We start from the raw sequence: 72,089 nt of genomic DNA on the forward strand, positions 1-72,089 counted from the left end.
TAAAAAGTTTAAAAAAATAAAATAAATAAAAATAGTTATCAAATAGTTTTTTTGTTATGTTTGTTTGTCTAATTTAATAATATACAGTTATATTGTATATATATATTTATATATAACTAACATTGCTTGATGATTTATCTCTATAGCAATATAGTATAATCGATTTGTCGACATTGATAAATAATAGTAATCCCTGTCCTACATTTAGTCTATCATTGTTACAGCTGCCAACACAATCGGCTAGACTAAACTGGCCAACTATTGCCATAATAATTGGTTGGCTGCTGCGCTCATTTATCACTATCTCCTGTTCCCAACCAGATCCATAAGTTGTTGTTGTTGTTGTGGTGGTGTTATTATCAGTAAAATAATAATTTTCATTCAGTTTGTTTAGGTCACCAAAGTTGTAGGCTTTGGGCGTACCTTTGGTCGACATAAAGATCACTACTGTCGACGATGACGATGACGACGACTTATAGGTCACACCTACCGGTACCCAAAACAATAGGGGCTCAAAGTTATCGGCAAACGTAATGATCGACGATTTAAGCGATTGTTTGATATTCATTGTGTCAACAGAAACAACCGCCCAATCAATAGTTTTCAAGTTTTTCTAAATTAGTTTTCATATATTTTATTAAAAAAAATCAATCAAATAATATGCTATTGGTTTGTATGTATAGTTAGATAACTACCAGTACCTGTAGTGCACCGACACGACACCAGTCATCATCATTATCATAGTGTGTATTGTTTGAATGTTTAGACAATTTTGTTGTACTATTATTATTAATATCTGTGACACACCAGACCATTGAGTACTTTTCATCGGACAACCAGTTAGACTGACCGATACTTACGGTATCAATGGTAACACTGCCGTCAATGTATGTCAGCTTCCAGTAGGTGTTGCCGATGAAGAAGTAGAAGAATAAAAAGTACTTTCGATAGTCATTTGTATTAGTATTTTGTTGACTTTTGACATAATGAAAGACAAAATCAATTTTATGATCATTTCGGACAACAATACTGGATCTAATGTAAAGAACACCAAAAATAATCTTAAAAACATATACATTTTTATAGCGAGACAACAATTTTAAACAGTAAAGAATACCACAAAAAAATAAAGTAAAAATAAGTTTATATCAAATAATATATTTATGATCTATTGTCACAAAAAATAAAAACAAATATAAAAACAGTTATGTCATCACCATTGAAGAAGTCCAATAAATATCTAATGAATGGTAAAACTAGAGACTCGTTTGACAGGTTTGGCGACGATATGACTGAATGGATACTTAAATATCTTTCACTCGAAAACTTGTTTTTCTATGAAAGTGTTTGCAAAGAGTTTCAATTGTCTGGACTCAAGAGTATTACTCATTTAAAACTTACCACTAATTTGATCTATAAGTTGGTTAGACACGACTAGACCAGATATCTCGGCGATAAATTTCGTTCAATTATTATGGAAAAGTGTCCAAACATTTGTATCGTTGGTTTCCTCAAATGTTTTGATTTATTTGTCAACTTAGACGGCGAACATGTGATAGCAATAATGACAACAATTGTCGACAATCATTGTCTTCTATGGCCACAACTCAATCGTATCGATAACTATTGGATCATTAGTTACGATCCGATTGTCAATACTATATTGCCATTGAAACACATGTTGTATAATATCAATGTCTACTATACTACTGATGGACAACAGCTATATCTCAAACAGTTTAATCGTTTGCGTCGTTTAACTATTAAATTAATTGACACTGTCTTTGACGTCAACAACAATAATGAACTAATGGTTAAACAATTAGAGTCAATAAATATCTGTAACAAAGTGTCTTTGGACGAGCAAACTGTCCACAAATTTAAGTTATTCATCGATGGAAACAATGGACTCAAGCGACTGGTCATCCATTTGAACCAATTTAGTATCACTGAAGTCATGTTAAACCAGTCGATGAAACAGATCTCGAGATTAAAATGTCTAAAACAATTGACTTTGAGTTCATACAAACTGTTAGATCAGCCAATGGCCGGTGTATTGGCACAGATTGCCAACAATTGTCATCAATTAAAAAGTTTTAAGTTATGTCTAACTTATGATAAAATCAATGTCTCGGCATTTGTCCAAATATTCAAAGACATCAAATGTATGAATCGATTGAAACGCTTAAAACTAGATGACGGCCACTATTTCGATGACAGCAATGACGACGACATTGTTAGTGAAAAACTTTTAGACGAAGACATGAAAAGCGATTTACAATTGACTGCTGACTGTTGGCCACAATTGACTCATTTGAAACTCGGAGGCAAAATGATAAAACTGATAATCAATGACCAATTCTTTGCCGATATTTACCGAAATCTACCGCGACTTCAATCGCTAAAACTAAGACCTTATTCATTGTGTCCGACACTTGTCGACGGCCGGACAGCTTTGATAGGTATATCACAGTTGTCAGCGTTGAATAATCTATACATCGATTATCTTGTATTAAATAATATTAGCGAAAAAAAGTTTTGTAAACTGATGGACAAAATGCCGAAATTTAAATACTTGTATATCCGTATCATTGATACCACTTTGACGGCCAAATTGAAGGCCATATATCGGTCAATAGTTAGCCGTCAATCGTACAGATTGTCTTCAAAAGTGATTAACTTACGATTTAAAGATTGATTTTGTTTTGTTTGTATAGAAATTATTTTATTTATTTTTAAAATTTGTTTTACCTTTAAATTTTGTATTTAATTTTCTATGAATTTTTGATAATACAATTTATGATATCTTAAAATTTATTTTATATAATTTGTTTCAGTTTATTAATTTACAATTTATAATCTATTTTTTTATTAATTAGCAATAAAAACGATAGTAATCATAATAAAAAAAATTAAATAAAAGTAATGCAAATTTATTTTTTATTATAATTATTATTAACTAATTTAATAATAAATCTAGAAAAAAGTAAATAGTATTATTTTGCCAAATATAAATATAATTAATTAATTAATTGAAAAATTATTTTATTTATTAAAGGTGTAAACATTTTTCTTATATTTAATTTTTATTATAATTCTATTTATTACAGTATATATCAAAAATATCTAAAATAATTAATCTATATTTTTAATAATTTACTTGTTTTAACATACATTATTTTAATATACCTCTACAGTATATATTAGACACAATTTTTTAATTTATAATTATTTAAGTCATAGCGAGACAACAATACTGGATCTAATGTAAAGAACACCAAACAAAATATATTCAAAATACTGTAACTTTATTTCAAATAATAAATTATATTATTATTATTATTTATTGTCACAAAAATAAAATAAAAAACAAATATAAAAACAGTTATGTCATCACCAGAGAAGAAGTCCAATCAATATCTAATGAATGGTAAAACTAGAGACTCGTTTGACAGGTTTGGAGACGATATGACTGAATGGATACTAAAATATCTTTCACTCGAAGACTTGTTTTTCTATGAAAGTGTTTCAAAAGAGTTTCAATTGTCTGGACTCAAGAGTATAACTCATTTGAAGCTTACCACTAATTTGATCGATAAGTTGGTTGGACACGACTCGGCCAGAAATCTCGGCGATAAATTTCGTTCAACTTTTATGAAAAAGTGTCCAAACATTTGTATCGTTGATTTCAGTGAATGTTTCGATCTATTTGTCGAATTAGACGTCGAACATCTAATACCAATAATGACAACAATTGTCGACAATCATCGACATCTATGGCCACAACTCAGTCGTATCGATAACTATTGGATGACTGGTGCTGATCCGATTGGCAATACTATGTTGCCATTGAAACACATGTTTTATAATATCGATGTCTACTGTATTACTGATGGACAACAGCTATATCTCAAACAGTTTAATTGTTTGCGTGATTTAACTATTAATTTAATCGATGAAGTCTTTGATGTCATCAACAATAATCAACTAATGGTTAAACAATTAGAGTCAATAAAAATCGATAACGAAGGGTCTTTGAACGAGCAAACTGTCAAAAAACTTAAGCTATTCATCGATGGAAACAATGGACTCAAGCGACTGGTCATCAATATAAACCACTTTAGTATCACTGAAGTCATGTTAAACCAGTGGATAAAACAGATCTCGCGATTAAAATGTCTAAAACAATTGACTTTGAATTTAGACAAACTATTAGATCAGCCAATGGCCGGTGTATTGGCACAGATTGCCAACAATTGTCATCAATTAAAAAGTTTTAAGTTATGTCTAACTTATGATAAAATCAATGTCTTGACATTTATTCATATATTCAAAGACATCAAACGTATGAATCGATTGAAACGATTAAAACTGGATGACGACCACTATTACGATGACAGCGATGATGACGACAACGACATTGTTAATGAAAAACTGTTAGACGAAAACATGAAAACCGTTTTACAATTGACTGCTGACTGTTGGCCACAATTGACTCATTTGACACTCAGAGGCAAAATGATAAAACTGATAGTCAATGACCAGTTCTTTGCCGATATTTACCGAAATCTACCGCGACTTCAATCGCTAAAAGTCAGACCTTATTCATGGTGTCCGACACTTGTCGACGGCCGGACAGCATTGCTAAGTATATCGCAGTTGTCAGCGTTGAACGATCTATACATCGATTATCTGATATTCAATAATATTAGCGAAAAGAAATTTTATAAACTGATGGACAAAATGCCGAAATTTAGATACTTGTATATCCGTATCATTGATACCACTTTGACGGCCAAATTGAAGGCCATATATCGGTCAATAGTTAGCCGTCAATCGTACAGATTGTCTCCTAAAGTGATTAACTTACGATTTATTGATTGATTTGATTTTGTTTTTTATAGAAATTGTTTTAGTTTTTTTTAATTTGTTTTACCTCTAAATTTTGTATTTAATTTTCTATGAATTTTTGATAATACAATTTATGATAACTTAAAATATTTTATTACCTTAATTTATAATTTATTTTTATGAATTATCAATAAAAACGATATTAATTATAATAATTTATTTTTTAAAAATAAAAGTAATGCAAATTTATTTTTTACTATAATTATTATTAACTAACTTAATAATAAACATATCAGTTAACATATATAAGATATTAATCTAAAATAATTAAAACATTAACATTGATTCAAATTTAACATACATTAATTTAATATACCTCTACACTGTAGAGTCTACAGTATATATTAGATACAATTTTTTAATTTATAATCATTTAAGTCATAGCGAGACAACAATACTGGATCTAATGTAAACATTGTAAAGAATACCAAACAAAATATATTTAAAATACTGTTAATTTATTTCAAATAATATATTATATTATTATTAGGCTTAAATCTATATTATTATCTATTGTCACCAAAAAAAATAAAAATAAAAACAGTTATGTCATCACCAGAGAAGAAGTCCAATGAATATTTAATGAATGGTAAAACTAGAGACTCGTTTGACAGGTTTGGCGACGATATGACTGAATGGATACTTAAATATCTTTCAATCGGAAACTTGTTTTTCTATGAAAGTGTTTGCAAAGAGTTTCAGTTGTCTGGACTCAAAAGTATCACTCGTTTGAAACTTACCACTAATTTGATCCATAAGTTGGTCGGACACCACTCGACCAGAAATCTTAGCAATAAATTGTCATCAATTAAAAAGTTTTAAGTTATGTCTAACTTATGATAAAATCAATGTCTTGGCATTTATCCAAATATTCAAAGACATCAAACGTATGAATCGATTGAAACGATTAAAACTGGATGACGACCACTATTACGATGACGACGACGACAGCAATATTGATAGTAAAAAATATTTTATATAATTTGTTTTAAGTTTATTAACTTAATAAATTGTCAATTTATAATTTATTTTTATTAATTAACAATAGAAATGATATTAATTATAATAATTTTTTTTTTAAATAAAAGTAATGCAAATTTTTTATTATAATTATTATTAACTAATTTAATAACAAAAATATCATTTAACATCAATTAAAAAATATATCAAAAATATATATCTAAAGTAATTAAAAAATTATTTTTCATAATTTAATTGATTAAACATAAATTAATTTAATATACCTTTACAGTATATATTAGACACAATTTATTTAACTCATAGCGAGACAACAATACTGGATCTAATGTAAAGATATCAAACAAAATATATTCAAAATACTGTAACTTTATTTCAAATAATATATTATATTATTATTATCTATTATCTATAAAAAAAATAAAATAAAAACAAATATAAACAGTTATGTCATCACCAGTGAAGAAGTCCAATGAATATCTAATGAATGGTAAAACTAGAGACTCGTTTGACAGGTTTGGTGAAGATATGACTGAATGGATACTTAAATATCTTTCACTCGAAGACTTGTTTTTCTATGAAAGTGTTTGCAAAGAATTTCAGTTTTGTGGACTCAATAGTATTACTCATTTGAAACTTACCACTAATTTGATCTATAAGTTGGTTAGACACGACTCGACCAGAAATCTTGGCGATAAATTTCGTTCAACTATTATGGAAAAGTGTCCAAACATTTGTATCGTTGATTTCCTCAAATGTTTTGATATATTTCTCTATTCAGGCAAACAACTGATAGCAATAATGTCAGCGATTATCGACAATCATCGACATCTATGGCCACAACTCAGTCGTATCGATAACTATCGGATCATTAGTAACGATCCGATTGTCAATACTATGTTGCCATTGAAAGATATGTTTTATAATATCAATGGCTACTATATTAATGGACTAGAGCTACAGCTATATATCAAACAGTTTAATCGTTTACGTCATTTAACTACTGATTTAATCGACACTGTCTTTGACGTCGACAACAATAATGAACTAATGGTTAAACAATTAGAGTCAATAAAAATCGATAACAAACTGTCTTTCGACGAGCAAATTGTCGACAAACTTAAGCTATTCATCGATGGAAACAATGGACTCAAACGACTTGTCATCGATATGAACAACATTAGTATCAATGAAGTCATGTTAAACCAGTCGATGAAACAAATCTCACGATTAAAATGTCTGCAACAATTGACTTTGAGTTCATACAAACTATTAGATCAGCCAATGAACGGTGTATTGACACAGATTGCCAATAATTGTCATCAATTAAAAAGTTTTAAGTTATATCTAACTTATAATAAAATCAATGTCTCGGCATTTGTCCAAATATTCAAAGACATCAAACGTTTGAATCGATTGAAACGATTAAAACTGGATGACGACCACTATTATGATTACAGCAATGACGACGACATTGTTAGTGAAAAACTTTTAGACGAAGACATGAAAACCGATTTACTATTGACTGCTGACTGTTGGCCACAATTGACTCATTTGACACTCAGAGGCAAATTGATTAAACTGATAGTCAATGACCAGTTCTTTGCCGATATTTACCGAAATCTACCGCGACTTCAATCGCTAATACTAAGACCTTGTATATCGTGTCCGACACTTGTCGACGGCCGGACAGCTTTGAAAGGTATATCACAATTGTCATCATTGAACGATCTATACATCGCTTATATGGTATTCAATAATATTAGCGAAAAGAAATTGTCTAAATTGATGGACAAAATTCCGAAATTTAAACACATATATATCCATATCATTGATACCACTTTGACGGCCAAATTGAAGGCCATATATCGGTCAATATTTAGCCGTCAATCGTACAGATTGTCTCCAAAAAAGATTAACTTTAAAGATTTATAGATTGATTTGATTTTGTATAGAAATTGTTTTTTTTTAATTTGTTTTGCCTCTAAATTTTGTATTTAATTTTCTATGAATTTTTGATAATACTATTTATAATATCTTAAAAAATATTTTATATAATTTGTTTCAGTTTATTAATTTATAATCTATTTTTATTAATTAGCAATAAAAAAGATATTATAATAATTTTTAAAAAAATAAAAGTAATGCAAATTTATTTTTATTATAATTATTATTAACTAATTTAATAATAAATCTAGAAAAGTAAATAGTATTATTTTATTTATTAAAGGTTAGTACACATTTTTCTTATATTTAATTTTTATAATAATTTTATTTATTAATAAAAAATTATTTTTTAAGAATACTGCATTTACTAAAGTAATTAAAATATATTTTTAGTAATTTACTTTGTTTAACATACATTAATTTAATATACCTCTACACTGTATATATTAGACACAGACTGTATTTAAGTCATAGCGAGACAACAATACTGGATCTAATTTAAAGAACACAAACAAAAAATCTTAAAAACATGTATATATTTATAGCGAGACAACAATTTTTTAAACATTAAAGAATACCAAAAAAAAAATTAATTAAAAACTAGTGCATTAGCCCGTCACATTTACAATTAAATATCATGGTTTATTTAATTTTACAATCTCTCTCTCTCTCTCTCTGTTTTTTTTCTCTCTCTCTCTCTCTCTCTCTCTCTCTCTCTCTCTCTCTCTMTCTATCTATCTATCTATCTGTCTGTCTGTCTCTCGCCGTTCATTATGTAATCTCTTTATTCACTAACCCATTGCTCATCCGCTAACTCCCAAACTCACTCAATCTCTATAATTATTATAATTTTACCACTGAAGTGATTTTAAATCAGTCGATAAAACAGATCTCGCGATTAAAATGTCTAAAACAATTGACTTTGAATTCATACAAATTATTTGATCAGCCAATGGCCGGTGTATTGACACAGATTGCCAACAATTGTCATCAATTAAAGAGTTTTAATTTATGTTTAACTTATGATAAAATTAATGTCTTGGCATTTATCCAAATATTCAAAGACATCAAACGTATGAATCAATTGAAACGATTAAAACTGGATGAATACCACTTTTACAATGACGACGACGACAACAACAACATTGTTAGTGAAAAAATGTTAGACGAAGTCATGAAAACCGATCTACAATTGACTGCTGACTGTTGGCCACAATTGACACATTTGACACTCAGAGGCAAAATGATAAAACTGATAGTCAATGACCAGTTCTTTGCCGATATTTACCGAAATCTACCGCGACTTCAATCGCTAAAACTAAGATCTTATTCATTGTGTCCGACACTTATTGACGGCCGGACAGCTTTGAAAGGTATATCACAATTGTCATCATTGAACGATCTATACATCGCTTATATGGTATTCAATAATATTAGCGAAAAGAAATTGTCTAAATTGATGGACAAAATTCCGAAATTTAAACACATATATATCCATATCATTGATACCACTTTGACGGCCAAATTGAAGGCCATATATCGCTCAATAGTTAGCCGTCAATCGTACAGATTGTCTTCAAAAGAGATTAAATTACGATTTATAGATTGATTTTTTTGTGTGTATAGAAATTGTTTTTTTTAATTTGTTTTGCCTCTAAATTTTGTATTTAATTTTTATGAATTTTGATGAATACCATTTGTGATATCTTATAATATTTTATATAATTTGTTTCAGTTTATTAATTTACAATTTACAATTTATAATTTATTTTTATTAATTAGTAATAAATACGATATTAATTTATTAAAGGTGTAAACATTTTTCTTGTATTTAATTTTTAATATAATTTTATTTATTAATAAAAAATTATTTTTTTAAGAATACTGCATATATTATATATATCAAAATTATTAATCTAAAATAATTAAAATATATTTTTAATAATTTACTTTGTTTACATACATTAATTTAATATACCTCTACACTGTATATATTAGACACATATTTTAAATATACAATTATTTAAGTCATAGCGAGACAACAATACTGGATCTAATGTAAAGAACACCAAAAATAATCTTAAAAACATATATATATTTATAGCGAGACAACAATTTTTTAAACAGTAAAGAATACCAAAAAAAAAATTAATTAAAAATAAGTTTAAATTTATATCAAATAATATATTTATGATCTATTGTCACAAAAATAAAAAGCAAATAAAAACAGTTATGTCATCACCAGAGAAGAAGTCCAATGAATATCTAATGAATGGTAAAACTAGAGACTCGTTTGACAGGTTTGGCGAAGATATGACTGAATGGATACTTCAATATCTTTCAATCGAAGACTTGTTTTTCTATGAAAGTGTTTGCAAAGAATTTCAGTTTTGTGGACTCAATAGTATTACTCATTTGAAACTTACCACTAATTTGATCTATAAGTTGGTTGGACACGACTCGACTAGAAATCTTGGCGAAAAATTTCGTTCAATTATTATGGAAAAGTGTCCAAACATTTGTATCGTTGATTTCAATGAATGTTACGATTTATTTTTCAACTTAGAGGGCGAACATGTGATAGCAATAATGTCAGCGATTGTCGACAATCATTGTCATCTATGGCCACAACTCAGTCGTATCGATAACTATTGGTCCACTCGTAAAGATCCGATTGTCAATACTATGTTACCATTGAAAGACATGTTTTATAATATGGATGTCTACTATACTACTGATGGACAACAGTTATATCTGAAACAGTTTAATCGTTTGCGTCGTTTAACTATAAAATTAATTGACACTGTCTTTGACGTCAACAACAATAATGAACTAATGGTTAAACAATTAGAGTCAATAAAAATCGATAACAAAGAGTCTTTGGACGAGCAAACTGTTGATAAACTTAAGCTATTCATCGATGGAAACAATGGACTAAAGCGACTGGTCATCCATATGAACCACTTTAGTATCACTGAAATCATGTTAAACCAGTCAATGAAACAGATCTCGCGATTAAAATGTCTTAAACAATTGACTTTGAATTCATACAAACTGTTAGATCAGCCAATGGCCGGTGTATTGACACAGATTGCCAACAATTGTCATCAATTAAAAAGTTTTAAGTTATGTCTAACTTATGATAAAATCAATGTCTCGGCATTTGTCCAAATATTCAAAGACATCAAACGTATGAATCAATTGAAACGTTTAAAACTGGAAGACGACTACTATTTTTATGACAGCGATGACGACGAGGACGACATTTTTAGTGAAAACCTGTTAGACGAAGACATGATAACAGATCTACAATTGACTGCTAACTGTTGGCCACAATTGACTCATTTGACACTCGGAGGCAAAATGATAAAACTGATAGTCAATGACCAGTTCTTTGCCGATATTTACCGAAATCTACCGCGACTTCAATGGCTAAAACTAAGACCTTATTCATGGTGTCCGACACTTATCGACGGCCGGACAGCTTTGATAGGTATATCACAGTTGTCAGCGTTGAACGATCTATACATCTATTCTCTGGTATTCAATAATATTAGCGAAAAAAAGTTATTTAAATTGATGTATAAAATGCCGAAATTTAAATGCATGTATATCCGTATCATTGATACCACTTCGACGGCTAAATTGAAGACCATATATATCGGTAAATAGTTAGCCGTCAATCGTACAGATTGTCTCCAAAAGAGATTAACTTACGATTTATAGATTGATTTTTGTTTGATTGTATACGTATTTTTAAAATTTTGGTTTGGTATCTAAATTTTGTATTTAATTTTCTATGAATTTTGATTAATACTATTTATGATATCTTTAAAAATATTTTATATAATTTGTTTCAAGTTTATTAATTTACAATTTGTAATCTATTTTTATTAATAAGCAATAAAAACTACAGTATATTAATTATAATAATTTTTTTTTTTTGAAAATAAAAATAATGCAAATTTATTTGTTATTATAATTCTTATTAACTAATTTAATAATAAATCTAGAAAAAAGTAAATAGTATTATATTAACAAATATATAATTATTATTTTTTATTTTAATTTACTTACCAGTATAAATTCCTTATTATTATTATTACTATTATTATTAACAGTTTACATTTACAGTAATATTTTTTATCAATTTATTTCTTTTTGTTGTTAAATACAATTTTTATTAATTAATAATTAACACACTAATAGATTAAAAATATATAACTGTAAATAAATAATATTTGCTAAATTTTTTACTACATATTTACATATTTTTATTTAATCTATTATTTCCCCCCCCCTCCCTTAAAACACAAACATAACATACATAAAATATTTACTGTGATTCACTGATATTGTATTATTATCATTAGCTTTATTAAAATAAATATTTACTATATATATATACCGATAAAAATATTTAGTTTATACAAAAAAAACAATAAATTAATTATGAAATTTGTATTTTAATTGTCCTGGACTATTAGTTGGTTGTATAGACATATCGGGAGTCCACGTATAGACCCGATGTTTGGCCATTAAATATGTAGTTTAGCCGATTAGATATCTCGTGAAAAACGTATAAATTTATGGTAAGTTTTTATTTTTGTTTTGGTTTTAATATATATATATGTTTTTAATTGATTTATTTTACATTCAAGTTTGAATTTACAATATAATGTACAAATTCAAAAAAATAATAATAAAATAAAAATTAATCAAAAAAACATGCTAAATAATTAAAATTATAAGTAAAAATTAATAATAATAATAGTCACTATATTAAAATTATACAGTAGTACAGTATATGTATTAAAATTACGGTAATGTAAAAAAAATTATTTCACATATCAAAAATACTGATTAAAAAAATACACTACAATTTAAATTCAATTGTCGTCTCTCTCTCTCTCTATTATAATGATAACTATAGTCTACAATAGTAGTGAATTGGTTTAACACAAACAATACCAGTATATCAATATATATATATATATATATATATATCAATATACCGTACTGTATATAATATATACAGTTTATTTTGTGTTAAATCAAATAACAATATTAAAAAATCAATCAATCATTCAAATGGTATCCATTTTTTGGTCATCAGTAACATCATCGGTGGTGGTGGCGGCGGCTTCGGCGGAGGAGACAACGGTCAATGCAGTAGTCGTATCGTTAGACTCTGATTCCTCTTCGGCTGTAAAAACAATTGACATTACAATCACATCATTATCATTACAAATGTCTTGTCTGATATGCCGTCATCATCATCAACAACAAGACATCAGTGATAGTGATGATGAAGATATCCTACCATTAAGTATTTGATTGAGTTGTTGTGCGGCGCCCAACAGCACCTGAAACTGTTTGCGCCGTTTTTCCAACTTATTCTGTATATCGGTCTTTGTTTTCTGTAGCCGACGGATCTCTTTTTCCAATTCTTGTAACTGTTTCATAGTGTCCGTCCTATCGGGGTGTCGGCCAATCAGTACAGCCATCGATTCGTATTCGCATTTGTTTTTCCTGACTCGTTTGGCCTCCGATAGTTCGGCCTTACATTTGACCAGTTTTTGTTGACAATCTTCGATGGATTTGTCAATCTTGCGGTACAAATCTTCGTAGTTTTCCATTTCCCTGGATATCATACGTAGGGTTTGTTCCGATTTGGTCATCGATAGCTCGCACTGACTCAGTGTCGACAGTATGCGCTCGTAGTTGAGGACTCTGTTAGCCGCCGCCGGGTGTGAACATCGGGTCAGTACATCATCAGGACATTCAACATATAATAACACTGTGTATTATAATACTACGGATATACCTGTCCTCCAGTGTTTCGTCGTCGGTTAGACACCATTTGATGAACTGTTTGAGGACAACATTCAGACGCCGATCGTCGCCAACGCCGTCGCCGTCCAGTAATAGCTTTCGGCGCATCACTTCATCTAATAGTGATATCACAACAACCAGACAATCAGTTAATATACAATCAATCAAATTTTGACAACAATTTGTCGGGTAGTTAGTGATGATGATCACTGTCGCCGCTGCCGACAAATTGGTGGTCAAAACTAAACATATCATACAAACCGTCGTTTAGTTGAATCAATTTGCTCTTATCGGCCGACATTGTCAATGATATCAGTCTTGAGGATCAGTCAGCTGATGATGAAAATGTCTTCAGATGGCAATTATTATAACTAATAATTAATAGTCTAATAATAAATAAAAACAATTTACAAAAAAATGTTTAGTTATTTGCAATGCTATTGAAAATCAAATAAAACAATTCAATAATTGAAAAAAAATATTTATTATATGTTTTGTTTGTATTTATTTGTATTGAATTCAATGCTTGCTATTGTGTGTGTGTGTGTGTACTGTATGTATGTGTGTGTGTGTGTGTGTGTGTATGTGTATGTATGTATGTGTGTGTACTGTATGTATGTATGTATGTATGTATGTGTGTGTGTGTGTGTGTGTGTGTGTGTGTGTGTGTGTGTGTGTGTGTGTGTGTGTGTGTGTGTGTGTGTGTGTGTGTGTGTGTGTGTGTGTGTGTGTGTGTGTGTTTGTGTACTGTATATGCCATCTATGATTAGTCAATGATTTATAATGTAATCGTAATTGTTATACAAATTTTTGTATTATATTATAGAGATTGTAATAAAAGTTTTTTTTTATTTTTCAATTACTAAATAATAAATTATAATTTGTTTGGTTTTGATATGCATTTACGTACAGTAGATATTAGGTGAACAAATACTGGTATAATAAATAAACATTTTAATTGTTTTTATTATTATTATTATTGATGTCTTATTTATAGATTTTATATCAATATTATACTGTATATACAAGTATATTAAGTTTTTTTTATTTAAATTAATTTTTTTTCTCTATTCTATTTTAATAATTACGGTAATAGTTTTTTTTATCAGAAATAAAAGTATAATAAAATAAACTATAATAAGTTCAATAACTTTTTAATTGACATTTACAATTAACAATGCCATCAATTATTTTAGAAATTATATTTAAGCTTATTTTTTCATATACGATATCATTTACTACATTATCAAATAAATATATACATAATTTTTTTATTAATAAAAGTTAATTAATTAGACAAAAATTGGTATTAAATTTATCAATACATGTAATAAAACTAATTTATTTTAAAGTTATTTTAAGATTTTATTTATGAAATAAAAAAATATTTTTATGATCTATGATATCCATTGATGTTAACAATAGTCAATCATATATTCAAAAAGTTAGTAATGTATTCAAACAAATTAAAATCATTGATAATAGCAATGATTGGTTTGGTGTCAGTGAACTGCCGATTGCCGTAACATTCGTGACATCGACCCGTGTGTATGTTTGAACAATCGGTTGGTGCCAAACAAAATCAGTATCAATTGTGTGGGCGACAGTATCGACGACTATAACATTGACACTATACTGGATCAGCTGAATCAACAGCTGCTGACAAATCCCGAACTAATATTGGATTCATTTCGGTTGACCAAAACATCTGTAACAGTCATCGATGACAACTATTTCGGTGTATTGCCGTTTGTCGACATCGAAATCACTGACAATCCGTATCTACGATTTGACAACTTTACCGATTCGTCGCTGTTGGCCGCGGCGTCGTCTACACTGAAGATGTTCTACGCGGCCAGCAATGACCTGATAGCCGACGGCGTCGACGGTAGCGAACTATTGAAAGTGTTCAACTCGTTTGCTAGTCTCGAGTCGCTGACACTCAAAGATATCGGTATCGATCGGATCGCACGCAATACGTTTGACAATCAGCTACAGGTGCGACTCCGGTTCATTGACCTATCAGACAATCGGATCAGTCATATCGATGAGTACGCCTTCTTCGAGCTACGGAATCTACGGTCACTGAAACTCGATAACAACAGTCTGGTAACACTTGCAGCCAACTCACTGGCTATACGATTGCCATCGCCGGTACCGATGTTGTTGTCGCTCAATGCAAATCGTTTATCAGCCGCACAGTTGTCGCCGATAGTGTTTGACAATCTTCAGCGACCATTGATTTTATTAATCAAATCCAATCAATTGGATTACTTTCCCGAATCGGTTTTCCGTCAATTCATCGAATCCGATGACAACTATTTTGTGGACGTCGGCGACAATCTGTTTGTATGCGATTGTCAACGACATCGTTGGCTATTTCTAATGAAACCTCATCTCAGGTCAAAGGTTATCAATATGTACTGTAATTCTGCGTACAGTATATGGCATTATGAAGATGTGGCCGAAACTAATTGCTTTTGAATTAATTGACGAAATATACCGATAATTATTATATTGAATTAAACAAAAACTTTTAATTACATTAATATATTTTTTTTAATAATTAGTTATAATAAATACTTTTGTGTATAAAAAAACATTTGTAAATGTATACAAAAAATATGAATGAAAAATATAATTCATCCAATAAAATTATATATAAAAATATATATATATATATAATATAATAGAAAGTAAAATAAAATTTTTTCATTAAAAATATAACAAACAAAAATAATATATGAAATATTTAAAAAATAATAATTAGTATTAAAATGTATTGTATTTTTGTAGTTAAATATTAGACATTTATATTTGTAGTAAATTAAAGTAAACCAATAACGGCCATCAATAACAATACGTTGAATACGTGTCGGGCACCGGCATTAACTACATTGGATTCGTGTTGTTGGACACCTGTACTACTAGTAGTACTAGTACTAGTAGTATTAGTAGTACTAGTAGTACTATAGCTATAGCAGGGAAGATATTTCTTACAGTCATCGGTGGTCACCTCTGGAGGATTCAATGCCTTACAGTTGGTCTCATCCGGTTTGAAGCCATGATTGTCTGAACAGTTTTTCATTTTTTTGTCAAATACATCACTATTGGGTTTAGAGTTTAGACAGTTGTCGGGCTAAAAAAAAACAACAACATATCATATATACCGGTATATCATATATATATATATATATACAGTATATGTGGTATAACTGTGTGTTTGACAGGTAATATAGACAACCAACCAGTATTTATGAGTTACACACACACTTACCAATTGATTTAACAGACAATAGCCTTCCAGTTGACCGCAACATTGGAATTCCGGTCCATCTTTACTCTTCCATCTGATTCCGACACAGTTTTTCAAAGCTTCCAAATCAACGGTACAGTCAGTCGATCGGCGAAACAGTTGACGCCGATAGGTCTGGTTTTGGTCGCCGTCACCACCACCACCACCACTGACATGAGTTACCACAGCCGTCACCGCCATCGCCGCCGCTGTTGATGACGACAACACAGACACAGATACCGTCGATTGTATCAAACAATTAGTGGACAACAACAGCATGAACAGCATCTGAACTGGTAATTGATTGCAAAACATTTAATTGCAAACAATTGTTGTTGTCTTTTAGCTAAACACAAAAAATATTTAAAACTAATGGTCAATGTCTTTGTCGGTGATGTGCAGTCAGTCGTAGACAAGCAATGGATTTATAAATAGCAGTTGAAATTGAATGTCAAGTTTGAAAAAAAAACAATTAAAACTTTTGAATTGAATCGATTTTTTTCTCGCTTTTTGTTTGTTTGAATTCAATGTTACAGTTATTTTATAAAAAGCAAGATCTCGTGCAATCATTTTCATTATTTAATCAAATAAATTATTTAATTATTGTTAACTAATATTTTATACTAATAATAATAATTGAAAAATTTATTAATAATTTAGTTTAAATTAATAATTGATTTTTTTAAAAATGTAAATTGATAATTACAAAAAAATAATTTTATAAATAATTTTTGTTGTTTTTTTTTATATTTTCATAATTAGTTTTTGAAAACTAATAGTAATTATTACTTTCTAATCAATAGTTTGTTTGTTACTATTACTATACAGTATATTGTTATCAGTATTTAAATAAAATATTAACAAAAAAATATTTATAAATTATTCTAAAATAATATTTATTTTCTATTATAATCTATAAATAATATATTAATTTATCATATTTTTTTAAATAAAAAAAATTAGATTTCATTAATTACAAGTTAATGAATTTTTTAAAAATTATTATTGTAATTAAAATAATTGTATTATTTTTAGATAATAAATATATCAATAAATATATTACTAAAATCATATATTATTAATTTTTACATTATTATTGTAATTATTGCAGATGTTTTCTAATACATTAGTTAATACATATAGAAAATATCAGACATTTTTAATATTAATATTTTTTGAATAGAAATTTTTTAAAAAAATAAATATTAATTTTTTATTTAATAGTTAAAATGTTAAGATTTTATTATATACTTTTCTATAAATTGATTACTTGATTTTTCCATAGATAAAATTACAAACAAACAATCAATCAATTAAACAAACGTAAAAAATAAAATAAATAAATTATCAACAAAATTTGTTTACAATTAATTAATTAATAAAAATATATTAAACTAATAATAATTATTATCAGTTTTGTATGAACTAAAAAACTAAAATATTTAGACTATATTTAGATATATTCAACTAAATAACTTATTTTTTAGATCCATTACCCGATTATGAACCACTAGTAGTAGTTTCATCGGCTCCTGCAGTAGTTTCCACAGCTCCAGTAGTAGTTGCTTCCTCGGCACCTGTAGTAGTAGTTTCTTGGGCTCCTGTAGTCGATTCATCGGCACCAGCAGCAGTAGTTTCCTGGGCTACTACTGCTGTAGTTGTTTCCTCAGCGCCTGTAGTTGACGTCTCACCGGCTCCTGTTGTTGTCGTTTCTTCGGCACCTGTAGTTGACTCAGCGGCTCCTGCAGTAGTTGTCGTTTCTTCGGCACCTGTAGTTGACTCAGCGGCTCCTGCAGTAGTTGTCGTTTCTTCGGCACCTGTAGTTGACTCAGCGGCTCCTGCAGTAGTTGTCGTTTCATCGGCTCCTGTAGTTGACTCAGCGGCTCCTGTAGTAGTTGTTTCATCGGCACCTGTAGTTGTTTCTTCTGAACTATAGTTTTATTAAAAAAAACACACAGTAATAAAAAAAATCAATATTCAAAAACAAAAAAAAAAATAAAAGTATAGTATTATTTAGATGGCGAGTAAATTAGTTATTGTTGTCGATGGTTATGGTGTGTTTGGTAGTAGTGATGGTAAATATTAATGATTATTATTATTATTATTATTACCTGGCAGTAGTAGTAGTAGTGGTGGTGGTGGTAGTGGTGGTTGGGATTTCCAATTTGACGGGCATATCAAAACAGGGGAGATAGGGTTTGCATACCTCCTTATTTTGTTCAATAGGTTTCAATTTTTTACAGTTTTCGGCGTTGACTACAAATTTGACAGTTTTTACACAACCGGACAACATTTTTTCCAACTCTGCCTGTTTAGCTATCGGTGTTTTTGGACACACTTTGGCCTAAATTTTTTTTGAAAATAATAATAAAATAATAGCAATTACTATTGCTTAATTTATACTACAACTTTAGTTTTAAACAATTAAAAAATAAATAAAATAAAATGTTTTCCGGGTAACTCTAACACTAATATCATCATAACCTACAAACAAAATAAAAAAATTTGAAAAATAAATTATTATTTGATGATGTATGCACCTGTGTGCACCATTACCCACCCATCCGCACATATATATACACACACACACACACAAACACACACCAGATGCTGTTAATGTTCAATTTTACCCAAGCAGTCCTATAGATACGGGAATAGGGGGGAGGTCGGGGGTGGGCTGCTTACCAATTTTGTGTAACTACAGTGGCTTTCCCATAGTAGACAACATTGTTTTTGGAAAAAATCGTTATCTTTTTTGAAGGCATTCAATATATTGTATGATTCCCATCGATTAGCCATACATACGCCCAGTTCAAAAAAATCACGACTGCAGTCATTTTTTGCCGATTTCGGTGTCGTCGTTGTCAATGATGTCAGTGTCGGTGTTTTTGTTGTCGCTTTTGTTGTTGGTTTTGTTGTCGCTTTGGTTGTTGCAGCCGATAATACCGTAGTGATAGCCACCGACGCCACCACCACTACCGATACGAGCAATAGTAATGACGATATCGACTGAGACATTGTTTTGTTCGTTTGATTTGTATTCAACAGTAATGGATGTCCAAACAGAAAGAGAGAGAGAGAGACAGAGATAGACAGATATACACACAGATTGGCAACTAATTTCACTTATATTTTATTTGCTATTTTTTATATATATATATAAAATGATAGCTTATGTATGTATGAATGATTTTATTTTATTTAATTTATTTTTTTTTAATTTACAAATAAAAATGTCTATTTTAGTAATTAACTAATTAATTTGAATAAGCAGAAAAAATTAATTAATTAATTAAAACTAAACTAAAACTAAACTTTTTTTCCAACATATGTTTTTTTAGTTTATTTAATTTTTATTTTTTTAAATTTTCTTTATTAAATATTGATAATAAGCATATATATATATATATATCAATAGTATAAGTAAAATAATACGTGTTTATATTTATTTTTAAATGGAAATTTTATTTTTAATTAATAATATAGTTTAGTTGTATTATTATTATTAGAGAAAAATTACAAACAAAAAAAATAAACAAATTTTTTTAAAAAAATTACAATTATTTAAATCAATACAATAATACTACTACTAATAGTAATTTGTATAATAAATTTAAAAACAAAATATTTAAAACTATATTTAAATTAAACAACTTATTGAATCCAGGGTAGAATCCATCAATCACCCCCTAACCCCTCCCCTTGATTATTAACTGTAGCAGTAATTGTTTTATTCGGCACCTGTAGTCGTTTCATCGGCACCTGTAGTCGTTTCATCGGCACTAAAGTTAACAAACATAAAAACATATATATATATTGTATAAACACTTGTTGTTGTTGTTGTTGGTGGTGGTGATAGTTGTAGTAGTGATGCTTACCTGGCAGGTGTGGTGATGACCACTTTGATAGCCGTACCAAAGCAGGGCACATACGGTTTGCAATTTTCATTTGTCTGGTCCAATGGTTTTAATTTTTTACAATTTTCAGTATTGACTGTAAATTTGAGTTTATTTCCGCAATCAGTCATCGCTTTTTCCAAATCAGTTTTTTTCTGTACCAAATCTTCGGGACATTTTTTGACCTAATTTTTTAGATATTATCGTTAATATTAATAATAATATATAAATATTTGCAATTTACTACTACTACTACTACTACTAAACACATTTTAATTGTATTTAATTAATAATCAGAGGCTAATCTAAACACATCTAAATCACTAACCCTCCACCTCCTCCTAATACTACTACACCCTAACTATACTATATATATATTAAACAGATAAAAACAGAAATTTTATCACTCCCCTACCCCCCACCCCACCTCATAAAAAATAAACTAAATACTAGTCCATTACTATTGATAGATAGAACCTGTACAATCCTAGACTTTTAGAAATTACTTGTAAATTGTCCCCCATCCCACCCCATTCAGGTGCTGGGCTGGGGTCACCCTATCTATCATGGGGTGGGGTGAGTGGATGGGACGGGCTGGGGAGGACTTACCAATTTTGAGTGGGCACAGTGGCTTTCCCATATAAAACAACACTGTCGCTTAAGATAATCGTTATCTTTTTTGAATAGCAATCCCAGATTCATTGTTTCCCATCGATGTGCTAAACATATGTTGACATCCCATATATCATCCTTACAGGCCCTGTGTTTTGTCGGCTTTGATGTTGTTGTTGTATGCGTTTTTGAATGTGCTTTTCCTTTTGCTGCCACTGACCAAACCATAGTGACGGCTACCGCAGCCACCACTACCCATAATAGCAGTCCAGTGAATACCGATTGCTGTGACATTGTTTTATTGGTTGGTTTTGGTTTGATATACCGGTAATCAACTGTATTGGATGTACTAAACAGACAGACAGACAGACAGATTGGTAACTATTTTCAAATCCGTTTTTGCTGTTTAAATGGATGTATAGCTTATGTAGTTTTTTTTAGTTAATTAATTTTTATTTTAAATATGACGATTTTAGCAGAATTAATTACTTATAAATAATATAAGTAATATTATAGTGCAAAATAGGAAATCAAATTACAATTATTTATTTTCCTATTTACATATGTTTTTTTTAGTTATTTAATTTTTTTTTTGATTCAAATAAATTTTTTTACAGTTAAGTACTGTATTATCAGTAGGGTTCGTACAAATTGCAAATTTAACCAAAAGTTACCTAGTTTTTCCTGCTCCCCGGGAATTCCCATGGAATATATTTCCTAATTTATATATTTATCAATCTACTCTATCATATATTGTATATAATATATAATATATTTTTATTTTAATACACATTTCCATATTAAATAAAAGAAAAAATATATTCAGTATAATTTTTAGATATATATTTTTAAAAAAAATAAGTGGATATCAAATATTTTTTAATAACTATAATAAAAATATAAAAATTGTTGAATAAAAATTAAAATGTCGTTGTTGTTAATGTTTGTCAAGTTAGTATTGCCGATAAAAATATTGAGGAAATTACAAAAAAAAATATTTAAATAAAGTATTTTGTTTATTAGTATTATAATTACATTATTATAATGTTTAATACATTAATATTTAATTGTTATTTTTATTACATATAATAATTTTGCTAGTAATATACAATAATACATTATACTAAAATTATTAATAATAATAAAATTGTTTTTAAAGTTACAATTAATTGTTTTCAATAAATATCAGTATTAAAAAATTAAACTTTTACATACAATAGTTAAAAATCTTTATTTTACATAAATTTATTTATTTATTGGGAAGCAAAATTTTATAATAATTATAATAAATTTTAATAAATAAAAAAATACAATTTTGATGAATGTTTAAAAAAAAAGTTTGTCGACTAGTATTACTGATAAAATACATTTATTTAGAGGAAATTACAATAATATTTTAAAACTTAAATTATAAATTATTGAAATTTTAAAAAAATAAATATATACAATATATATCCATATAATTTATTACATACATGTACTTTATTACAATACAATAAAATTTCATTACATTATTTTCATTACAAATTCATTATTTAATTTACTATTTCTATTATTTATTAATTTTTTTTTTAAAAATTTAATTTTACTTATCATAGATAACAAAATTATTATTATTATTATTAATATAACAAGCAGTAAGTAAATGAAAGTGTATATACAGTAGATATATATATATATGTGTGTGTGTGGGAGGAGGGAGGTATAGGAGGTTTTATATTTATATTACTGTATATTAAAACACGGCACATATGTATGACATTTGTCAATTGTTTGATATATATTGTCGGCCACTTTTGGTCGGACACTAAGACAGTTGGTCTCATTGGTAGTGAAGCCGACTTCTGTACACTTTTTCAAATTTATGTCCAACTCGTCCTTATCTTCATTATAAATATCTGAACATTGTTTGGACTAAAATAAACATTTTTTGTTTGTTTAAATATATTATATCTATATTAATATTGTAATACAATTTTATTTATTTTTTTAGAAAAAAATCTTTAACACTAACCAATAGATTGTGGGCACAGTTAGTCTCCAATAGTGCACAGCACAGGTGTTTGACATAGTCGACAGGATTTTTGGCACCGGCGGTAACATTTTCTAAGTCCCATCGGTGGACAATACAATTGTCAATTGTTAGTATAATGTTTGGACAGTAGTCGTCGACGACGCCGACTGCCGACTGACCAACCAATTGGTGATCATCGGTGGTAGCCATTGATGATACCATCATATATATCGACAACACTAGTATCCTAACCGTTAATACTGTAATCTGCATTATTTTTTTGTGGATGACCTGGTGGTGGTGGTGGCGGTGGCGGTAGCTATGATTGTTGAGTTTATATTAATAAATGTAATCAATTATAGTTTATTTTTTAAACAAATATATTTATTGATTTATTTATTACATTTAGTTTTATTAAATAAATAATATTTATAGATGTGCTATTATATTAATAATAACAATTATTATAATTTGTTAAAATCAATACATGTATATATATACAGGTATATACAGGTATATCACTGTATAGTGCAAATTGCGTAAAAACAAATACCTCTGTTTGGAAATTAATTGGTTTTAATAATTAATTAAAATGAAATAATTAGCCATTTTGTTGAATAACAAATTAATTATATATATATTTATTTAAAAAAATGAAATTATTATTAAAAATTATAATATGCAATATTATTTTATATAATTAATATTTATTTATTTTCAAAAAAAAACAATTATTTATATGTATTTTTATTACTATATTGTATTAGTTGTTATAATTAGAAATTCAAAAATTTTATTTAAAAAAAACATTATATTTTTATATATAACTATTTATCAATCATTTAAAACACGGTAGATATGATTTACAGTCATGGGTCGGTGCTTTGGGCTTTAGTTTCTTACAGTTGGCCTCATTGGCGGTAAATCCCGATTTGGCCGCTATATCTAACTTTGCATCCAATGCTTGTTTACTCTCTACCTTAACATCTTTGCATTTTTTAGCCTAAAAAATCAAATTAAATATACTGTATATTAATATATATATATATATATATATATAAATTAGATATTAAAAATTTATGATGTTTTTTTATACATACCTACCTACTAATATGTACATAAAAAAATTTATACTAGATTATTATATTAAAAAGATATCCTTATATTTATCATATATGTATATATATATATGCTTATTTTGTATATTAAGTATTATTGTATTATTTGTATTATAAAAAAATTATAAATTAATTAAATTAAAAAAATATATACCAATTTTTTATGAGCACAGTTAGTCTCCAATGCTGAACAAACCATTAATTTGCCGTAAATGCTAGTATCGCCACCATTGGCCACTAATTGGGCAATTTTATCGAGATTGTATGTTTCCCAGCGATTGGCCAGACAACCCTTTAGATCGGTTTCTAGTTTTTCACAATCATCGTTAGCCAGTGCCGTATCTATCAGGACTAACATACATACTGTTGATGCCAACACCATCACCACCGATGATGACAAGTAGTTGTTATACATTATGTTTTTTGTTTGTTTGTTTGAACAACTATTGTTTAATTTGACTGTTCAATGATTCAAAGATAACTATCAATAACTAACTAACTGTTTGCTGTAAGTAGTCGACTGACTGCTACCTATTAATATATTATATAATATATTAATTTTTAGTTAAAGTTGGGGCAACTTCCCCAACAAATGAAAGTAATTTCCCATTAAATAAATCTCATTTTTAATTTTTCCCGTAAAATAGTAGGGAATTTATATATATATACTGTATATATATATATATATATATTATTTTACTTCCATTTATCATAGTTATAAATATAGAAAATATATTTAATTAATAAACTGATAATTACATGTATATTATAATAATTTTTTTTAAATGTTAGACATTTTTCTAATTAAAAAAATATTTTTTAAAAAATATTTATTTCATAGATATAATATATTATACATACAATAAAATAAACAAAAAATAAAGTATTTCTTATATTACTAATATTATTAGTCTATTATTTGTTTTGAATAACAATTAGGTTAATAGAAAACAATGACAGTATGATTATTAGTATTATGAAATGGGGAGTCTGGGTCGGGCACCGGTAGCTCTAATGCATTGTGCAAATTGCAAACGTAAATATTTTCCGATTTCAATGGCCCGACAGTTGGGGCCCACATTAGCTCCCAGTGAACAAAACAAAAATAATTAAATAAAATTTTAATAAAATATATTTATTTTTTTGAAAAAATTATAATATTCTGAAAAAATTTTTTTTGATAGATTTAATATTTAATTTTATACACACAGTAAATGTTTTTTATTTAAAAATTTTAACAAAACATACATTAATAATAATTTAAACAATATTAATAATATACAGATTAATGAATATATTGATATATATGTTCAATATATATGACTATTTACTGTAAACTAAGACACGGTAGATATTGTTGTTTTACAATAGTTTTACTACATATACCAACCGGTCCGCTGGGGTTTAGTTTCTTACAGTTGGCCTCATTGGCAATAAATCCCGATTTGGCCGCTATTTCTAACTCGATATCCATTTCTTGTTTACTCTCTATCCGAACATCTTTGCATTTTTTAGCCTTTAATTAAAAAAAAATTAATGTAAATTATTATTATTATTATTATTGTTTTACTATAAATTAGACTAATATATAATCTTATTATTATTATTATTATATTCAATATACACTATAGATATTAAAAATATTTTTTTTATCTAGAATAGTGTTTAAACAATTAAACTATAATTTTTCATATAAATTACTGGTGTATATATATTTGCTTATTGTTGTATAGATATTATAATAACTAAATATATATAAACTTTTGTTAATAGTTATTTTTTTAAAAAAATTAATGTAATATAATATTTATTTATTTTTGTTGTTGTATAGTTTAAGTGAATCTTTATTGAAATGTTGTCCACTAAAAAAAAACTATAATAAAATTCATTCAATTATTATATTACTGTATAATGTAATTTGTATACAACAAAAATTAATTAAATAAATTTATAATGATAATTAAAATCAAATCAAAACTAAAAAAAAAACATTTACCAATTTTTTGTTAGCACAGTGAGTCTCCAACGATGAACATACCATTATTTTCGGGTATAAATTACTATCAGACGATCCATTGGCCACTATTGCGGCAATTTTATCGGCACTGTATATATCCCAGCGCTTGACTAGACAACCCTTTAGATCGGTTTCTAGTCTACCACAATCATCGGCTGCCAGTGCCATATCTAACTGGACTAACAGACATATGGTTGATGCCAACAACAACACCACTACCACCGATGAGGACAAATAGTAGTAGTAGTTGTTGTTATACATTTGTTTTGATGGATGGGTAGCTAACTGTTCAATGATACTTATAATGATAATAAAGATAAATGATAACTGTTTTTATGGTTAATACTACTGTATTATTACTACTACTGTAATAATATTGGAAACTTACTTATTGGAAAGTGAGAGAAGTTCCCATATAAATTTCCCATTTTAATTTTCACGTAAAATAAAGATTTTCTTTTTTAAAAAATTTTTTAACATAGAGTTCAATAGGAAATCACATGGAAATAGATTTCCTAGAGAGGGGTGGGGGCGGGAATTCCCAGAGAGCAGGTAATATATATATATAGCTTTTGGAAAATAAAATAAAAGATGAAATTTGAGCGAACCCTACTTATACAGTCAACACACATACATACATACAATACTGTATATAATTATTTGTGTTTAATTAATAAAATGATAATTTAATTTTACATGTATATTAAATCAAATTAAAAATGTGTTTTTAGACATTTTTTCTAATTAAAATATTTTATTTACAATAAAAATTTATTAATTTCATAGATTTAATATACATGACAATAAAATATAAAAATAACATAACTACACACAACAACAACAATTAGCAACAATCTCAAAATTAGTAAAAATTATTCATACTAAAAATAAAATAAACTAATATAAATAATTTGGATACTATTTTGTAAGAAAATTAATTAAAAAATTAAAATTTCAAATTAATTAATGTATGCAATTTAAAGTAGTGTTGCAATTTTTTTCACTTTTTAAACAACTTTTATATTATATGATTTTTAAATATTTAAATATATATATATATATATTTATAAATATTTTATTTTTTTTGTATGACTAATTGATTATCAGTATCACATTTAATGCCTATAATAATGTTTTATATTTAGATTTATAAAAAAAATTTTTAGATTATGAAAAAACAGTATATATATATATATATATCTAAAAATATATTATTAATTAGTTGATTAGTTGATTAGTAATTTATTATTTATAGTTAATATATTTTTATAAATAGTGGAAACAAATATGATATTATGTTTTAGATTCTAGGTGTAAATATATATTAATATATAAAAAATTATGAATTAATTGATAATAGATATTTAATTAAATATTTTGTGTTTTTAATAAATATAATTTAATATTTTAACTTAAAACTGTAAAAATAGAATATAAAGCACTAAATATAAAAAAAAATTCTAATGATATAAAAATTAGCAAAAAAATATTAGACAAAATAATTGTGTTAAACATATATTGAATGCAATCAATGAGTAAAAATTATTTTATTCCGTTTTATTAGTTATTAAGTTAGAATTAATTATAATTTTACTAATCATAAACTAACTAAAATACTAATAAACATTTTAATTATACAATAAATATTTACATTTTATAAATTATAATTACCGGTATATTAAAAATAATATATAAACCAAAATCAATATAAAGTTCAATAATATTTAAATATTAATAATTGAGATAAAAAATAACTATTTTTTGAGAATAATTAGCATAAAAAACAAATAGTATTTTATTTTTATTAGTATTTAATAATTTGAATTAATTAAAAAAAATTGAAACAAAAGTTTTTTTTAATATTTATATATTATCTTAATATTCATTATTGAATTATTATTAAAGAAATTAATGTATTTTATATTTTTTTAAAGTTAGTATATATAACAACAAATAATATTCATAATAGTATCAGATTTATATATATATAATTAAATAATTATAATAATATTTAGTTATTTTATTAAATATTAAATATTTTGTGTCTATAGTTGTCTAACTAAATGATAATAATCTTTACAATTACAGCACCGATTGCAATGACAGTCAATATTATTAGGATATACAGTCCGGGTCGGGAACCGGCAGATCTAATGCATTGTTCAAATTGCAGACACCGTTCATCGGTCATTGATTTCGGTTTAAATACCCGACAGTTGGTCTCATTGGCGGTAAAACCATTGATTTTTCAGTCACTACATTATAACATTTTTAATTATAATAATAAGTTATTTATATTTTTATATATATACCAATATATACTATCAAACTATTATCAATAGAGTTATATTAATTTTTTTAAATAATTAATTACTAATTTATTATCTATAACTAATATATATATTTTACATAAATAGAGGAAATAAATATGATATTCTTTGGATGATCTTGGTAAATGTTTAGAAAAATTGTTATTGTTTTTTTTTAAAAAAAACTAAATAAATTACACTATTACAAACCATATCATGTTAATCATTATTTTTCAATTTCATTATAAGTATATATCATCCGATCATAATTATCGATAAATAGCAAACAATTACATTAGATTATGCAAAAAAATAGTTATAAAATACAATAATATTAATTACTAAAAAAATACTTAATAACATGTGATAAACATTTAGAGTTTATTTATATATTTAATAATTACATTATTGATAAAAAATCTTTTAAAGTTTTTAACAATTTTAGAAATTCCGAATAAAATATTCTGTGTCTATAGTTGTCTAAACTAAATGATAATAATCTTTACAATTACAGCACCGATTGCAATGACAGTCAAAATTATTAGGATATACAGTACGGGTCGGGAACCGACAGATCTAATACATTGTTCAAATTGCAGACACTGTTCATCGGTCAGTATTTTTGGCTTCAATGGCCGACAGTTGGCCTCATTGGCGGTAAAACCATTGATTTTTGATTGTTCATCAAAAAATTCTTTAGATCTGATAGCTTTCGGACAGTCTTTGATCTAAAAACAACAAAAAAAATTATTATTTAAAAAAAATGTTTACTAAAAGTTACATAAATTGATTAAATTATTGATAAAAACTAATATATATATAATTTTTTTCAAAAAAAAAAAACTATTAGAATAGGATAACAGAAAATTAATAATCATATAATAAAAACCAATGCTTTGTGGGCACAGATCCCGAACTCATATGTCCTACAGTTTGTGGCTTTAATTTGATTGATATCACTGTAGGACCACCTGTACCTCAAACAGTTGTTTAAGAGACTGATAGCATCGCGACAGTTGACTCTCATGTTTGCCGATCGTCGTCGGACTAACTGATGGTATCGGTGTTGTTGTTGTTGTTGTTGTTGGAGATGTCTCTCATGGGTTGTTTCCGACGCCGTCTTCGCCGTAAAGATCACTGACCACACCATACAAACACTGGACAACATAAACAACAATAAAACCATCGATGGATGCATTGTTTGTGTAGAAAATCGATAATTAATTGATGACTTTTATTATGATTTTTATGAATATATTCAGAAACTTTTAAAAAATACTTATTTAAAATTTTTATTGTATAACTAATTTTGTTTTTTTAGTTTATATACATTTCAATATAAATACTTTGAAACAATAATAAAGTTTTTTCGATTTATTTGTTTTACTAATTGTTAAAAAATTTTGTTATGATATTTATTATAAACAATATATCTTTAAAAAAATATATAATTATTAATTACTAATTTATTAGTCATCAGCAAATATATCATATATATATATATTGTAATATTTATAACAATAGGAAACAAATATGATATGTTTTGAAGCTATTTGAAATGTTAATGTATACAAAAATTGTTATTGTTTTAATTTTTTTTAAACATATTGACAACTTTTTTATTAATATATTCTTAAACTTTAAACAATACTTTTTTATAGAAATATTTATTTTAAATTTTTATTATATGACTAATTTTATTTTTTTTTGAGTTTATATAATGTATAGTAAATATATACTGTATATATTTATATTCACAAACAAACTTTGAAACTTTATTATTAATTACTAATTTTTATTAGTTTGATATTTAATTGTTTTATTAATTGTGAAAAACATTATGTTTTGATATTTATTATAAACATCAATATCTAAAAAAAACATAATAATTGATTACTAATTTATTATTCAGCAGCAAATATACGGTGGACAACATAATCGACAATAACAGCAAATTTTTTGCAAATATTTTTTACCGACATTTTTTTATTATATGAATTTGTTTAGTCCTATATCAATATATTCACAACAGTATTTAAAATTTAATTAAATAATGTTAATTTTTAATACAGTAAGTTATGGTATATCTACAGTATATATACCAGTGATTAATTTTATATATATAGGAATTTTTTAGTTATTATTATAATTTATAAAAAAAAGTACCATGATAGTAAGTAAATCACACATATAGACTAGTACAAATATACTATATACTATCACACTATTATCAATAATTTTTATAAATAATACAATAATATGTATAATATGTAGATATATATATATATATATAATTAAATTAATTAAAAACAAAAATTAATACATTTAAACAAAAATTGTTTTTTATGTTTATGTTGTGTGTGTGTGTGTGTGTGTTTCAAACCATAATAAGCGATGCTATTATTTTCACAACAATAATGATTACTACAAATACAATTTGTGATGGGGGTAGTCGGGCACTGCTATCACAAAATTGTAGCCCATTTTTTATATCCTGTTCCCTGTCGTAGTAGTAGTCGTCCACATAATCAGTTATCTTTATCTCTGCCGCCGACGCCGACACTGTAGATACTGATGACCATATCATACAAACGGTGGGCAACATAATCAACAATAACACCATCGATGGATACATTTTTTACCGGCAGCAATAATAACAATAATTGTTCAATTAATTGTTTTATATATATAATAATAATAATTTATATAAAAATAATTTTAAAAAAGTTTTAATTTGATTTTTTTAATAGACTAACTATTTAATGATAATATTTAGAAATCAAGTAATTTATTAATTATAAACTTATATTTACTCTATATATATATATATATATATACTGTAATATATACAGTATATATACCGGAATTAAATATGATAGATGTTTTGATAATGAATATATATGTTTTTAAAAATTTATTTTTTAACTCTCTCATATAACTTATATATATATATATAGTTACATTTAGTTACAATTTACAATATCAATTATATTGAATTATTATTATTATTATTATTATTAAATTATATCTATAAATAGTATAGTATTAAATTTATTAGCTTACATATATACCATAGTTATTTTAAATCAAATTATTTAAATATACAGTATTATGAGAATAATACTTATTATTAAATAAACTATACCAGGATGAATTTTGTTTTTTTTTAAAAATAAATATTAATATATCAGTGTACAATTTATTTTTAGTATTTTTTTAATATCAAAATTATATAATGTATTTACTTAATTATTAACAATTATTTTTGTAGAATTTCTAAATTATAAGATTACAAAATTTTAATTATTATTTTATTATAATAATAAAATAAATATTATATTCAAATATTATTTATAAACGTTATTTATGAACGTTAATACTATTATTTTATTTGAAACTAATTTATTACATCATACAAACATTTTTATAAAAAATATTTATTTTTACAGTTTATTTGTTTTGTAAATTTTAAATATTGAAAATATTTTTTTTGTGGTTATATATACAGGTTTTTATACTAAAAACTAAGTTAATCATACATTGACTTATGTATTATGATATAATTTTTATGTTAATAAAAATTGTGTCCAAAAAAATAGTTTATTAGTTTAAAATCTAAAGTTATTTTAATAGCAGTTTAATTATCGGTTCGGGTATTACACACATACACACACACACATATATATATATAGACAGATAGATACCACTAGATATGTGTTCCCAAAAACAAACCGATGACCATAGTATTCATTCGGCACATATAGTCGACATTCATGACGTGCCCATCGCTTGTATCCTAAGACCCATTCCTCCGGTTCTCGACGATAGCAAAGTCGACAGTCTTATGGAAACATTAGCGGTAAGTGTTATATATGTATATATACCGTATAAATATATATGTATGTACTGTATGTGTGTGTGTGTGTGTGTGTGTGTGGGTTAAGAAAACAGTTACCTATCGCACTGGTATTAATTTTTTTTTTTTAAATTAATTTCCTGTCAGAGATCTACCGAAACTGTACCGCCAATAGACGTCCTGTGGATTGTTGGCCGCGAAGGCGGTAACTATTACTACTCGTTTGGCGGTTGTCATCGATTCGAGGCCCACAAGAGACTCGGTATGGCATACATACGGTGCAAACTGATCCGATCGACCATTTCGGACCTCAGATGCTATTTGGGTGCATCGACACCTGATCTCAAGTGATATTTAACAAAAAAAATGTTATTTTTTAATTAAAACAATTTTCATTTAATAAGTATTTAAATAATTTTAAAATATAAATAAATAATATTAACATATAAGTGGTAAAACTACATTATTTTTTGTATTATTATGTTAGAAAAATTTATATTAATTAATTTTTTATTATTTTAATTTAATTTATTATAAATGTTTTTTTTTTTTAATTTTTTAACTACTGGTAAATATAGGGTTAATAAAATATAATTAAATTATAAATTTTATAAAGTTACAAAAAAAAATTACATGTTTAATAATTGGATATTTATAAGAAATTTTATGATAATTTTAATATAATTATAAATATATTATAATATTTATTGATAATATGTAATGAAATCTATTTTTTTATTTTTTAAATATACCAGTGATAATGAATTAATAAAATTATAATATAAATTGTAACCAATAGTTTTAAAAACTAATTGTATTTTTTTAATACTGTATATTATAATTGTAATCATTATTTTCAGTATAAAAATAATAATCTATTTTTTCTATTTTATATCATTTTTTTGTATTACAATCGTTTATCTATACTACTATATAATTTGGAAATGTTTATATATTTATATCTTGGTCACACTTTTGCGCGTTACAACAATTAAAAATGATTAAAATTAAAATAACGGTTAAATAAAAAGTATTGTTAATTAAACAGTTAGTTTTTTAATTTTATTATTGTTGCACGTGTAAAGAAAAAAAAACATTTAAATTATATTATTGAACGCGAAATTTAAATAATTTTTTTGATTTCAAATTTTTGTTTCTTTACACGTTCTATACATGTTGCTCGGGACAAACTAGTATAATAATAAATTAATTTAATAATATAATAATATTGCACGTAATATATAAATTTATATATAATTTTAATTTTATATTAATTTCAGTTATATTATTGTTTAATTTGGATAATTAAACGGTTAAATTGAATTAAATTATTTTGTTAAAAAATGTTATCAATTATGTGTTTCCTATTTGTTATATTTGTTTATGGATCGGATGAATCAATCTTTGGCCGGTTGACTACAATACATAAACCATCGATGATCTCGGAAAACGTGTCGACATTGATGTCGACCGAGTCGTCGTCGTCATCATCATCACCGATGACCACAAATGGACAGTCAAATAGATATACTAATTGGACAGCGATTATCATAAGTATAATAACAACTCATTTCAGATAATAATCATTAATAATAATAAATTGTTTGTTTTGTTAATCACTAATCAGTAATCATTTTAATCGGTCTAATAATTGCTGTATTATTAGTTATATTATATCTATTGTATGAATGGTATCAAAACCGATATAATAGACTTCATGTAATCCGATATCTAAAATATTCAAATGCTTGCGAAAAATTTGACAAAAATATCATCGATGCCTACAATATGTTAAAAGATAAGGTGTATATATGAGTATCAAAAAAAATGTTTCATAAATTTTATTTAATTATTTCATATATTTTAGTCAAACATTAAACAATTTGAAGAAAATGTAGGAATTATTATTAGAAAGGATAACAAATTTTATCAAACATTTAATGTAAAAATACATCAAAAGAGACAAACATTTAGTAAATGGATTAGTGATCAACAAAATGATGAAAAAATTGTTAAACAAAATCTTCATTATATTTTCGGTATAATTATAATAATAATAATAATTATTTATTTTATTTTTAAATATTATTATTGTATTTTCAAAGCTGTTTTCGATCTCAAAGTTGGTCAAGAATTTTATGGTATTTTAACAATATATTGGAAAAGTTATAAACGATTAGTGATTAATAATAATAAAAATGATGTCATCCATAGTGAAACAGATTCAGACTTTTATTTTAAAATATATATATAAATAAATGTATTATAAATACCGTGTAATATAATAATCAATTATTATTATCAATATTAGTATTTTTTATCATATTTTTGTAATGAAAATACAGTATTTTTTGTTGTTGTTGTTGTAAAAAACTGATATTAATATTATAATACTGTAAAAGCCATTACCGGTAATTGAAAAATAAATTTTAAAAAAATCTAAATAAAATTTTGACTAAAATATTTTACTTATTATACCTAAAAATTAAATATTATGATTAAAGTTATTGCAATCTCTAACACATCGCAACATACATTGATTTTATTCAATAACTTATAACTATATGTAATAATAATAATAATAATAATAATAATCACAATTCATTAAACTTTATATAATTTTATTTTTTTAATTAACTATTTTTTCGGTCCAATCATATTCTCCGGTCGTACCCATTGGTCAAACTGATCGGCAGTTAGATAACCCAACTGAATGGCCGACTCTTTCAATGTTAGTCCCTCTTTGTGTGCTTTTTTGGCAATTTTCGCGGCCTTATCGTAGCCTATATGCGGATTGAGTGCCGTAACCAACATCAGCGACTCTTCCATCAGTTGTTTAATACGGCGTTCGTTGGCCACAATATCTGCGACACAATTGTCGGTAAACGATACGGAAGCGTCGGCCAGCAATCGTATTGATCGTAAAACATTGGCCACAATTAGCGGTTTGAATACATTGAGTTCGAAGTGTCCCTGAGTGGCACCGATAGTTACGGCCACATGATTGCCCTGGACTTGGGCGCAGACCATTGTCATAGCTTCGCATTGGGTGGGATTGACTTTACCCGGCATTATCGATGATCCCGGTTCCAGTTCGGGTAGTATTAGTTCGCCAATACCCGATCGCGGACCGCTGGCCAACAAACGTATATCGTTGGCAATCTTGTTCAGACTACAGGCCAGTACGTTCAGTGCACCGGACAGTTCAACGAGAGCGTCGTGAGCGGCCAGTGCCTCGAACTTGTTGGGCGCGGCCCGAAAGTTTAGCTTGGTTATCGAGGCCACCTCTTTGGCCACAGCACTGTCCCAGCCGACTGCCGTATTAAGTCCCGTACCGACAGCTGTGCCACCGATAGCCAAATAGTAGACCCGTGGCTCCATTGCCGACCGTATCCGATCGATACCGAACTGGATTTGTGTGGCGTAACCGGAAAACTCTTGACCCAATGTCAGTGGTGTGGCGTCCTGTAGATGTGTTCGGCCATTCTTGATAATGGCCGCAAACTGTTTCTCTTTGGCGCGCAAAGCGGCCAACAGTTTCTCCAATGCCGGCAACAGCGATGCGTTGGTCTCGACTGCGGCCGCAATATGCATAGCCGTCGGATACGTATCGTTACTTGACTGCGATTTGTTTACGTGATCGTTAGGATGAACCGATTTGTCGCCCCGTTTGCCGCCTAAACACAACACACAAAAAACAGATCAGTAATGTTGAGGACAGGTATGACATGTATGTACGATAAGTATAGACAGTTAAAACAATGGACACACAATACTGACCTAATATCTCGGCCGCCCGATTGGCAATAACTTCGTTACAATTCATATTTGTTTGGGTACCCGAACCGGTCTGCCAGATGACCAGCGGAAACTCACGGCAAACTTCTAGTCGATCGCCAATAACTTCATCGCATGCCTGTTCAATAGCTGCGGCCAAACGTTCGTCCAGTGCACCCGACTGACGATTGACACGGGCGCAGGCCTTCTTCAGTACAGCCATTGCCGTTACAATCGGTTTGGGCATCTGTTCACCGGTGAAATCCGAGTCGGCACCAATGCGAAAGTTATTGCGCGATCGTTGAGTCTGCGGGCCATACAAACGGTCGGCCGGTACCCGAACTTCGCCCATAGTGTCCGTTTCGATACGATAGTCAGCAGCAGCTGCCGCCGGTTTGGTGGTCGACATAGCTCTAGTGGTTGTCGCCGTTGTTGTTGTCGATGTTGTCTTCAACAGTTGGTTCAGTGCACGTACTGTATGTCTTCGGCAGTGTTGGTGATGCGGTTGTAGGGCTACTGCTGCTGATGACTGTGCGATACAGTAGTAAAGTGATCGATACATGATGTCTGTCTCCTGGGGTTTAAGTTTAGGTGTATTATTGAGGAGGGGGTAGTTGTTTTGCAAAAAGTAGGCCTTTCCTCTTTTACTATATCTCTCAGTAATATATCTCTAACCTTCACAAACTCCCTGTCCTTTAATTGGGATGATTATTAGCAGCCAATCAAACGGTTGATTAATTAATACTAATATTTATGAATAAAATAAATTAAAACTTTTATTTTTTTTTAATATGTCTATCACTTACACATACAAACACATACACTGTTTGAATGAATTTCAATGTCAACACAACAACAACAACTAAAAACTGTATATAAAAAAAATTATATTAAAATGAAAACACAATTTACTGTATTATCTATTGATAAGTATATATACAACTGTAGTATTAATACAGTAGTAGTAGTACTGTAGTAATAGTGACATATTTTTTTTAGAAAAAAGGGACCGTATATTCATTAAAAATATCTAAATTATTTTTAGTATTAGTTGCTAATAATAAGTTAAGCAAATAATTAATATTATTATTATTATTAATAATAATTTAAATTTTATTAATTAATTAATTAATATTAGTATAATTATTTTGTTAGGGAAAAAATTGTATTATTAATAAATTTGTAATAATTAGTAATTTATTTAATTTATTTAGTTTTTTGTTGTTTGTTGTCGTTATCTTTAATACTGTATTTTATTTTTGAAGACAATTAACATTTATTTTTTTTTAATTATGTTTAGTTGTATAGTTAGTGATAATTAATACAGTAATAATTTTTTTTTGTAATTTATTTTTGTTTTCTTAATTAGATTACTAACTAATTAACTTAAATTAGTTAATTAATAATTATCTATTCAATTGTTTTTGATTTTATATTAATAGCAATTTATAATTGGATTTATTGTTTGTTTGCTATAAAAATTAAATTATAATTTACAAATTAATTCCCAATTACTTGATTTAATATATATATACAACTAAATTAACAATTTTTTTATAAAAAAATATAGTATTTATTTATAATATACTAATTGACTTAATAAAGTCATTCAATAATATTTTAAATAATCATTTATACTGTATATAAATGCTGTATATTATTAGATAATTATTTTTTTACATTATCTTAACAAACATATAAAGTGTAATACATTTAGTTTTTTTTGGTAATATTAAGTAACTTATATGTGATATAAAATAGATTACTAAATGTAAACAATTATTATAATAAACGATTAAGTAATTAAATATTTAATTTTATAAAATTGCTAAATAATACTAAAATTAAACTCAAGAAAAATTGCAATAATTATGAAAATAAATATTGAATATAAAATTTAATTAAATTTATTGAATGTTACAAAAACAATAACAAAATATTAAGTAAATTTTTTAAATTTAGTTTTTTAAAAAATTGTATTGAAATTATATTAAGTAATATCCATAAATTAATACATATAAAACTAATTGATTATATTTATAGTTATTACTAAATAAATTTTTAGTACTCAATGTTTATCAAATTCAAATACACAAAAATAATTTTTAGTTAATAATTTATGCAAACAGTTTACTATAATTTATATTTTTATTTTTATATATCATATGTAAGCCAAATATTGATTTTACACTAATTTAAATTTTAAATTAAAAAATAATACTTTCATTTGAAATAAAAATTTGCTTAAATATGTTATAAATATTTAATTTAAAAATAATATGTTTGTTTATATGGGTGTATATAAATTATATTTATTATTTATGTATAGTTTAAATACAGTAAAATATTTATATATATAAAAAAAGTATTATATTGTATAAAAATTTTAAGCATCATTAAAAATTTAATAAACAAAACATTAATAGTTAAACAAAATTTTAAATTTACAATAATTTAGTTTATTTATTTATATTTATTTGTTCAAGATAAATTTGATTTATATTAAACGTTCAATTATTTTTGCAACAAAAAAAATTTTGAAAAAATAAATTTCAATTTATTTGTTTTTAGTTAAAAAGTTGATTCGTTAATAATTATATAATTTTTATATATTGATTAAATTTCAATATTATAATAATAAAAACTATTATTAATTTAACATTAGATTATTTATTTGAATAAATTATTATATAAAAAAAATGTTAAGAAATAAAACTGTTACAAAAATATTTTGCATACATTGATGTAAAAGTATAAACTATTTTTTAAAAACAAACACATTTTGCCAGATATTGATTGCCATTAAAACATTGGAGACATTATATAAGATTTACTTATAAAGGATTTATGTCTACTTAAAAGCCAGTGATATATAAATTTCAAGAAATATTTATATATATATATATATATTTCAAAACAAATAAATATAATTTAATGGCAAAATAGAGGATAAAAATGCAATATACTGTATGTTTTTGTTTTTATTTTGTGAAAGTTATATTTTAGTATTATAATGTATATAAATTTCTATATCAATATATACATATATATACTGTATTTTTACTATTTCTAAACAAATACAACGATGGCATGCATTAAATTTGTATTTAAATGACTGATTACTATTAGGAGATACACTGTACACATTAGTATATATACACAATATTATATATATATATATATATATATATATTAAAATAAAATAGTTTTTAGAGACAAACACTTATGTATTAAATATATTATTATACAAAATGGGATTTTTTTACGGAAGATAGCTTTGAATGACAATCATTATTGTGTAGTAGTAATAGTCATTGTAGTAGTAGTAGTAATACTCATAGTCTTTATTGTTGTTGTTATTGTTGTTGTTATTGTTGTTGTGTTCATGTGTTTTGAATGCATGAATAAAATTACAGAATATTCCGAGATTTTTTTTCTTGATGTATATTCATATATATTATATCACATTATAATACAAAACAATATATCTTACAATACAATACAATGTCATTACGTATGGCGACTACTAAAAACATATATTATACTAATATATATATATATATAAACTGTATAATATATATATAACCGGAAAACAGTATAATATATTGTGCTTTTAGGCCAATTACTAGATATAAATATAATACATTTATTTATTTTTTTATTTTTTAAAATAATATTTTATTTAAAATAAATTTTCTATATAGAAATTTAATTAATTTTATATTATACTAATTATAATAGATTATAGAATATATTGTTAAATTTGCATAAATATTGTTATAATTATTTATTTATTTATTTTTATTTATTAAGTTTACTTTTAAATTATAATATATATTATATAAAATTATAAATACCAATATTGTCCAGATCTAACAAGTTTAACAGCAATAAAATAAATTTTGTTTGTATTTAAGATTTTCTGTAATAGATATTATTGAAAATAAATTTAGTAGAAAATCTATTTTTAGTAAATATTAGAAATATTAGAAATTTCAATTGAAATTATAATTTTTCAAATGTAAATAATTTTTGCGAACATTTTATTTTTTTAAAGAAATTTTATATAAAATACAGTTGATATCATATTTCAGTTTATTTTATTTTATTTAATATAAAAAAAAATCAAATTGCTATTAGCTATAATTTATACAAAAATCCAATATTGTATTGGATACCAAATAAACTATAATAATAATAATAAAATACTATATATGTATTTAACTTTTTTAAATAAATAAATAAATTTGAAATTCATATTGTTTTTTGACAAAAAAATTATATTCCAATAAAAGTTTAAATACGATTATAGTTATGATATTAAACTATAAAATTAATTTTATTAAAAACATTTAAACTGTACTGTAAGTCAAAATTCCCAGAATATTCTGCATTAAGTTATAAATAGTATGCATAATATGTATACTCAATAATACTGTACTATTTAGTAAGCGATGTATGAAATTTATTTAAGCTTATTTTAATTAATTCATAAATTATTTATCTAAAAAAAACTATAAGTAAAACATAAAGTATATTATATTTATACCAAATATATATATATATATATATATATATATATATATATATATTGAAAGTTGAAAGAGAAATAAAGAGATTTAATGGGTATTATAAGTTAAGAATCAGTACACATAAACCTAACGATAAGATTCCGGGAATATTTGTTATTTAGTATATATTTATACTGTATATAAAAGCAATAAATTCTGTTATTATTAAGCCATGAAATTAGTTAACAACTATGAAACAACATTTTTGAATAAATAATAATACTTTAAATATATTAATATATACAGTATATACAGTATATACAGTATATATAAGTATTATAAATATAAGATTTTTAGTTGTTTTTTATTTGTTATATAATATTTTTAATCAGAAACTATTTTTAAAGCATTATAATGTATTAGATATACATAAAAAAATTTTAATCTTGATTTATATGTATATGTTTTGTAAACAAAAAAACTAAATAAAATTATCTGCAAACAGGATAATGTAATTATAATTTTTGTTGTTGTCTATTTTATCTAAAAATATTTATCATAATAATACTAATACTAATATATGTAATATAATGTTTTTGTAATGAATTTATTTAATAAAATTTTCTGTATTTTTTTTTAATAAACAAACAGCTCTTTAATGCAATAATTTTCTTAAATGAACTGACAATTAGTTTAGTTAAATATTTGAACCTAACTTTCCTCCTCTCACTTACTTAATTAAGACAAACATTTTGCATATACTAACTGTATATATATATATTGTATATACCTGAGTGATAATAAGGATCTGATTTTTATTTTTCAAAAAAAAAATAATAACTCAAATTGTAGGAAAAAAATTTTATTTAATACAATTTTATTTTATTTTCTAGAAAAATAAATTGAATCTATTATTACTTTATATATACAGTATATATATATATTTAACTTTTTCTTAAATAAAATTATTTAAAACGACTATTTGGTTAAGCATTTAGTTTCTTGTGTGTGGATGAGTGACTGAAATGTATAGAAAAATGATAACAACTTTTTTTGATGCTTATTGTAGACACAATTGACTTTAAATTGTATGTCTGTGTCTACTATTGTATGTGTATGTATTAGTCAGTGTGTGTGTGTGTGTAAAGGATGAGCTGAAAAACTACAATTTGCATTCAATATTATTGTGTGTGAATGTGAAAGAGAGAAAGTCATACCAATATATATATATATATATATTATAGGAATGATTGAGTGGATAGGGATCAACAAATAAGATATGGAAAAAAAGATATGGCACTGTATGACTGTATTATAGAGCACTGGTAGTCTTGTAATAGAGCCGGGCATTAATGAAAAGAGGGAACTAATGTAAGTTGAGATAACTTTTATATTTCGTTAATACAATTGATATGTGCTCTCTCTCTCTCTCTCTCTCTCTCTCTCTCCTATTCATTCACTCACTGATTATAGATATAGTTAAGAAATAGTGTGTGTGTGTGAGAGAGAGAGAGAGAGAGAGAGAGACGATAGAAAATAGTTTGTATGTCGACTTTAGCAGCACATCCATAGCGACTGCTCCGGTAGTGTATGTGTGATGTTGGATGAGATGGAGAGTGTAATAGACAACTGAACCGATGATTTTATTTGCACTTAGTTTTTAAAAAGTGCAGAATATTCTGTATGTAATAGTATAGTATTGACTATAGCCTTAGTGTTTAGACATTATATTCAGTATATGAGCTCATGTATGAGCATATCAAGCAAGATTTTTTTTTTGTAAAAAATAGGAAAGTTATGTGAAAATAGCAATACATACCCACATAATAATAATAATGTACTCATAGACACAAACACACACAGTGATTTTATTTCAATGGTCTAATGGGAACCGGTGGTATTGATTTTTGATGGCATTGATTATCAATAGCTAACAACACTTGTTTTCTTTAAAAAAAATTATTTGTAAAAATGTGTAATTAGTTTAATTAATTTGTGATTTTTTTATTGTATATATACTGTATACTATGTGTTAATTTTTTTTGTTGATATGTGAGTGACTATCATATATAAATTTTATAATTATACCCAGTACCTTTACACCCTATTATATTCTAGTTAAAGTGATATCCAACCAATTGTTAGCTACCTGTGGTGTGTGTGTGTGTTGTATAACTATTGGTATTACTATTACTAGTAACTTACAAAATCGCCAGTTCCTCATCATCATCATCACGTGAGGACAGCATCACTAACCTAAACAATAACAACAACAAAACTAAACTGTGGATTACAATCTTGTATTTTTGATCTGATCTGATAATATACGGTATATAACCAACAACAACAACAAAAACATCGGTATATATATATATATATATATATCTATAATCCCTGAGCGCTGTTTTAAGAAAACCTATGTGTGGTATCCTATGGTGTGATGCCATCGAGTTTTGCTAAGAATTATTGGATTCATCGATGTCTCGGTTGTTTGGCTGCTGTAAGTCATAAGTGATAGTAGTTGTTGTAGTAGTTGCTGTTATCAAAACGATTTAGCATTGATTATCAATTTTTTATGGCCCAAACACACACACACACACACATAAACATTATGAAACTTATGAGATAAAATTGATTTTGTTTTTATACATATGATACCAAACAACAACTCATCCACACACAAAAAAAATCTCCAAAAAAAATCAATGCTTTAGATTTATGATCAAAAAAAAAATTTGAAGAAATTGTGAATAATTTTATTTTCAACAAAAATGTTTTGACATTAAAATTATAGGACGATATTATATAATACTGTATATTCAATAGTTAGTAGTAGTAGTAGTAGTAGTAGTAGTAGTAGTAGTAGTAGTAGTAGTGGTAGTAGTAGTAGTAGTAGTAGTAGTAGTAGTAGTAGTAGTAGTAGTAGTAGTAGTGGTAGTAGTAGTAGTAGTAGTAGTAGTAGTAGTAGTAGTAGTAGTAGTAGTTGTAGTAGTATTGGATTTCATAGGCTATTTGATATCACTGTTGAGTTGTTAGTTATATAATACTAGTACTAATAAATTTTATGATTTTTTTTGTTGCTGATAAATTTTTGTAGATTATACAGTATATTGTATATAATATTATATAAAGTTATATATTGTTCAAATTCAAAATATTATCTACAAGTAATAAATTTGGTGCCACTTTTCATATCATCAAATCATATATTAATAGTATACTATATTTATATATACAGTATATAAATATTTTTTTTCTATATTATTATTATTATTATTACTATATTATCATATCGTTACACACACACACACACACACACACACACACTTTAAGTACAAGATATTTTTTTGTCATTGATATGAACATTAATACAGTTAATAATACATTAATATAGTATACTTGTATATGTTATCAACACAAACAACAAAATAACTAATTCATCAAAAAAAATACAGTATAGTATTAGTAGTTATATGCTTGAAGTTTGTCTCAGTAAAAGATTAAATGAGACATGAGATGCAATACACACACACACACACACACACACACACACACACACACACACACACACACACACAGTATATACTGTGTGTATATATTATTTATTATTGTCAATGTTTTTACGCAATTTAGTATATACCATTTAGATATTTAGTATATATATATATATATATATCAATACTAATATGTACTAAATATATATAAACAGTATTATATATGTATATGACATAAATAGATAAGCAAATTTTTTATTAATATATTTTTCTTACAGAATATTCTATAAATGACGATAACTGTAACTAACTAACAACCAAAAATAAAATCTTAAGCAAAATTAATCAGATATTATCAATCTGTTTATTATATCATTCATATATTTATTGCCTAACAAATACAAAATAATAAATCTCTGCCATATATATAAAACTATGGGGAGATGATGGTAATGATGATTATGATGGTGATGTAAACATCAATATTATTTTATATATCCATATATTTATAAGAGATTATAGTTTTATTGTATTTTATTTTTTGGGATACATTAGACCCATACACACACACATATAAAAATAATCTGTAATACAATACAATAATAGCTAATTAAAAAAACATTTAGTTATTATTGTTTTTTTTAAAAAAACTTTTGATTAATTTTTTATTAAAAAAAATCTAATAATTTTTATTGTTTTTTTTCTCTCTCTCTCTCTCTCTCTCAATACACTCTCAAACATCTAGTGTGCCATTGCTTCGTCATATCTATTGCTTACGAAAAAATTATGCCAAATACCGGTGCTGTCACATGAAGACATACAATCGGCACCTATCAGAGCACTGTCAGCCGATCAGATCAAACTATTTTCCATACATTACTACGATTTGCTACATATCTATCATTATATAGCATTTGGCTGGTGTGTACTGGTATTTTTGTTGGCCTTTATCAATGTCGTTCCCCAGCACCAGGACCTAAAAATTCTAGTCATCTGTTTGGTAAGTATGGGATTGGGTTGGGTTGGGTTGGGTTGGGTTGGGTTGGGTTGGGTTGGGTTGGGTTGGGTTGGATGGATGGATGGGGTAGGGTGGGGGAGACAAAGTTTCTGCCCAATAATTGCTTATTAAATCAATCAATCAATCAATCAATCAGTCAAGCAGTCAGTCATACAACTAAAAAAATTTTTTTTACACAATCTATTAGTTAACTATTATTTTTTTCGATTCAATTATACTCTGGAAAAAATCTGTTACCATAAAAAATGATTTATAATCCATGAGTTCCCTATTGACTAATATATATGTTTTTTAAATAATGATTTATAAGCAAAAAATACCCCCAAATGCCTATAATATTATTGTATGTGTGTGTGATTTTATATTTTATTTTATATTTCAACTAAATAGTATATTAAGATAAATGATTGCATGCATATATATATATACAGTTTTATCTAGCATTGTATTTAAAAATAACTACATTTAAATATACGATATATATAATATATATATATATAATCTTATATATATATATATATATTTCATGTCATTTACAGTACATATTCAGATAATAATCTTATACCGTATTATTCAATATACTATATTTTAAATGTGATAATTAGATATTCAATTTTATTATTTGCATAATATATTCTTAAGAATATTTTAATAGAGAAAAAAAATGTTTAGGATTTTGCAATTTAATTTATATAATACTTTATATACAGTCATAGACACACACACATACTTATATAAGTTATATATATATATATATATATATATATATATTTATAAAAAAAATTATCAAAATAAAATACATCCAAATAGCTATGTTATATATATATATTAATATATATATCAGGAATTTGTTGCTAACTTATATCAAATAAGTCTAAATCAATTTACTGTACAAATATCATATATATATATATATAAATATATTTTATTGTAATGTATTAGACATTGTAATATACACAGTACATGTCTATATATTACATGTTATTTTTTTAATTAGTAATATTCGGATAAATATTTGATCCATTTATTTGCCTACCCCTCGGGGTGGGGGTGGGATAGGGGGTGGGCACATGATTATTGTAATTATTATTATTATTATTGCCCTAAAACTAAATCTTACTTTTTTTTCTCCACTGATATATACGTATATATATAGCTAATACTATTGATGGCATCGATGGCATTGTTTACATTATACATAGCCTTCTATGCCTTTCATAAACCATGTCGATCGCCGGCAACCAATCGGGAACCGGAATATAAACTAGAGTCGCGGTCACCAAAAGATTTACGTCCAGTCAATGTCTACGAGGACGAGGACGACCAGATACTACATGTCTGTCTTATAGACGCTTCTGTAGCTTTTGTATTGTTGTGTTCGGCATTTCTCTACTTTTTCGACTCCCGACAGGTGTTCATCGAGTGGCGGAACTGATTGATTGATTGATTGATTAATTGATTGACGACATCATAATCATCAACAACAACATGAAGAGGACATATAGATTACTACACAAGTATTCTATATATACTGATATATATTATGACAAAACAAATAAAAATAAATGTAAATAAATGAATCAATCAATGAATGAATGATCCGTAAAGTAAATGAATGAATAAATTAATTGTTGTTTAGAGAGAGAGAGAGAGAGAGAGAGAGAGAGAGAGAGAGAGAGAGAGAGAGAGGACAGTTGTCTACTACGACAAACACAGTGACACCGCCGCACACATCACCAGAAAACTGTCATTTCATTTAGTCTGTCTGTATGTATGTGTGTTTTATAAGTGTTGGGGACAGTCGTCATATATATATATATATAAATTATATATACTATATATATATAAATTTTATGTATGAATGTGTGTGTGTGTTGGGCTGCGATAAGCTATCCATTTGTTTTTATTTATATATATATACAGTATATTATAGTTGTTGTTACTTTTAGGATGAGTTTTTATTTTCTGTGGATATATTGTTGGTTTTTGTTGGTTTTTTCTCATCATTTGCACTGCAAAAATCACTGATCCCTGAGCTGACTAAACAAATACAATGACAGACTGAGAGAGAGAGAGAGAGAGAGAGAGASAGAGAGAGAGAGAGAGAGAGAGAGAGAGAGAGAGAGAGAGAGAGAGAGAGTCAAATCAACAAATAAGTGTCTCTTAGTTTTTTTTTTGGAGAAAAATAAGTAAAAATTTGTGTCAATCCGTCAAACATTTTGCTTCCACAACAACGAACCGTTAGATAGTTTGTGTGTGTGTTATATAATATACAGTACAGTATATATAGTATTTTAGGGATATATATAAATTTATATATATATATATATATATAGACTATTTTATCTGTATATTCTGGTGACACATACCAGTGCAGTTCAATGTTATTTTTTTGTCATCCCTTTCCTTCCCATTTTATTAGTCTCTATTCACAAACAGTTAATACAGATTTTCTTAACTTTCATACAATCTYTCTCTCTCTCTCTCTCTCTCTCTCTCTCTCTCTCTTTCTCTCTTTCATCAAATATAATAAGATTATATATCATAAATCAGCGAAATAATTGTTGTCATTTTCATTGTTGTCCACCAAAATAAAACAAAACTGTATATAAATATACTACAAATAATAAGTCAATTAAATTATTTTATTTGCTGAACAACAACAACAATATAAACAGCTAATAAAATAGTTAATTAATTAACAAAAAAATTATTTCTATTATTATTAAAATTATTTTTGGTATTTATATATGAGATTTGCTCAAAACAAATATAAGAGATTTTTTTTTGGTTATCATTTATTCACTCATAAAATTATATATTATAAGTAAAATTAATGTAATATCTGACAGTTCAGGTGGGCTGTGATTGAGGACAGTTTGGGATAAGTGATGGTCAGTTATATACTGGTATGATATGCTATTAAAAAAAATTATACGCATAATAAAATCATACAATAAACTACTGATTATAATATATATATATAAATATAATATGATAACAACAAAAAACATACATACTTTTATCTTATATTATATATCTATCAATAAATTAACGATATTTTTTAGTGAGAAACAAGCAAACAAACCAACAAAAAAAAATTTCGATAAAGTAGTTGTATTACAGATTAACTGTTTAATGTCAAAGTTTTTACAGTATATACTAATATATTAATATATACTATATATATATAATGTATATTCAATATTAAAACAAGTAAAAGTAAATACAATTTTGTGTGTATATATATATATATTTGTGGTGACAAAATATGTGGTAATGTATTAAACTATAGATGTATTTGCTTTATTTATAGTGTGTTTGTTTGATTATATATACAGTATATTTATATACAATAATATATTGTAAACTAATACCAGATTTTTTTTTTTTTATTGATCACTAAATAATGGGGAAAAAGTATTTATAAATTATTTGTAATATAATAAACAAACAAAAAAAAAAATACAAAAAAGTTGATACTAATTTTTATCTTAACTGTATATATTGATATATATATATTAATTATTTAAATGTACATGTTAAAATTTTATTAGATAAATTATAGGAGTTTATAAAAATTAATTGACTAATTAAAATAATATAGTATTATTATTAAATGTTTTAATTGTAAGTAAAATATTATTGTATAAATTTTTGTTAAAAAAAATTATGTAAATGAAAAATTATTTAAAAAAAACATAATTATAGTATAAACTAATTTGTGAGAGTAATTAACTATTAATATAATAATTATAATTATAAAAGATATAATAATAAGTAATTTTTGTAAATTGTAGTAAATTGTTATATAAATAAAAACTTAATAAAACAATAAACAATAAATAATATTAATAAATATGTTTATTACAATTTATAATAATAATAAAGTTATTTACTTTATTTTAGTATAATATAATTTTTTTGTAAGCAATATATTATAATAATAATAATAAACATAAATATAGATATAAACACTTAAATATAAAAATATTATTAAATTATTATATTGAATGTCTATGTAGTGTTGATGTGTTTATATGCCATTATATATAATAAAAATTTATCTAACAATTAGATTATAACTAATTTGATTATAATCACACTATACAAGTAAAATTAAGTACTAATTTATCACATAACAAAAATTTTGTTGCAAATATAGCTAATATATACTTTATATATATAATATAAGATTTTATTTATGATTATGATTTCTATATGATTTTAGTTATATTTATTTATATCATTTGTTATATAAATTACACACTACTGTACTGTATATATAATTTTCTAGTTATATACTAAAAAGTACTGTACTGTATATAATATAAAATGCAATTCACTTAATATTAATATTTAATTTTATGAGCAAATCTTTTACGAGTTATATATATTGATATATATATATATATAGTACTGTAAATATAAAGTCATATTAAATTATATATTGTATATATATATATATATATATTATATAAACTTAATTTACTGAATATATAAATTTATATATATAAATTGAAAGCCAATTATTGTATTTGAAATCATAGAAAACACTTTTTATATTTTGTTTGCTATGTTTTATAGTTAATATACTGCACTGTATATAAAGATTCAGTATATAATATATGACATAATATAAAATATGTACTGTATATATATATATGATATAAATTTATATTTAAGTATATTTTATTTAAATTATAAATATATATATATATATATATATTATATTTCTCATAAAATATTTATATTTAATGGCATTAAACTCAGAAAGATCAGTTTTAAGTTTATAAAATATTTAACATTTAATATTTTTATTATAAATTCACATTTGTTAAACTTAAAATAAATATATATTATATTTTTTACAAAAAAAATAGTTTAATATATTTATAAAAATAAGAATTTTTGTAATATTAAATTGTATAAATTATTAGTAAATCATAAAAATTTTCACGGGTTTATAAACTTGAAAATATAAAATAAGATATCTATATATCATATATATATATATATATATATATATATATATATAATTTATATGCAAATATGTATACAATATTGTATTACTAATACATATACACTGTATTATACAGTACATTAGATTATCAACATAATAAAATATGAAATAAATTTCAACAAAAATATGTTAACAATTTTTATAATAATAATATTATTTGTTATTTAATTATATTTTCTTTTAGATAAAATAAGCATAATATAAAATTACATTTTTTCTAATAAAACATATTATTTAACATATAATGTAGTAAATACAGTGTACTAAATATAATATAGTCAAATTAAGCCATATAATTATAAATAATAATAAATGGTACAGTATTTAAGCTTAATGGCTAATGATAGCCTAATTTTCATAAATTAGTCGTTTATTATTATTATTATTATTATTATTATTAAAACAAATAGTTAATCATAACTTATGATTCATAAGATATATATATTTATATACTGTATAACTAATAAACATAGAGAAAGAAAGAAAGAGAGAGAAAGAGAGATTTATGTTATTTATAGATGACTTTTAATATAAATATAGTTATTATTTTATTTTATTTTTTTTTAATTTGATTCAGTGTTTCTTAGCCAACAATGTTTCTCAGCAGTTATGTGAAAAAAATGTTATACTAATATTGTATTGAAATTATATAATATAATACAATATATAATCATCAAATAGTGTCAACTAGTGTTTACAGGTGTGTACTGTATATACTGTATATGTTTGCAAACACTAACTGTCGACTTAATAATTTTTTTGAGACACCATTTATAATCTCAACTGTCTATTAAATAAATGACAAATTATAATAATACAGTAGTTGTTAGCATTATTTTTTATTTTTAATTAGTATTATAGTTATCTAACATACTATATATATGTATATACTGTATATGTAATCAATTTGTTTGCAAATGTTAATACAGTATAAAGTCTTAAAAATATATTAATAATATCTTATATACAAAATTATAATTATAAATATATGATTTTTATACTAAATAACAAACAAACAAAAATTTATATTTATTTATATATATATTTTTTTATGTGAATTAGTAAATGAAAAAATATGACAATAAATAAAAATATATATTATCATTTTTTTTGCTGTTTTTATCTTAATTATTACATTACACAATTTATAGATAGATATTAAACTTTATTTTATAAAAAATATATAATATTTTAGATAATTTTATTTGTTAAAAAAATTATTATTCATTTACTTAACATAATATTAATAATAGATAAATTATTTAAATTACTAAATAAAATATAAACTACTGTACAGTAATAATGATTATATAATGTTTTACAACAACAAAAAAAACGCACAAAAAGTTTATAAACCAGATAACTATAACATCAATGATTATTATTATTATTATTATTATTATCACTAATAGTAATATTTTTATTTTGATTATCAGTACTATTGATAATAGTAGTAATTTTATTATCAATATTATTAATATCAGTATCAGTAGTAATAGCTATACTATTATTATTATTATTATTATTATTAATATTAGGTATATCAATACTGACTACATTGACAGCACCGGGTGATCGGCAATAGGTAGTTGACGACTCAATACAGTGTCGTTCCTCTTTGGTTACCAGTAACCATAGTTTCTGATAGTTACACGAATCGCACCAACCCATCAGCCCGTTCCTTACATGACCACTGATCACATAGTCCTGATGTTTGACAAACCTGGGATCGCACTGATAGCTTGTATACAACCGTAGGGATAGGAAAGCCTGCTGACAGTTATCATTGTATTTGTAGATACGTTTGATTTTTATACGATAATAGCCGACAGTATTGTCAATTGGTTTGAACGATGACCTGATATGGGCTTTGATAACAAAGTCACTGTCGCACAGCAGTTCCTGATAAGTGGTACGGGTTTCGGTACAGTTACAGCCCAGGGAGGTGTCGATTAGCACTGTTATAATTGTGGCTATTACTGAAATTAATAATAAACAATATGTCATGATTTAATAAAATTAAAAAAAATTTGTTACAAATAATATTTAACTAAATATTTTAGTAATTATTATTTGTTAGTTACAAAAAAAATGATTTATTGTCTAAACCACTATTAAATAAATTCAACAAAAAAATATTTTTGTTTTATTTAATTTTAAAATTATTATATACTATTTTTTCTATAAATTTTTTGTGTAATTAGTTTATATTTAGCTGTTTTTTTTCTCTCTCTCTCTCTCTGTTCAATAAAAAAAAATGTTTATTACATATATTTATTTTTTTTGGTGTATTTGTGCTCCAATTTTGACAGATATATATACAGTATATGTATGTTGTTTTCAATGCCAACATAAGTAAATATATTGTATAACATATATAAATATATAACAAAAAAAAACAAATATATTCATTGTATGCAAATGTGTGATGAAATAATATTAACAATTAATTAATTAATTTAATTATTATTATTATACAGTATATTATAAATAAAAAAAATATTTACATTGACATCAATGTAAAAGTGTTAGCTTTTAAGCAAACAAACAAAATTAGTAACAAACAAAAAAAATATTTATATAATACAAGTTTTATAATTAAATTTTTTTTTAATAATTTTTTAACTTTATTAATATTGAACAGGCTTATTGGCCTAGAAAATTAAATCTCTATTGTATTGTATTTATTTAAATAAATTAATTTTTGTCAATAATTTTAAGCATATTTTAAAAACTCAAATATATTTTTTATTATATAAATTGTTATTTTAAATATACATTTGAAAATTTTGACATTATATAAACAATTAGCTAATTAATAAAATTATTATTATTATTATTATTATTAATTATATTAGTAGATAATTAACAGACAAATTCAACTAGCTTAGTTAGCTAAAAAAATATGGGCTAATACATTTTAATAAATAAATAAATAAATTTTAATGAATATTAATTTTCATAATTATCAAAATAAACTAATTAGATTTTTAAAAAGTTAATTATGTTTTTAATATTTTTGTTGTTAGTTTTAGATTAAAACTAATTAAAACAAATGAAATATTTGATAATATTTTTTATTTATATGTAAAGTATATCTACTTTATATTTAATGATAACTTATATATAGAAATATTTCACAGAAAATAAGTAATAATTTAATTAACAAATAGACATAAATTTAACATTTTTGCCAATAATAGAAAATATTTTACTTTCTATAACTTTATTACTTTTCAAATAACTGCCGACTATTTTAAGGGTCAATCTATTGACTTAAATCCCTATATAAGGGACAGCACTGACCATACCTTTTATGCTTTGATATGCCAGTGCTTACGACTGCAACATATTAACTACAAATGTATAACAAATTTATAATTAAATAAAATAATAATTTTAAAATACAATGAGTTTTTTAATGTATTGGTGCGCCTAATAAACAATTGCCATAAAACTCAACTAATGTTTTACATATATTTTTATTATATAACATTTGATTTTATTGTGGGTTTTTTTTAAAAAAATGGACAATTGTATCAACAAATAAAAATTATAATTTTTTTAATCACATATTTTAATCTACAAATATATAGTAAATCTGATTAATATTATTTAATCTAATAAACAATACAATTAAAACAATATGTTTTTTTTGTTTCTCAAAAAAAAATTAAATGTACTTTTATTTGATTTATACCGATTATATTAAATTTATTTATTTTATCATTTAATATATATATATATATAAATAATTCTCATTAATATCATATATAAATCAATAAAAATTCTTAGTATTAGTATTTTTATTATATTTTATTGAACTTATTATAAACTAACAAAATAATAAAAGTTGTTATTATTATTATGAATAAAATTATTCAAATTATTTATGATATTATATTATATTATTTAATAGTGAAAGCGTTTTATGCAAATTGTATTTTATTATATTATAGTATTTTGTAATAAAAACAATTGTAAGTATGTATATAATGTTTGTGTTATACACACACAGTATTATATTAAATTAAATTTATTTTTTATATATATTTATAATGTGCATATAAAAATTTAATCAAAAATTTTACAGTACATTATTAATATACTAAACTATTTTGTTTTCATAATATTAATTTAGTTTTCAATTTTTATACAAATAAAAAGCTTAAGGGCCTGACATTAAAACTTTTGAGTACAAAATGTTATATAATATTGTATGTAATTTAAATAATGTTTATAATAATAATAATAATAATAGATATATTGTTTTAAAGTGTTTTTATTGATTTGATTTTTTAAAATTTAACAATGAATTTATGTTAGATTTATTTATAAATTAATGATTATTGTTATTATATGTATATTGATTACTTTACATCATAGTATAGTAATTATTAATAAATAAAATGAATTATTAAACCTATTTAAATGATATTTAATTTTTAATCAATATTTTATTATTATTACACACATTAGTAATAATATTTATTATTATTATATTACGATTATTATTAAACAGAGACTATTGTATTGAATATATATTTTATTTATAATTATAATAAATTAATAATAACCCTAATAATATAATTTAAAATAAATATTTATCATCAATTGACATTGTTTATTTAATTTACACTTAAATGTTGTCAAAATATTTTAATTAAAAATAATGTATATAGAAAATAAATAAAAAAAATTTAATACAATATTTTTATAATACTTAAAAATAAAATTTTTGTTTTTTGTTTTTGTTCAAATAATATTAATATTATTAAATTATTTCCACAAAAAAAACTATAGTTGCAAATAAAATGATTGTCAAGTAAATTATTATTATTAGTTATTATATTACTTTATCTTTGATTGTAGTTATGAAACTTTTATATATTAATATAATTTATTACCACTAATAATGTTACATAATATGTATATGCATTAACAAAATGGATAAATGTATATTTTTCTAAACATGATAACATTAATATATATTTATACATTTTATATATAATATATATATATATATATATATATATATATATATATATATATATATATATATATATATATAGTATATATATTTATAACACATTCACAAAAACAACAAAATTTCAATTTTCTAGTAAAAACATATAATATACTATCGAAATACTAATAACAAAAAATAAAAATATAAAAACTATACGAAAATAGTGACAATATTAGTAGTTTATAAAAATATATATAAAATAAATAAAATTTTGTTCAATAAAAAATAACTTCAATGTATTTTTATTTTGAAACAATAGTTTTATTTTTTTATTATCATTTTTATTGCTTTTATTGAAAAATAATACATTTCTATCCTCTATTTTTATCTTACTTTTATCTGTTTTGAAAAAAATATATAACAATTTGAATATCAGTCTACAATTCACTTGATTTGTCCAAAATATATATACAGTATATTCAATATCTATATCAGATATAAATATTAGTTTTTTGACTGTATATTATATATAGTAACTAATATTCACTGGGATGTCATATATATACAGTATTGATAAATATTTATACATTTAGTATATTTGATGACAATATTTTTTTGCAAACATTATGTAATAGTTATATAATACATAAAGTACTGTATCATAAAGTATATGATATATATATAAATGTAAACTTAAGTTTAGTATTGTTTTAAGACAATAAAAAATCATTGTTAATGGTCTATGAAAAAAATATCGGGCAATTTTCCGGATATTTACTCATTGAAATCGTTAGTAAATTTATGTTTATTCACTCTACTTAAAACAATATCAATAATAATAATAATGTTGTTGTGATATAACTGATGTTTTTAGCAAAAAAAATCTCAAATAATGGATTTCTTATTATTATTTATACTTGTATTTTACTGTACATGTATTTAAAAAACAATTGAAACACAATTAACTTTTATATATCTAAAATGTTTTTCTTATATTGTATTATTCAACACAATTAATATACAGAATATATATATATATATATATATATATAATATATAAAATTTATATGAAATGTTTGATATATATTTGACTTATACTACAACTACTACTGTACTGTAATGTATAGTAATTTTTTTTAATAATAAAAACATGTTTTTATTTCATTTCAACTAAAAAGTTTTCAAACAAAAATATTAATCAATAAAATATTTTTACTTTTTAAAAAAAGTTCACGACTAATGATATGTAAAAATTTAGTCGAAATAAAAAAAACATTAATTTTTGTTGAGTTGAAAAAAATTAAATTGTATTTTATCTCAGAGAAAAAAATAATTAATAAAATTTAATGAGAGAGAGATAGAGATAAAAAACTATATCAATCATTTAAATCAACTAAAAATTATTTATTTTTTATTTGTTTGTTTGCCAATAACAATATAAAATTTATATCTATTTAAAAAATAAAAAATAAATCCCATTTATAATGATCTCACTAACCCTTTCCTGTTGTTTCAATACATTTTTTTTGGTTAGAGATATGAGAAGCTGAATGAGATAGTATAGTATAGAGTAAGTAACATAACAGTAGTATTGGTAGAGGGGAGGGGCGGGGTTAGTGGTAGTAGTGATAATCATTGTTGTAATTGTTATATACCAGTTCACTGTTGTTGTTGTTGTTGTTATTGATAAGGGACACACCATAAACTCAATTGTGTTGTTGTAGTAGTTGTTGTTGTGTTTTATAAAAATCTATACTATGTTTTATATAATATATATAAAAATTATTTATCATATATATAATATGATTAATCAAGATTTATGATATCACGATATCTAATGGGACTCTCTTTTACTCTCTCTCTCTCTCTCTCTCTCTCTCTCTCTCTCTCTCTCTCTCTGTGTGTGTGTGTGTGTGTGTGTGTGTGTTATAGTCAGTGATCTAATTTACATGATTTATCTAAATATTTTTAATATAAACTTTAGTATAATAATATGTACAGTGATATACATTGCCCTCACAAAAAAAATTAATAAATAGCAAATATATTATGATATTTTATTAAATAGATATATGATCAAGCTAATTAAACTAAATTATCGTGATGTCAATGATTATAATTGATATAACTTTTTTGTTTTGTTTTGTTTATATATTATATAATCAATTATTTTGTGTGTGTGTGTGTGTGTGTGTGTTATAATATATTATATGTAAAAACACAATTGATTGAATAGTATGATATGAATTGTATTAAATAAATTTATAATAACTAATAAAAATTTTTTATATAAAATATTTTAGTTTAATTTTTAAATTATCCTATAATCTACTATTTTATAATTTAAAAAATACAAAAAAAATGCATATTTGTTATAATTGTTATATTATAATATATTGATATCTCATAAAACATAATGATATTTAAATATTTTTTATAAATGATTTATTGGTTATTATTATTATTATTATTATAATAAAATATTTACTGTATTTAAATAAACATGAATATGACTAAACAGATTTTTTTTATTGATCATTAAAATATTAAGTTTATTAGTTTACTGTATTATAACTATAATATTATTATTGTTTATTTAATTTATAAATTTAAATCAATTACTTCCTATTAATTATTTTATATGTAATTTGATAACTCTATTATTATTTTTATTATTGTTGTTTATTATAATTTTTTTTATAGTTTAATATAAATATTTTATAAGAACTTTTATAATTTGATAAATAATAAAAAAATAACAATTTTTAAAACTATTACAAACTAAATATTTCAAAGAAAGCTTTTAAATATAAATAAAATAAAAATTTATAAACTACTGTATAACAAAAAAAAATTCATAAATGTATAATACATGATAAATAAATAAATAGATAAAAATAAATTTTAAATAAATATTTTTTGTTCATTTATATATTTATATTGAGTTTGTGATAAAAACCATTTATTAATTAGACAAATAATACTAATAACAGTTAATAAAAATTAATATCAATAACATTACTAATTAATCTAATTATAATTGATATTATTTTTATTATTATTATTATTATTAAAGACATTATAGTTATAAAGTATGACAAATAGATATAAACCAATAGGTTATGAAAGTGTTATGATATCTAATAATGATTTCTTATTTATTTTATTTTTTTTTTTGCTGGATAGCCATCAAAAATAATTTCATATTATATGTTATATGATATATGATATATAACTGGTCTAACATTCAGTGATCATCAAACAATTGATTCACAAATAACTATTAAAGAAAGAGAGAGAGAGAGAGAGAGAGAGAGAGAGAGAGAGATTGTATGTAATATTATATTACAATACTTGTTAGGGTCTGGTGTCTCATCTATTAATATATTAGTGTTATCTATATTTTAGTTTCATTTATGTAATAATATAGTAAAAGTAATAATATATTAAATGAGTAAACGAGTGATTGTTTGTGTGTGTATGTGTATGTATGTGTCTGTATGTGTGTGTATGTGTGTGTATCTTTATGTGTGTGTATTTGTATGTGTGTGAGAGAGAGGGGGGGATAAAGAGAGAGAGAGAGAGAGAGAGAGAGAGAGAGAGAGAGAGAGATAGCAAAAATATGATATCTGTAAATGTGTTGGAATACCATTAGATATTATTGGAAACGACATTAAAAGCTACCCATTTCCAATGTATGTGTAGCTATTTAAAAAATAGGCCAAACATCAAACACCTACTCCTTGTCTAATACTACTACTACTACTACTACTACTACTACTACTATCAAAATAATTGAATGAACATTCATATAGTTTAATACTATACCGCATTATAAAGTATACTATTTTCACCATTAGTTTATTATTATATTAATATATTTTAAAAAAAATATTTATTATGTTTTTTCTTATAATAAATATATTTTATACAGTATTTTATTTATTCTATAATACAGTTTTAAAAATTATACACACCGTTTTATCACAATGGGTATTACTGTATATTCATGGTTTTACGGATATAGCTTTCAGTATGTAGTATATACTGTATATATATATATATATATATATATATATATATATATATATATATATATATAAAATAAAAATATTAATTTCAAATTCATGACAACACATACAGTACACAGAATATATATATATAGTATATAAAGTTATATATACTATAAATAACAGAATAATCTTTTAAAATAATGTATTATAAATATAATATATATTCACACAGTTTTTTGTTGTTATTGTTGTTTATTTCAAACTCTCTCTCTCTCTCTCTCTCTCTCTCTCTCTCTCTCTCTCTCTCTAAGCTCTATGTCTGGCTGTCTGTCCTCTGTATTGCTGTTTATTATATATATATATATATTTATAAATATATATATGAAATAATACACGCCTTTCATACAGAATATTCTTCAACGTTTGCTTCAATAAACAGATTGACTATAAATCAGAATTTTTTTGCTCCATTTTTTTTAAAAAAAAAGTTCACACAAACACATAGAGAGACAAATAAAAAACAAAAAGTTGTGATAAAATATTTTTACCAAAAAAATATATATATATATATATAAAATACTACATATAATATACTAGTAAAGTAGTAATAAATAACTTTCTTATTTTGTTTGTTTGAATATAAATTTAAAATCAATATTATTAATATATATTATATATAGATATTTTATATATTGTATATAAAACTATAAATATTTAAGGTCAATATATTTAAGTAGTTTACATAAAGTACATTCAATGCTAACCTATAGTACTAAAATTATTTTTTACAATACATCTAATAAATAGTTAAATATATATAATAAAAAAATGTAATACTTATTGTTAAAATTATTAAAATTGTTACGTTTCTATAAATTTGTATTTATCTAGACTTTTATATTAATAATTTTTGAAAATATATTTTTTTGTTTAGTCAAAAATTGTTAAAAATTTTATTATTATTAAATATGAGTGCATTTTTTTGTTTTTTTTTGTTGTTTTACTTTTCACTTTTTATACTAAATTTTTATTTTATTAATACATAATATAAAAGTTTTATCTTAAATATATTTTCTTGTTTTTTGTGAATGTGTTTGCACTGTATTTAACTTAAGGCTTAGTTTTTAAATACAAAAATTAGATTATATAACTTGATTTTTATTATTATTATTATTATTATTAGATTAAATAATTTAGTTTAAGAAAGTTAAGTAAAATAGTCGATAAAGAGAGAGAGAGAGAGAGAGAGAGAGAGAGAGAGAGAGAGAGAAAGTTATGTTTTTTATTGTTTTTTTTCCTAAAGTTTTCTGTTGTAATCGACTTCAATGTCAGTCTCAATGTATTGAATGAAAATCTTTGATATATTTTTTATTATTATATATATTTTGTTTATTAAAATAAATGACTTGAATTTCATTGTTGTACTGTTGTTAACATACACACACACTCATACATATACTCACACACACACACACACACACACATACATACATACATACATACACACACATATTTTACACACACATTGTATTGTTGATGAATGGGTCGGTATTATTCAATTTGATAGCAATATAATTATCCTATCGTTTCGTTTCCTTCCTTACGATCCATAGCTTCGTTCCCCGACTGTGCCAATCCTTTGGTCACTTCACGGTTTCCACTATAGCTATCGTCAAGGTTTTTGTCCTCCGCGAGTGCGTCCACCATCTCTCCCGATTCCTTTGCGTTGTCTTTAAGCGTCTTTGCGTTGTTAAGCTCTTCCGGTGCTACTTCTGTCTCCAGCGATTGGTGATTACAATCCTTGTCCTTCAAAAAGCTTAATCGGCTAAATAGCTTCTGTCTTTGGCTTTCATCTGTCGTTTTCTGCGCTTTCTTTAAAATCTCGATGTCTTCAAAAAACCGACTCATATCGTCATAAAAACCAGCATTAGCTTTGTCCTTAATTTCTTTAGAAATGACATCTATTTGAGCTTTAAGCGCCATTTTGTTTTTCATTGCGTCTGCCATTTGCTTATCTTCAGCCTTTTCTAACGCTTGTCCCGTGCGATCCCTTTTAGCTCTTCGTTGACACGATGTCTCTCTTCGAGGTCCGGCTTATTGCGTAAATTGTTGCTTATATGATGGCCAATGCAGTCCACGAAACTGGGAGAACGGGCGCCTCCACCAGCTTATGTAACTGTTATCTCTGGTCACTGCAGTTCACGAAACAGGGAGAACGGGCGCCTCCACCAGCTTATGTAACGGTTGATTCTGCTACGGGTGTCACCAACTGGCACACCCTCAGCTGTAGCAGTGCGGTTGCAATTCACGGGTTGCGGGGCTTAGCTATGAGACCCGTGAATTATGCTCTCCCGTTAAATAGGTAGGCTTATAGCTGCAGACGAGCTACCACTTATAGGCAATGCGGTAAAGGTGTGGCCTATACAATGACCAGCTTTGGACCCGAGCTTAGAGACAATTGTTGCGGCGGCTTAGCTATCATACACTATTGTTGCAACAACTATAATCACCCATAAGCTAAACGATTACTGTAGGCACAACACAGTGTATAATATAATACTTATAATACAGTTTAATAATAATTAATTAATAAAGAGTTACATATAATTAAAGTAATATAATTGAAGACATTATTGTCCGGTAACTCCGGATTAGCTAAACTTAGGACAACTGTCCTATTCCAGCGATGGTAAAGCTTAATCAAAAACTGAGACAACTGTCCCAAACGAGTGCTACTATAGCTCTGCCTGTAAACCATGTGTTTTGGCAGCCATTACTATACTGGCGCATATAGTTGCGCACCAATAGCTAAATAATTGATTAAACATTAATATCGATAATACAAAATAATTCAAATACAAAAAAATAACTAAAGCTTAGTAATAGAAAATGATTATATAATTATAGCTTATAAATGCATATCAAAATTGTGATTATATAAAATGTAATATTATTTAGTATAGAAATAATAAGCGGCGGAATCTATTCATTTCATATATATACAAAAATTAAGATTAAGAAATATAATAATTATAATTAATTTTTTTTTAATTATTTTGATAAACTTAAATAAATTATACACACAAAATGTTGAAATTTATATACTGTAAATATAAATAATATATTGTATTATTATTATTATTATTATTATATCAATAGTATAATGGCTTAACTATAAAATATCTAAAGTTATTTGATTTATTTTTTTTAATGAAAAATTAGTTTTGAAATTAATGTTAACAATGCCTTCAAATTTATTATTATAAAAAAACTATTAAATATATGTTGAAAATGTGTCGACACTATTATTAGTGATTATATAGTAAATAATTTTTTTTAATAACTCTAATTAATCATATTTTTTGTTGTTATATATATATATATATATTAATTTATCAAAAGATTAACCATCAATTGCTTAGTTTTAATACTATTAACATAAATTAATTTTTGTTAAAAATAAACAATAGAAATATATATATATATATTTAGGTAAATGTAAAATCCAATTATAATTGTTATAATAAATAACATTTTTTATTATTTATAAATTAATATTTGTCATTTTAATACTATTAAAAATATTAGGTATAATTTATATTTATATTAAATAAATTAAAAAATGTTTTAATATTCATTAAATTATAGTTTTTTAAAAATAAGGCAATTATAAAATAAATTGATATATAAAAATATATATAAAGTAATAAATATTTTAATTATAATTACACCATAAATTATTTATTTATTTAAAAATTTTAGTATAAATAATTATAATAACCATTTTTTAAGCAAATATGACAAATTTATTACCAAAAACTATTATAGTTAAATAAGTAATTTAAATATTTTATTCATAAATATTTAAATAATGAGATTATTTTTGTGAACTAATGTTTTATTTATTATTATAAATTAAAAAAAAAACTATAATGATTTATATAACAAAATATACAGTGTTTGGTATATTTATAAAAATATATTATAAATTACAATATCTGTGCGTATATTAATCATAAATACATATTGTTATTAAAATTTTTTTTTTATTAGACTTTTATATTAAAATATTGATTTAATATTTATTTTATATATCATTAATATTTCTTAAAAATTTTCAAAAATATTATCCAAATTTAAAACTATAACATATCTTATATTTAAATAGTATTTTAAATTTTATAATACTTTATAAACAAACTAATAGAAAGTAAATTAATATTTATTTAAAAATTAAAAAACAAAACAAAATAGCATTAAATATTTTACTACTATTTAAATAATATGACTATTGTTGATATACTGTATATAAATTAACTATTATTTACGGTTTATGATATTATACAATAACTAAATAAATAAATATCTAAAAAATTGGATATTTAAATAATGAACTACTTTTTGAGTGCATATTTGATTACATTAACATTAAAAAAATTTCCTATTATTCCTATTAATTTGAAAATATATATATATCATATAAAAAAATATAATTTAAATTATAATAATAAGTTAAACAAAAAAATTGTTTTTTAATAGATTTTACTATTAGGCGTGCAATATGTCTTTTTTATTAACAACATTATATAAGTTTAGTTTATATAATATTGATTTTTTTGAAAAAATAAAAAAATAAAAAACTTAATTTAATGTTTAAAAATGTAATAAATTATATATAAAGAGAGTGTAATAGAAAAAAAGTTTTTTTATTATTATATTAAAACTTTTAACCGATTTCTTATACATTACAGTATTTATATATATATACTGTATCAGGGTTAAGCAAGGTTTTGGATTTTAGGGGGGGTAGACCGGGGTAAAATTTACAAAATTCTCAAAAAATCTTGGGGGGGGTATTGGGTGGGGTAAGATTTTTATTGCATTTTTAAACGGCAATTTTTTCAAAATCCAAAATCAAGGGGGGGGGGGTCTAGAGAAAATTCCCTAAAAATTCCTTAAGTTCCCGAATATTCCCATGTAAATTCAATAAAATTCCCACAAGTTCCCGTATAAATTCCCGGGAAAATAGGTAAAATTTCCAAAAATATAAAAAAAAAACTTAAAAAACTTAAAAATTAACAAAAATTTAAATTTTAACAAAAAATAAATATTTTTTAAAAAAATTTTTTAAAATTAATAAAAACTTAAATTTTAACAAAAAAAATAAAATAATGTATTTAAGATTTAAAAATAGTTGATAAAAGCATTAATGATACACTATGAGTTATTTTTAGTATTTTAATAATTTTTAACTTTTAACATAATTAATTTTTTAAACAATACTTAATGTTTATAGTTTGTTATATATTTTTATTTTTATACAAATACTGACTGAATACTACTTATTTAACTCAAATTTCGTTAAAGTTTAATTATATTAAGTACAAAATTGAAAATATTTTTAAATTTTTTATTTAAAATTTAAAAATTATTAATAAAAACATAAGTATTTATTGTTTTATTAACTTCTTAAACTTATATTTAAATTGTAATATGATTACTCTTTTCAACAAATAGGTAATTTTTAATTTTTTAGTTTATTTTAATTAAAATAATGTTATTTTTTGATGACTTTTAACGTTATTTTAACTATTTTTAATCAATAATTAGATTTTTATAAATATTAAAAACATAAAAACACTTACTAAAATAGTATCAACTAAAATTAAAATTTTTATAAATTTCAAAAAAATTTTCGGCGCCTTCGGCGCCGAAATTTTAGGGGGGGGGTCATTTCTCCTCGTTTTTAAGCGACAATTTTTTCAATTTGGTCAAAAAGTCTGGGGGGGGTAAAATCCCAATTTCTCGATCTTAGGGGGGGGTATTTTGGCCTTACCCCCCCCCTTACTTAACCCTGATACTGTATATATATATATATATATATATAAATAAATACAATATAATAACAACAGAAATGATATGAAAAATGAAAAAAAATTATTTTCACATTTTGTAAAACAATTTTTTTTGTTGAATAAAATTATATAAATATCTAAAGTTTTTTAACTGTAGTTTTTTTGGGTAGAGAACATTGTATAATATTTTTTTTTAATTTAAATAAACTTTTAAAAAAACATTTTAATATTTAAAAAAAACTAATAAATCATTACATAATCACTTGGTTTTAATCTAAATAAAATGTAATTATAATAACTATATAATATTATTATGATATAAACTTTTAAAGTTTTATGTAATTATTAATCTACTATTATATTAAATAAAATTTTCAAACAAACAAAAATACATATTCATAATATAAACGGTAATTATTAATAATCAAATTTAATAATAAAAAATAATAGATTAGTTATTTGTTATTTACTTTTTTTCTAATATAATATTTCAAGTTTTATTTAATTTTTATTTATACATAAAAAGTAATATTATATTAAATTATTATAATATTATTTTTTCTCAATATTTCTCAATGTCTTTATCTATAATAGTATTTTACAAAACTATATAATTATTATACAATTATATTACATACACACACAAAAAAAAATTTGTTACACTTTTAATCATATGTTTAACTTAATTATAATTTAGTTAACTTTCTTTTGTAACTAAAATAAATTATATATAAGGCTTTAAAAAATAAATAAAAATTTCATCATGCTAAAACACGTTTTTATGTATAAAAGCAAAAAAATAAATAAATAAAATCTAAAAATAAAATAATAATAAAATAAATTTATTATTAATACTCTCTCTCTCTCTCTCTCTCTCTCTCTCTCTCTCTCTCTCTCTTAAGTCTAAATCCAAAATTTATAGACACATATAGTTAATAATATTATTGTAAATGTATTTTTTTGTTTCTATATTTTTTTGTATATTTGTTTGACTCACACACTTGAAAATAAAAATAAATTATTTTATTTTATTAGTTTTTTATCTTATATTTTATTTAACGACACTTAAGTCTATAAACTGGTCAACAAATATAATATATTTTCTATATATATATATATAAATATATATATATACTGTACTATAATAAGTTTTTATCACTTTTATATATATAGATTGATAAATAAATTTTTTCTCTAACTTTTACTTTAATATATTTTCTCATATTCAATAATAATAATAATAGAAAATAATAAAATTGAAATCTAAAAAAATAAATAAAAAAAAGAGTCAACAAAATCAAGCTATTGTTAAAACTAAACTATTGATTATATTTATTTTAGATGACATTTTCATTACTATTTATAGTCTAACTGTTTATTTTCAAACACTCGCTTATATTAGTCTATATACTGTATATATATATATATATATATTTAAATCAATATAATTTATATTTAAAACTTTTAATATATTGATTGACGTATTTTCCACAAAAAAAATAAATAAAATTAAATAATAAATTTCAAAATTAAACTTTTCTATAAAAAAATACTTTATTATACAATATAATAGAAAAAATATAAAATGTCTTAAAGATTTAAATTAAAAAAAAAATATTTGACAATTTGTAAAATACAAAAATAATAAAAATAACTAAATTTTATTATAAAAATAAATTGCTTTTAAACTAAAATAGCATTAAATGTGATGTATTGTATTTATTTTGATGGGGTAGTGTTGCCAAATTATAGTCATAGCTATTTTGAAATTTAATATAGAAATTAAGTAAAGTTTTCCTTATAAAATAACTAACTATACAATGTTTACTAAATTTTAATTGATGTTTTAATTTAGTAATTATTTAATCTACATATTATTTATATTTAATTATAATAAATATTATAATAGATTCTATATATATAGGAATTATAAGGTTTTATTGAATTTTATTTTTTTAAAACTAAAATGTATAACCCATTGATAACTGTCAACACTAGACACTGTTATAAATTTTTGTAAAAACATAAAAAATATCATTCAATCCAACTGTAAAAATGTGTTTTAAAATAAATTTTATTTTATTTTTTTTGTGGACTACTATTAATCTATATTTAGAAAAATTATTATTATTATTATTATTATTATTATAGCAATTATATTTTTAAATGATGATACTATATATTTAACTTTATCGTATAAATGTCTACATTTAAACAAAAGACAATAAAAATATATAAAATAAATTATTTAAATTAAAATAAATTTTTATAGGATTTTTTCAATAAAATATTTATCCATTTGAATTGCATTAAGCTATTATATTTAAATTGTTTTGTTTATAATATTTTTTATTATTTTTAGTAACTTATTATTATTATTATATTTTTTTTTAAAAAAAATCAATTAAATGTCGCAAATAATTTGTTAATTAATTTATAAAAGATTTAACTGTAAAATTGAATATACTGTACATATAGTATATAAAGTTAATATAATATTTTCGTATCAATAGTTGTATCAATAGATTCACCTAATATTTGCTTTTTCAAAAAAAAAATTAATTTTTATTTAATATAGTTTACTAGACATTTACTATTGATTAAATAATACTAGTAGTTTAAAAAAAATATGTGACTTAAATGATAATAAATACAGTATTTAGCACTTAACTGTATAAACTTTTTTTTTATTAAAAAATTTAATAAATCAAAAAATATATTATTAAATAAATCTATTATAGTTTTGTTCAACAACATCAACAACAAAATAAAAAAAATAAAACAATAAGTTTCTACAGTTTTAACAAAATTAAAAAATACATTTATATTGTCTGAACTTAATAATAATAATATAAAAAAAATATTAAAGACTAATGCTATTAAAGTAGTTTAGAAATAGTATTGTATTATAAAACAAAACACACAAAAAATACTAACTAAATGTTAAGTAATATTATATATAATATATATATATAAGCGTTAATAACAAAATGTCTAACAAATTATATATAATTATTGTTAATTAATCCTACCATAAAAAAGTAGTTACAGTATTATCAATATTATTATTATTATTATTATTGTTAACTATGATTGTCATTACTAATGGTGTTTAATCAATTGTAAGCTTATAATCACTAAAGATAACCAAATAACAATAATATTAACAGTAATGAAAAATGCTATACAATAATACAGTAATAATAATAATAATAGAGAAAGTAATGAAAAAGTCACAAATAAAAAAACGTGTTATTACTAAATAATAATTATTCAATCAGTAATTATCCATTAGATTAGATCTTTTATTTAAAAAAAATATACATTTTTTATTTCCCAAATGGGTTTCAATAAAATAGATAAATAAATAATTAGAGAAATAAAGAGAGAGAGAGAGAGAGAGAGAGAGAGAGAGAGAGAGCAATAATAATGAAAGACTGGGGGAAAACGGGATATTAAACTAAAACAACTAAAAAAAATAATACAACAAATAATTTATAACAAAATCGCCAATTATTTTGACGATTTCGAGTGGTCTGTCTGTTTGTCATTAATTCATTTATTAATATTATCACGAAATTATAGGACAGTTGGAGTAAAAATCACACGAAAGTCATGTATTATTAAGTTTTAGTTATCTCTCTCTCTCTCTCTCTCAATCGTGAAGTAATGTTTTATTTATTGATTAACGTGTGTTTAAATAATTACTAAATGTTTAGTATTTATATATTTTTTTATCGGATAGTTAAGTGATAACATTTACATTACATAGTAAACTATCACTTATTCACTCACTAACTAAATGTTGAAAACTAATTATTGAATGACTTTCACTATTATTATTATTTTTTATTATTTTACTGACAATATAGTTGAGTAAATAATTTTTATTTTGTATCAAAATAATAAATACATTACAATGAATTAACAGATATATTGAAAAATGTGGTTAATGTATATACACAATTAATAATCATTTAGTACTGTACAATAATATCTATGCTAACTATAACAATGGGTCAAAATTAGTGTGTGTGTGTGTGTGTGTGTGTGTTAACCGGTACTACCTATTATCGTATGCCCCCTTTAACCCACCCTTTTGACCAATTTTACACTAACACATACACACACAACTCAACACTAAAAATTTCATATAATTTTATTTTATTTAACAATTTGGTGCTACAAATATGTTTGTACTGTATATAAAACTTAACAACAATAATACAGTAATAATATATACAATATTAATAATAATAATAACAAATTGATAATAATATTGTTGAGTAGTTTTTTTTCTGGTAAACTATTTTTCTCAAATTGAATGTCAAATTATTATAGTATTATTGTTTTGATTTTTTTTAGTTATTTTATATTCAAATATTTGAAATGCATTAATGAATGAATGAATTGAATATAATGCTATTATTATTATTATTGTTATTTTATTTTGTTAAATATTATGTAACTATCATTTTATTATTGTATATATTATAATATATTGTAATAATTTATTCATCAAAATAAATATAATAATAAAAAATATTTAGTTTTCAATGGCACTCCACCAATGTCTCCAATTAAATAATAAAATAAATAAAATAGTTATTACATATATATTTTTATTTTCATTATAATTATCGTATCGTTTATATAACAATATAACAAATTTTTTAGTTACTTTCAAAAATAAATAAATAATTTTTTAACATTATTTTGTCTTTAATGTTATTACTCAATAATAGTAATAATAATAATAATACTATAAAATTCAAAAAGCATTTAAAAGTTGATTGTATTAATTCAGTATTTAAAAAAAATTTATTATATGTATTATCAAATATTTGTTAACACATTGTTAACATGTCTTTTAAATTATTACTTAAATTTTTTTTTAATAATAATGACTGAAATTATTATATTTTAGAAAAAATGTTAAATTATCTGTTTAATAAATTTTAAAATCAGATAATATTATTAATAATAATAATTCAAAATCAAGATATTTGAATTTAACAAAAAAAATGTTTCATTTTATAAACAATACAATATTTATTAGTATTTTTTAAATAGTTTTTAAACGTATAATTTATCAAATAATTGTTATTATAATAAAATAGCATAAAATAAATAAATAAATATATTTTTTTTGGTTAAAATTTTTCATTATTTTAGTTTAATTTATAATTTGATTTAAAAAGTTTGTTGTAAAAATATTTGTCAAAATTTTTTTACTTTTTATTGTTTTAAACTAATCATTAATTTTCATTATTATCTCTTATTTTGAATAAAAAATAATTATTAATATTTATCAATATTATATATCTTATTAAAAATTTTTAAGACTGATAATATTGTCGTKTATTATTTTTATTTTTATTATTATTAATTATTATCATAAAAAAATATTTTTCAAACAATTCATTGATTATTAGTATTATTAATCAAAACAACAAAATGTTTTTTTTTGTTGATATCTTAGTTAACTGACATATTTAATGGTATATTAATGACTATTATCTAAACAATTTATGAATATTTATTTTTTATTAGTTAATAATTATTGATAATTTGATTATTATTATTTTTTTCATTAATTATTTGATAATTATTTTATTATGCAATTATTGTTTTTATTAATCAGTTTATTTATTTTTATTTATTTATTTATCAGTATTATATATTAGCTAATACAGGTGATCTAATTATTTGTTAAATATTACAAATTATAATTAAACAATTAATATAATTATTATATAAATTATATAGATTATAGATTACATATATCATATATATAAAATAAATTATCTAAATCATTTTTTTAAATAAAATATTAATTAATTACTATTTAATCGCTAAACCTTTACAATGTTTAGTAAATATTATATAATTTAAATTTTCTGATAATTTTTGTAATTTAAACAAATAAAAAAATGTTTAGTCATTGCATATAATGATAATATATGTGTGTTTAAAATTTTAACACTTTTGTATGGGTGTTATAATTTATTCAAGTATATTTAAAAAATAATATTATTATTATATTACTGATAAATATAACATTTTAATGGTAATATTATAATACTATTTAAATAAATTAATAATTAATAGCAATGGTTTTCAATAAATTAATTTTTTTTGTTGAAAATACACTTTTAGTTTAGTTCACATGTAATAAAAAATACTAAAACATTTCCTTAAAAAAACATTTATATGTTTTCTAAATGTTTAATATTAAACTCACATTTTATATAAATAATTAAAACTGTAATATTCACTGTTATGTATTCAATAACTTGAATATACCCTAAAAGTGTTATATATATATATACATAAAATAATTTTAAAATGTATTAATAAAAAAAATAAAAAGTTTTAATATACAGTATATAATACATATATTAAACATATGTTATTTTATTTATATTTTATTTTAATAAGTTGCTAATCACTAGAGATAACCATTTTTTATTATTATTATCATTAATATTATGTGCGAAATAATTATATAAAATTTTATATAACACTTTTTTAAAATAAAGTAATTATAACAGATATTTATATATTTTTATATAAAAAAATAATTCTCAAAATAAAAATCAAATATGTTTTTCACGTATTGCCCATAAATGTAAATATAT

The 72,089-nt window shown here is 23.7% G+C and overlaps 9 protein-coding genes across 11 annotated transcripts; 1 reads left to right on the forward strand and 8 right to left on the reverse strand.

Annotated features, from left to right (window-relative positions):
• Nucleotides 1-12,851: 12,851 nt before the first annotated feature.
• Nucleotides 12,852-14,022, reverse strand: LOC128960788 (THO complex subunit 7 homolog). The gene is made up of 4 exons (XM_054306921.1): nucleotides 13,933-14,022; nucleotides 13,664-13,787; nucleotides 13,160-13,569; nucleotides 12,852-13,042 (listed from the first exon to the last, which is right to left on the reverse strand). Exons 1-4 carry the CDS (start codon nucleotides 13,970-13,972, stop codon nucleotides 12,924-12,926), a joined length of 693 nt encoding a protein of 230 aa, XP_054162896.1. The 5' UTR covers nucleotides 13,973-14,022; the 3' UTR covers nucleotides 12,852-12,923.
• A 2,476-nt stretch (nucleotides 14,023-16,498) lies between these two features.
• On the reverse strand, nucleotides 16,499-17,419 carry LOC128960782 (uncharacterized). The gene is made up of 2 exons (XM_054306916.1): nucleotides 16,949-17,419; nucleotides 16,499-16,810 (listed from the first exon to the last, which is right to left on the reverse strand). Exons 1-2 carry the CDS (start codon nucleotides 17,279-17,281, stop codon nucleotides 16,499-16,501), a joined length of 645 nt encoding a protein of 214 aa, XP_054162891.1. The 5' UTR covers nucleotides 17,282-17,419.
• Nucleotides 17,420-18,346: 927 nt separating this feature from the next.
• On the reverse strand, nucleotides 18,347-20,102 carry LOC128960778 (integumentary mucin C.1-like). Its single transcript, XM_054306911.1, has 3 exons — nucleotides 19,652-20,102; nucleotides 19,078-19,310; nucleotides 18,347-18,896 (listed from the first exon to the last, which is right to left on the reverse strand). The coding sequence occupies exons 1-3, from the start codon at nucleotides 19,982-19,984 to the stop codon at nucleotides 18,467-18,469; spliced, it is 996 nt and encodes a 331-aa protein (XP_054162886.1). The 5' UTR covers nucleotides 19,985-20,102; the 3' UTR covers nucleotides 18,347-18,466.
• Nucleotides 20,103-20,527: 425 nt separating this feature from the next.
• Nucleotides 20,528-21,915, reverse strand: LOC128960787 (uncharacterized). The gene is made up of 3 exons (XM_054306920.1): nucleotides 21,472-21,915; nucleotides 20,845-21,047; nucleotides 20,528-20,748 (listed from the first exon to the last, which is right to left on the reverse strand). The coding sequence occupies exons 1-3, from the start codon at nucleotides 21,766-21,768 to the stop codon at nucleotides 20,697-20,699; spliced, it is 552 nt and encodes a 183-aa protein (XP_054162895.1). The 5' UTR covers nucleotides 21,769-21,915; the 3' UTR covers nucleotides 20,528-20,696.
• A 1,251-nt stretch (nucleotides 21,916-23,166) lies between these two features.
• On the reverse strand, nucleotides 23,167-23,825 carry LOC128960791 (uncharacterized). Its single transcript, XM_054306925.1, has 2 exons — nucleotides 23,489-23,825; nucleotides 23,167-23,388 (listed from the first exon to the last, which is right to left on the reverse strand). Exons 1-2 carry the CDS (start codon nucleotides 23,759-23,761, stop codon nucleotides 23,200-23,202), a joined length of 462 nt encoding a protein of 153 aa, XP_054162900.1. The 5' UTR covers nucleotides 23,762-23,825; the 3' UTR covers nucleotides 23,167-23,199.
• Nucleotides 23,826-24,275: 450 nt separating this feature from the next.
• LOC128960789 (uncharacterized) lies at nucleotides 24,276-25,144 on the reverse strand. The gene is made up of 2 exons (XM_054306922.1): nucleotides 24,761-25,144; nucleotides 24,276-24,491 (listed from the first exon to the last, which is right to left on the reverse strand). Exons 1-2 carry the CDS (start codon nucleotides 25,019-25,021, stop codon nucleotides 24,327-24,329), a joined length of 426 nt encoding a protein of 141 aa, XP_054162897.1. The 5' UTR covers nucleotides 25,022-25,144; the 3' UTR covers nucleotides 24,276-24,326.
• A 730-nt stretch (nucleotides 25,145-25,874) lies between these two features.
• LOC128960790 (uncharacterized) lies at nucleotides 25,875-26,981 on the reverse strand. The gene is made up of 2 exons (XM_054306924.1): nucleotides 26,603-26,981; nucleotides 25,875-26,122 (listed from the first exon to the last, which is right to left on the reverse strand). The coding sequence occupies exons 1-2, from the start codon at nucleotides 26,882-26,884 to the stop codon at nucleotides 25,934-25,936; spliced, it is 471 nt and encodes a 156-aa protein (XP_054162899.1). The 5' UTR covers nucleotides 26,885-26,981; the 3' UTR covers nucleotides 25,875-25,933.
• Nucleotides 26,982-32,625: 5,644 nt separating this feature from the next.
• On the forward strand, nucleotides 32,626-33,139 carry LOC128960785 (sulfiredoxin-1-like). Its single transcript, XM_054306919.1, has 2 exons — nucleotides 32,626-32,791; nucleotides 32,936-33,139. The coding sequence occupies exons 1-2, from the start codon at nucleotides 32,645-32,647 to the stop codon at nucleotides 33,137-33,139; spliced, it is 351 nt and encodes a 116-aa protein (XP_054162894.1). The 5' UTR covers nucleotides 32,626-32,644.
• A 2,098-nt stretch (nucleotides 33,140-35,237) lies between these two features.
• LOC128960792 (fumarate hydratase, mitochondrial-like) lies at nucleotides 35,238-37,440 on the reverse strand. Of its 3 annotated transcripts, XM_054306928.1 has the most exons (4): nucleotides 37,372-37,440; nucleotides 37,241-37,309; nucleotides 36,569-37,139; nucleotides 35,238-36,465 (listed from the first exon to the last, which is right to left on the reverse strand). In XM_054306928.1, the coding sequence occupies exons 3-4, from the start codon at nucleotides 37,125-37,127 to the stop codon at nucleotides 35,426-35,428; spliced, it is 1,599 nt and encodes a 532-aa protein (XP_054162903.1). In that variant the 5' UTR covers nucleotides 37,128-37,139; nucleotides 37,241-37,309; nucleotides 37,372-37,440; the 3' UTR covers nucleotides 35,238-35,425. The 3 variants fall into 3 exon arrangements, with proteins under 3 accessions (XP_054162903.1, XP_054162901.1, XP_054162902.1); XM_054306926.1 differs by having other exon boundaries at nucleotides 36,569-37,309; XM_054306927.1 differs by having other exon boundaries at nucleotides 36,569-37,309; nucleotides 37,388-37,420.
• Between the last annotated feature and the right edge of the window lie 34,649 nt (nucleotides 37,441-72,089).

The sequence above is a fragment of the Oppia nitens genome, unplaced genomic scaffold (assembly GCF_028296485.1).
Source record: "Oppia nitens isolate AA-2021 unplaced genomic scaffold, nextdenovo-longstitch-racon4-pilon3 scaffold54_pilon_pilon_pilon, whole genome shotgun sequence".
Classification (NCBI taxonomy): Eukaryota; Metazoa; Arthropoda; class Arachnida; order Sarcoptiformes; family Oppiidae; genus Oppia; species Oppia nitens.

What these genes read in the sequence shown, in the direction of transcription:
- LOC128960788 (XM_054306921.1), bottom strand. Translation starts at nt 13,972, where the DNA reads ATGTCGGCCGATAAGAGCAAATTGATTCAACTAAACGACG. An exon ending in ATTGATTCAACTAAACGACG is followed by an intron (nt 13,788 to 13,932) that starts GTTTGTATGATA and finishes TATCACTATTAG; the next exon opens with ATGAAGTGATGCGCCGAAAG. An exon ending in ACTCAATCAAATACTTAATG is followed by an intron (nt 13,043 to 13,159) that starts GTAGGATATCTT and finishes TTGTTTTTACAG; the next exon opens with CCGAAGAGGAATCAGAGTCT.
- LOC128960787 (XM_054306920.1), bottom strand. Translation starts at nt 21,768, where the DNA reads ATGTCACAGCAATCGGTATTCACTGGACTGCTATTATGGGTAGTGGTG. An exon ending in ACTGTGCCCACTCAAAATTG is followed by an intron (nt 21,048 to 21,471) that starts GTAAGTCCTCCC and finishes CTAAAAAATTAG; the next exon opens with GTCAAAAAATGTCCCGAAGA. An exon ending in GTCATCACCACACCTGCCAG is followed by an intron (nt 20,749 to 20,844) that starts GTAAGCATCACT and finishes TGTTAACTTTAG; the next exon opens with TGCCGATGAAACGACTACAG.
- LOC128960789 (XM_054306922.1), bottom strand. Translation starts at nt 25,021, where the DNA reads ATGTATAACAACTACTTGTCATCATCGGTGGTGATGGTGTTGGCATCA. An exon ending in ACTGTGCTCATAAAAAATTG is followed by an intron (nt 24,492 to 24,760) that starts GTATATATTTTT and finishes TTGATTTTTTAG; the next exon opens with GCTAAAAAATGCAAAGATGT.
- LOC128960778 (XM_054306911.1), bottom strand. Translation starts at nt 19,984, where the DNA reads ATGTCTCAGTCGATATCGTCATTACTATTGCTCGTATCGGTAGTGGTG. An exon ending in ACTGTAGTTACACAAAATTG is followed by an intron (nt 19,311 to 19,651) that starts GTAAGCAGCCCA and finishes AAAAAAATTTAG; the next exon opens with GCCAAAGTGTGTCCAAAAAC. An exon ending in ACTACTACTACTACTGCCAG is followed by an intron (nt 18,897 to 19,077) that starts GTAATAATAATA and finishes ATAAAACTATAG; the next exon opens with TTCAGAAGAAACAACTACAG.
- LOC128960790 (XM_054306924.1), bottom strand. Translation starts at nt 26,884, where the DNA reads ATGTATAACAACAACTACTACTACTATTTGTCCTCATCGGTGGTAGTG. An exon ending in ACTGTGCTAACAAAAAATTG is followed by an intron (nt 26,123 to 26,602) that starts GTAAATGTTTTT and finishes TTTTAATTAAAG; the next exon opens with GCTAAAAAATGCAAAGATGT.
- LOC128960791 (XM_054306925.1), bottom strand. Translation starts at nt 23,761, where the DNA reads ATGCAGATTACAGTATTAACGGTTAGGATACTAGTGTTGTCGATATAT. An exon ending in ACTGTGCCCACAATCTATTG is followed by an intron (nt 23,389 to 23,488) that starts GTTAGTGTTAAA and finishes TGTTTATTTTAG; the next exon opens with TCCAAACAATGTTCAGATAT.
- LOC128960782 (XM_054306916.1), bottom strand. Translation starts at nt 17,281, where the DNA reads ATGTTTTGCAATCAATTACCAGTTCAGATGCTGTTCATGCTGTTGTTG. An exon ending in ATTGTCTGTTAAATCAATTG is followed by an intron (nt 16,811 to 16,948) that starts GTAAGTGTGTGT and finishes GTTTTTTTTTAG; the next exon opens with CCCGACAACTGTCTAAACTC.
- LOC128960785 (XM_054306919.1), top strand. Translation starts at nt 32,645, where the DNA reads ATGTGTTCCCAAAAACAAACCGATGACCATAGTATTCATTCGGCACAT. An exon ending in GTCTTATGGAAACATTAGCG is followed by an intron (nt 32,792 to 32,935) that starts GTAAGTGTTATA and finishes ATTTCCTGTCAG; the next exon opens with AGATCTACCGAAACTGTACC.
- LOC128960792 (XM_054306928.1), bottom strand. Translation starts at nt 37,127, where the DNA reads ATGTATCGATCACTTTACTACTGTATCGCACAGTCATCAGCAGCAGTA. An exon ending in TCGGGCGGCCGAGATATTAG is followed by an intron (nt 36,466 to 36,568) that starts GTCAGTATTGTG and finishes TGTTGTGTTTAG; the next exon opens with GCGGCAAACGGGGCGACAAA.